This window comes from Diceros bicornis, chromosome 6 (assembly GCF_020826845.1).
Source record: "Diceros bicornis minor isolate mBicDic1 chromosome 6, mDicBic1.mat.cur, whole genome shotgun sequence".
Taxonomy (NCBI): domain Eukaryota; kingdom Metazoa; phylum Chordata; class Mammalia; order Perissodactyla; family Rhinocerotidae; genus Diceros; species Diceros bicornis.
This window is the reverse complement of record NC_080745.1, coordinates 14,644,468-14,716,556: the sequence shown is the minus strand read 5'-3', so window position 1 is coordinate 14,716,556 and position 72,089 is coordinate 14,644,468. Positions and strand designations below refer to the sequence as shown.

Genomic DNA, 72,089 nt, shown 5'->3' with positions numbered 1-72,089 from the left:
GTCACTCCACCTCTGCAAGCTCTGGTGCCTCTTCAGTAAATGGGGTGACAATCACGCCTCTGCTTCTAGCACGAGGGCTGAGAGGAAATTCCTGTGAAGCACCTGAGACAGGGCATGGAGCATGGAAAGTTCTCCATCAACGCTGGCAGCGATGGAGAGGATAGTGAAGGAGGTGGACATGGAGATGGCAATGCAGCGCAGAGCAAGGTCCCCCCAGGAAGGCCCACGCCTGCTGGCCGCAGGGAGGCCCCAGGCAGAGCCCGTACGACTGGCCAAGCAGAACGCTGATGACAACCAGAAAGTCCAGCCATGGGGAGATTCCAGCAGCGGCAATATCGGGACTAAGCAGCATCATAAAAAGAAGATCCAAGTATTAGAATTTAAGTGGATAAGTCAAGATTACCTAGAAGTGTACCTTTCCATGACTGCGACTATGGAATGATAGGCGGGCCTGAGAAGAGGCATGGAAGCGTCTGAGCAAGTGCAAGTGGGTCCTTAGCCACAGTGGGGGGCATTGGGACTTTTCTCTCTTTCTCAAACCTGTGGTAGCAGGTGCTGCTTGTGCCCAGGACGGTCTCAGGGCCCCTGTGATTTCAAATGCTGTGTCTCTCCGGGTGTTCCTCTTTCCTGACTCAGGGGGCCTGGAGGTGCGAGCCGGCCACACCGCAGAGGAATTCCTGGGGGGCAGCAGCAGGAGAGCCCCCACCTCAGCCATCAGCGTGTTCTCTGTGGTCCTCAGAGGCCCACAGTCAGCGACTGGCCCACCTTTCCCTGTCTCCGCCCCCTCACGCCTGCTTCCTTCGATCACCCTCAAATTTACCACCTGTTTCGCTTTTTTTATGTTTTCCTCTTTTTTTTACATTTAAAGTTTTAATCCACCTGGAATTTATTTTAAAGCATAGTGTAAAGACTTTATGTTTTTCAGTGGATTAACTACAGTCATGACATTTAATGTCACATTAAATATGACTACAGCCACATAATGACATTTCAGTCAACGATGGACCACATATACGATGGTGGTCCCATAAGATTAGTACCGTATAGCCTAGGTGTGTAGTAGGCTATACCATCTCAGTTTGTGTAAGTACTGTAGGGGAGGAAGAAATTTTCCTCTATTCTTCTAGGTTCCTCCTTGTCTAAGAATTAAATTGAAGTGAGACAGATTAACAGAAGAAAAACAAACAAAAATTTGATAATATGTATACATGGAAGAAGCCCAGGAAAACTGCGTAACTCACCAAAATGGCTGAAGCCACCACCTTAAATACCATCCTCAGCTAAAGACAAAAGAAGATGTTGGGGGTGAGGAGAGTCAGGAACTTCAAAGGGAAGGAAGGCAATTCATGGGTAGGTGAAAAGCAGCAAACATTTGGAAAACAAGTGTTTGGGCACATAGGAACAGAAGATCACAGAGGGGAGCCCAACGAACAGGCTTTTTTAGGTTCCTCCCTGTCTACCACCTAGTTCATATTATGCTAAGGTGATAGCTCGCTTCCTGAGACGGGTTTTCTTTATCTCAATTCGTTTACGCAGTTAAGGAGGAGGTAACAAGAAAAACTGAGTCTTTGGTTTCTTAAAAATAATCAGCCTAAAATAATCCTCATGTTGGGGCGGCAAATTTGGTTCCCTTTTAGTATACTCTATGATGTTAGCACAACGAGGAAATCACTTAACGACGCATTTCTCAGAACCGTGTCCCCGTCGTTAAGTGACGCCTGACTGTAGTTGTCTCGGCCACACTTGTTGACTAACTCATCTCTCCCATTTCAGTGGTGCCTTGAAGTGGCACCACCACTGTCATATGCCTGCTCGTCCATACTGCTTGGGCCCCCTTCTAGGGTTTCTGTTCTGACAATTCCATACGCACAGTCCTGTGGCAGCAGCCACCTTCCCAAGGGACAGCCTCGGCCCAGGCGCCAAGATGCCCTCTCAGCAGCGTGTGCATTTCCTGATGCCTCTGATTTCCACTCCCTTCACTGACTACTCCCTTCCATCTTCTTAGTCATGCTCCCTCCACCTCCCCGGAAGGATAGAACTGCCCTTGACCAGCCCCCATTGCTCCCCCCTTCTACTGTTAACAGGCCCTTGAGCTTGTCACCCCAAAACATGACCCCCATGATGCATCTGGATCTCAGCTTCTCTCCTGGGCACGAAATGCACAGCATTAGCTGCCTTCCAGGCAACTCTGCTTGACTCCTCAACTCCACCCCTGGGGCCTTAATGCACTGGTGCAAGCACACACACTCACACAGACACGTACATGCAAACACACACACGTGCATGCACACATCATGCACAATCTCGCACACAGGTGTGTGTACACACACACACACACACAGTCGTGTGTACACACACACACAGTCATGCTGAAAAATCTGTTTTACATAAAAGAACCTCAGGCTCAAAGACATGTCCAAAGTCACACAACTACTGAGTGGCAGAACTCAGGTCTCCAGGACTATTAGCTCTACTCTGGGTGTTTTTTAATAACAGATTTGCAAAAATACAGGGTTCCAAATATTGGGGAAATAAGGTGAAAGAATCCATGTTATGCAGTCAGCCCAGTACCTGGGAGCATAAGTGCTAAATAAGCACTAACTGTCGTGGTTAATAATTATTACTATTCTCGTTGTCGACCGCAGGCATGGATCAGAGACGCAGGCTACCCGCTCCCTCCCAATCATGCTGAGGAGGAGCCGGAGCCCACCTGCGGCCCCTCGGCATTTGCTTGTCTTTGGCGCCCCCTCATGGCCGCTGTGTGTAACTCCCCGTGATGAGACCGGGAGGGGAGCCCAGGCCAGCAGGCGCTCTGGCCGCTCAGAGACAGGCAGACGATCCTCCTCCTTTATCCCCCAGGATCGTGAGAGGAAGAAAGTCTCCCGCACCGCTTGGAGCTGAGGCTGCACCTGTCTGAACACACAAATGCACACACTCACACACCCACACACACACTCTTACCTGGGTGGACCCGCTAGGTTTACACTCAAATGACACCTATTACCATCATAAAGGCACACAAATCAGAGCTATGAGGACCTCATTTGTTTATTGCATAGATGGGGAAACTGAGGCCCCAAAAGAAGACACACTATGTCCTACACACAGCATTTGCTGACCAGGCACCGCGGCCGGGTCTTAGGGCAGCAAGGAACATGACATTTGTGGTCAGTTCCCGGCCAGAAAGCAGCCCCACCAGAGCAGGGTCGCTGCAGAGCCCATGGGCTGGCTGCAGTAGCCGAGGGCCCAGTGGAGCTGCCGGTGTGGCCTCTGTGAGTCACAGCTGAGGCCCTTGTCGAGGACCTCAGCGTCCAGTGAGGGAAGCAGGTGTCTCAACAAACAGATGCAATAAAGCGTCAAGAGAGATGGGATCCCACGAGGAACCGGGATGCCAGCAGTCAGGGACCGGTGGAGGCGACTCCAGAGCTGAGCAATAAACAAGATGTTATTGGAGGTCAAGGAACAAGTAGGGCACGATGGGCAGGGAGGGATGCTGAGGCTTGGCTGGGAGGAGAAGGATGGCAAAGCCCTCCTGGGAGAAGGTTAGGGATTAACAAGATGGTAAACCGAGCTCCCTTCTCCACAATCCCCACGGAAGCACCAGGTAAGGTGGCGGCAGCCATCACGACACGGGGCCAGGCGTGTCCTAACAGCTCTGCCAGTGTCAGCCCCCAGAGCCACGCCTTCCGATACTAGGATTCCCATTTCACAGATGAGGGCTGAGGCATAAGGAGGTTTAGTAACCTGCTTAAGGCTGTAGGACTTAATGGCGGAGGCAGGATTTGAAATAGGCAGACTGGCTACAAAATCCATGCTCTTTAAAAAAAAATGTGGTAAAATATACATAATATAAAACTTACCATTTCAAGCATTTTTACGTGTACAGTTCAGTGGTATTAAGAATATTCACATTGTTGTGCAACCATCACCACCATCCATCTCCAGAACTTTTTCATCTTCCCAAACTGAAACATGGAACCCATTGAACACTCCCCATTCTCCCTCCCCCAAGGTCCATAACCACTGTTCCACTTTGTCTCTATGAATTTGCCTATTCTAGGTACTTCATATGAGTGGAATCATACAGTATTTGTCCTTTTGTGTCTGGTTTATTTTAGTAAGCATATTATCTTCACTGATTATCTATCATCCATGTTGTAGTATGTGCCAGACTTTCCTTCTCTTTTTAAGGCTAATATTCCATTGTATGGCTACAGCACATTTTGTTCATTCATTCATCATCCACTGGGGGACACTTAGGTTGCTTCCATCTTTTGGCTATTGTGAATAATGCTGCTATGAACACGGGTGTGCAAATACCTGTTTGAGTCCCTGCTTTCAAAAAATCCACACTCTCAGCACCATGCAGAATTGGCTCTCATAAACCTTAGCGAAGACGTGAGTCAGTATGGGAGGGCAGAAAGTGAGAGGTGAAGCTATCTGAGCAAGATGTAGTGCAAGAGAGACAGGCTGCAGGCTGAGGGGGGCACCCTGAGAGCCACTACAGGAGGAGGAAAACTCTCTGGGGAATATGTGTGGGGCCTCCCAGACACCCTTTGTGAGCAGCAGCATCCTTGAGGGCTTGGCGCTCTTGCAGGAGCCTGCGTTCCTCTTCATTTCTGCTAGCCCGTCTCCGCAGAGTGGGCCGACCAGGAGCACAGGCCAGGTGGGAGCCAGCTGACTGACAAGATCTATCTCGAAGCAGAAAAATGGGCAGTGTCTCAGCTGCAGCAAAAACAGAGGCGGGGGGTGGCCCCGTGGCTTAGCGGTTAAGTGCGTGCGCTCCGCTACTGGCAGCCCAGGTTCGGATCCCGGGTGCACACCGATGCACCACTTCTCCAGCCATGCTGAGGCCACCGCGTCCCACATACAGCAACTAGCAGGATGTGCAACTATGACATACAACTATCTACTGGGGCTTTGGGGAAAAAAAGGAGGAGGATTGGCAATAGATGTTAGCTTAGAGCTGGTCTTCCTCACACACACACACAAAAAAACAGAGGCGGGACTTCCCCCACAACCCAGGGGGAAATGCACTCGCCCTGCAACTAACCACCAACTGGGTTCACTACGCTCTCTGAGACAGGGGAGCACTTACCCAGCCAGGCACAACTAGAGCAAATGGAAATGTGCCAGTCCTGGGCAAACAGAGAGCTGGCCTCTCTCCACTCCCCACCCCTTCAGCCTAAGCAAACAGAGAAACATCCTGCATATGTTCAAAGACTCACTAGCTCCAAAGATCTGAGCAAACTAAACAAAGGAGGCTATTAAAAAACAGAACAGATTGGAATCTCTCTCACTCAGAAAGATTTGAACAGAAAGATGTGAACCCACGCCCCACGGAGGATGTCTGTTCTCATCAAGCTCATGTAGAGCATTCAGAAACATCGACACTGCGCTGGATGAGCAAGAAACCTCAAGGCCTTCCACAAATCACATTCTCTCACCAGGTTGCAATGAAATTAGAAACAATAAGAAGACAATGTTAAAAATGTACTTTTGAAACAAAATTAATTTCCACAATGGAAATTATAAAATTTTTGGAACTCAATGACAATAAAGTATCCTTATAAAAATTATAAAATTCAGCAAAATTGGTGTTTAGAGGTAAATTTATGTCCTTAAATGAATTTGTAATAAATAGGATTAAAGGGGCAAAAGGAGAAAGCTGATGGCAATGTGGGTTAAAGAGAAAATAAAAACTAAAATGAAAAACTCTTTGGAAACAGATGACAATAAGAGCATGACCTGTCAAACCTGTGGGACGTGTCCAGAGAGGTATTGGGGGCAACTGCATAGCCTTACATATACACGCATATACTTAAATATAAGAAAGCTATAACAAGCAAATAACACAAGAAGCTTTTTTTAAAGAAAGAAGAAATAAAGTAATTTAATTTAAAAACAACCTTAGCAAAAGTAGACAATAAATAAAACCCAAAACTGGTTCTTTGAAAGGATATTAAAATAAACAAACATCTAGGAAGTCAAGCAAAAGAAAAAAGAGGAAAGGTACAAATTTGAAAATGTTAGGTTAGAAAGAGACATGACTACAGGCATGAAGGAAACCACAAGAAGATAGTAGGCACAGCTTCATTCTGGTTGATTTTGTTTTATCTGGAGAAAACAGAAGATTTTCTTGGAATACATAAATCACCAAAATTAACTTAACACGAGACAGAAAACCTGAAAAGAACAATAAACATGGAACAAACTAAACAGGTTGCGAAGGTATTAGAGGGGCCCCACCAGCCTCCAGGGACGGGGACAGCGGTACGGATGTTACCAAAGCACAGGAGAAAATGGGAGGCTCCCCAGTCCTTTCTACAAGATTAACAGACTGAACAGGGATCTTACACACACACACACTCGCACAGATGAGCACACACAGACACACCTGCACACACATACACACTCACATGCACACACTGAGGTGATATAGAAAGATTCCCCACAACACTTTAACACTTAAAAATAGAAAGTTTCCAAAACAAAACAATCCTATTTGTGTTCGTGTTTTAAAGACTCCACGTGGAGGAAAATAACAGTATATGCATGTGAGTGCCTAGAAAGAGATCTGGAGGATCCACTCAGACAGGTGAGCACAGGGTCAGCTGTGGGGAGGAGAGTCAGCAGAGAGGTTGGGGAGGGAGTTAGAGAGGATATTTGTTCTTTTTACACGATTCCTATACTGTTGGAATGTTTACAAACTGAATATATTCATCTATTACTTCAAATAACTTGATAATATTAATTTGAAAAGTAATTAGTACTTTAATAATTACTAATTAAATACTTTTAAACTAAAGAATAAAGGTTAAAAATTTAGAAAACATGTGGAAAGATCTTTTATAATAGGAGGATATTTCAAATGGAAGGTCATCTTTGTAATCAAAGAGGTAGGAATGACTCACCCATACAGAACACACAACCTCAAAGCCACGAAGGAAAATGCCAGATCTGACCGTATGGACATGTAAAACCTCTACACAAAGAAATGCATCATGGGCTCGCTACAAGAGAAGCGTCACATTAGGGAAAAAATATTTATAAGATTTATAAACAACCACAGGATTTATATCCAAAATATATAAGGAGCTCTTACAAAATCACTATGGCAAACAACCCAACAAGAAAATGAGCAAAGGATATGCACAAATCACAGAAGATATGAGAATGGCCAATAAACACTTAAAATGACACTAAAGCCCTATAGTTATCTAATAAAAATGCAAATTTAAACAATAATGAAACATTTTTTGTGCCTACCACACCGGCAAAAATTAAAAGCATTGGGCACATTCACCACCAGCAGGAACAGGAAAAATTCTCAGTTATTTTTCAGGTAGTTCCTCTCATCTGTTGATCTCTTCCTCTCCTCCTGGTGCTCACATTAGATAACCGTGAACGCTTCTCTCTCTCTCCCCTCTGTCCCTCCTTAACCCCCCATCTCATCGGCCCCTCCCTCATCTCTTCTAGTAGAGCCCCCAACCTGATCCCGTTCATTCATTTGTTCTGTCCTTTAATCCTCCCATCAAGGTCATCTTTTTGGCACTTGTATTGTTCATGCCCAATATCCCCAGCTGCTTCCTCTTCATGGCTGCCTTGTCTAGCAACCTGTTTCCAATATCCTCCTGAGGATGTTTATTATGCACATGGAAATGCTTTTCCTGTCTTGTCTATTCATCTGTTCCCTCCAGTGTTCAGTTTGTGGTCTTTCCCTCTCCGAGTTTACTCTTCTCACGTGTCTCATTTTTCCCTATGGCCCTCACTTTCCCTGGGGAAGGTCAGCCACCTAGCTGGTCAAGCATACTGGGAGGAGGGGCAGAGAGCCTTAAGCCCAGTCAACACCTCCCGGGTAAGTTTAGGGAAGGTAGGCCGGGGTGAGATAACCTGGCTCAGCATCCCCTCTTTGCTCATCCCCACAGGGCTAGTCTGGCCCTCAGGGAACTCCCCTGTCCTTCTAGCCTGGGTGCCAGCTTTGTCCAGGGGCTGCCAATCTGCACTGTAATTGACTGTCCCTAGGGATGGGGAGGTGCCACGGGGCAGCCAGCCAATCTGCCCAGGTGTGGCACTCACTCCAGGTAGGTTCCGGACTGCTCTGGCACTCTGAACACCTGTGTCTGGTACAGGACCTCCTCCTGAGAGCAGTGCTGGGCGGGAAGTGACCCCAGGGCGGGGCAGGTAGGAGAGGAGCCACTCCAGCCCAGTCCTGGGTGGGCTGAGTAGCTGCTTCCACTCCATAACATGCCTCACCTCCCATCACAGACTCCGCTGGGCCCTGCCTCCCCAGGGACTTCTCATGGGTTTTCATCGGAGGTTCTGGGCTCCATCAATTAATTATCCCTTTTGTGACATCTCCCAGGTTTGGGTTCATAGGATAGAGCCAGAAGCCCATATTAATTAATCATCTTATTAGGAACCAAATGCAAGATTTAAAAACAAAGATCATAACATCAGATGTTTTGGATGGATGAAGAAAATGGATGCATGCAGACATTGCTGGTGGGAGTATGAATTTTTACGCCCTCCTGGGGGACAGATACTGTGGTAACACGTTCCAAATGCTTGAAAAATTGACTGAGCATTCCATGACAAGATGGTGTAGACTCATCTGTCCCTGCTCCTTCCCTCTAACTATGACTAAATGCACTGGAAAGAATCTAACAATCATAAAGACTCTATAAGGTGGAAAGAGGAAGAGACTGGCCGGGAAGTAAGGATGACACTGCACTGAGCTCCTGGGTTTTCTTTTTTTCTCCCGTGGTCTTAGTCCATGTGGGCTGCTATAACAAAAACACCATAAATTGGGTGGTTTAAACAACAGAAATTTCTTTCCTACAGTTCTGGAGGCTGGGAAGTCCAAGATCAAGGCGCTGGCAGGAGGATGTGGGGAGGGGAGAGGCTAGGCAAAGAGTTCTTAAATTTGACACCAAAAGTACAATCCATAAAAAGAAAAAATTGATAAATTGGACCACATCAAAATTAAAATTTTTTGGCTCTGCAAAAGATCATGTTAAGATAATGAATAGACAAATTACAGACTGGGATAAAATATTTGCAAATCACAGATCTAAGAAAGAACTTGTGTCTAGAATGTATAAAGCACTCTCAGAACTCAACATTAAATAAACAAAATTGAAAATGTACAAAAGACATAAACAGATATCTGACGAAAGTGGATATCCAGATGGTAAGTACATGAAAGGATAATCAACATCATTAGCCATTAGGGAAGTGCGAATTAAGACCACAACAAGTTATGACTACACATCTATTAGAATGGCTAAAAAAAAAGTGATAACACCAAATGCTAGTGAGGATGCAGAGAACCAGAGCACTCATACATTGCTGGTGAGAATGTGCAATGGTACAGCAACTCTGGAAAATAGTTTGGCAGTTCCTTTTAAAACTAAAAATGGACTTTCCATTTGACCCAGAAAATTCAATCTTGGGCATCTATGATGGAGAAATGAAAACTTATTTTTACACAGAATCTCATACATGAATGTTCATAGCAGTTTTATTGGCAGCCAGCCAATCTGCCCAGGTGTGGCACTCACTCCAGGTAACAGCCAAAAACTGGAAACTATTCAAATGCTTTTTAATGGGGAAATGGTTAAACAAACTGTGGTACATCCATATTATCGAATAATATGCAGCATTAAAAAGAAACAAACTATTGATATTTGCAAAAACTTGGATGAACTCAAGGAAATTATGCTGAGTGAAACAAGACAATTTTAAAAGGACACATATTACTTGGTTCCATAAAGTTGTGAAGTAACATAATTACAGAGATGGAAAACAGACTAATAGTTGCTAGAAGTTAAGGATGGGATGAGGAGGGTGTGGCTATAAAGTGGTAGCATGAGGAAGCCTGGTAGTGACAGTAGCTACGGATCATGATTGTGGTGGTCGGTACACAAAGCTACACACGTGATAGTATTGCACAGAGCAACACACACACACATTAGTACATGATTAACATGTGAAATCTGAAAACTCTGTGGGTTGTACCAAGGTCAGTTTCCTGATTTTGATATTGTATTATAGTTGTGCCAGATGTTAGCACTGGAGGAAGCTGGGGAAAGGGCACAAGGAACCTCCCTGTACATTTTTTTGCAACTTCTTGTGAATCTATAATTATTGCAAAATAAAAAGTATTTTTAAAAATAGCCTTGGGATCTCACTTGTAGGAATTTATTTTAAGGAAAAAAACAAGGGATTTCAGTTCAGGGAAAAATGGAGTAAGTACATTTCACTCTGTGTCTCCCACTGAAATGCAACTATACGAACTGGGTAGAATGCATGGAGAAGATATCTGAGAACTTTTAAAATCAAATAACAGAAGGAGAATTGGGAAAGGAGACCATAATTAAAAGTAACACCGAGCTGGTGGTGTTTTACCATTGTACCTTCCCCAGCACCTCAAAGCCCATCCTCAAGGCAGCCTGAGCTTGGAGGTGGACATCTGTGCAAACAGAGAGTGCTCAGGAAAGCCTCCGGCTCAGGCTGAGGAGCAGGAAGGGCTCTCCTAACACCCAGCGAGACGGTGAGAGATTCTCCCTTTTTTCTCTGGTCCATTTTCTCATGTCCTCTGCAGCCCACAAGCACCTCCTTTTCTGACAGGTAGAGCTGTGATTCAAGTAGGGTGGGTTTTCTGTTTTGTTTTGTCTTTTTTGTGTGTGAGGAAGAGTGGCCATGAGCTAACACCTGTTGCCAATCTTCCTCTTGCTTGAGGCAGATTCACCCTGAGCTAATATCTGTGCCCATCTTCCTCTATTTTACCGCCAAGGCAGAGCGCACCAACGTAACCACTATGTCACCGGGCTGGCCTCTGTTTTGTCTTTTTATCCATTGTTTTCTTACTCTCTCTGTCCTTTCGCTGCTTGACCCTGGATGTGGGCACAGTCGTGGTGAAGAAGCTGCAGAGTGGGATAAACAATGCCCCAGTCTCTTGGATGGAGGGCTAAAAAGGAGAGCCCCAGGGAACTGGAAAGTACCAGAGAAATCATGGCATGGGAGTTCAGGACACTGGCCCCAAAAAGTTCTTTATGAGCTCGTGGGCTTCCTCCTGAGCTGTGCGTGCATAGATCTAACCCTAAACAGCATCTTAGTAACTTTGAGAACGGACCTAAGAGACAGATCAATGTCCAGGTCCCACACAGGCTACTGGGTAACGCATACGTGGGCCTGACCCAGACAACACAGCAAGGGCTTTGTAAATGGAGTTGACATTGTGACCACAATCCACAGAAAGCTGGTTGGAACCTGCAGCTAAACAGCGCTCACTGGGACATATATAACATCCACTGTTTATATTAGAAAAGAGGAAAGGTCTCAAATCATTAATCTAAGCTTCAACCTTAAGCCATTAGAAAAAGAAGAGCAGAATAAAATCAAGGCAAGCACAAGAAAAGAAATAATAAACAGCAGAAGCCAATGAAATTGAAAACAGCAAAGGAATAGAGAAAATCAACGATACCCAAAGCTCATTCTTTAAAGAAAATCAATAAAATTAATAAACCTCTAGGAAGACTGACAAAGAACAAAAGTAGAGAGGACACAAATTACCGATATCAGGAATGAAAGAGGTGATATCACTACAGACTCCCAAAGACAATAAAAGCATAGTAAGGGAATCCTATGAATAACTCTGCGCCCATAAATTGACCGCTTAGATGAAATAAATCAATTCTATTTCATAATCTACCAAAATTCACTCAAGATGAAACAGATAATCTGAATAGCCCTATAACTATTAAAGATATTGAATTCACTGTTAAAAAACATTTTTAAAAGATCTCTAAGCCTAGGTGGTTTCATTGCCAAATTCTATTTTAAAGAAGAAATAACACCAATTCTACCCAGTCACTTCCAGAAACTAGAAGGGGACGGAACTATTTCCCAACTCATTTTATAAAGCCAGCATTACTCTGATACCATAATCAGATAAAAACACAAGAACTCTATAGACCCATGTTCCTCATAAACATAGATGCAAAAGTCCTGAACAAAACATTAGTGCATCAAATCTAGCAAAATATTAAAAGAATAATACCCCAACACCAACCAAGTGAGGTTTATCCCAGGAATGCAATGTTGGTTCAATATTTGAAAAATACACAAATGTAATCCACCATATTAACAGTTTAAAGATGAAAAAAACCACACAGTTATATAAATTGATGCAGAAAAAGCATTTGGCAAAATTCAACACCCATTCATGAAAAAAATTCCCAGCTAACTGGACACAGAAAGGAATTTCCTCAAACTGAGAAAGAGCATCTATAAAACAAATTGGGAACAAGGCAAGGATGCCCACATTCACACTCCAATTCCACACTATACTGGAAGTCCTTGCTGGTGCAATACATCAAGAAAAAAAGGCACACAGTTGGAAAGGAAGGAATAAAAACTGAACCTGTTTGCAGACAATACGATGGTCTATGTATAAAATCCCAAGGAATCTGCCCCCGACCCCAAAAGAACTAGCACTAATAAATATATCTAGTAAAGTTGCAAGATATAAGTTTAACACACAAAAATCAATCATTTTTCTAAAAACTAGCAGTGAAAAATTTGGAACCCAAATTTAAATAATTAGTATCGTTTGCAATGGCTCCAAAATTAAAAACTTAGGCATAAATGTAACAAAACACGCACAGGATATATATGCTGAAAACTATAAAATGGTGATGAAAGAATCGAAGAAGATCTAAGTTAATGGAGAGACATGCCACATTCATGGATTGGAAGACTCGACAGAGTCAAGATGTCAAATCTCCCAGAATTCATCTACAGATTTAATGCAATCAAAATCACAGCAGGATTTTTTGTAAATGTAGGTAAGCTTATTAAAATTTATACCAAAAGGGAAAGGCCCTAGAATGGTTGCAACAATTTTGAAAAAGAGGAATACATTTAGAAGACTCACACTACTCAATTTTAAGACAATGTAAAGCTACAATAATCAAGGTTGTGGGGCAAAAGGACAGACACATCCACTAATGGAATAGAAGAGAGAGCCCAGAAATATACCCTCAGAAACATGCCCAACTGATTTTTGACAAGGAGGTAAATGTATTTCAATGAAGAAAGGATAGTCTTTCAACAAATGGTATTAGAACAATTGGTTGCCTATAAATTAAAAAAAAAAAGAACCCCAGCCTAAATCTCACACCTTATACAAAAGCTAACTCAAAATGAAAATCATAGAGCTATAAAACTTTTAGAAGAAAATCTTCATGACCTGGGGTTAGGAAAAGAGTTGTTAGGTCATCAAATGCACAATCCATAAAGAAAAAATTAATATATTAGACTTGATAAATATTTAAAATTTTGCAAAAGACAGTGCTAAGAGAATGAAAAGACAGCTATAGACTAGGAGAAAATATTTTCAAATCACATCTGACAAAGGACTTATGCCAAAATATATAAAGAGCTCTCAAAATCAACAATAAGAAAACAACTAAAATAAAAAGTAGGCCAAAATGCTTAAATGTAACCTTCACCAAAGAGGACGTTGTATATGAAAGGCAAGTAAGCAGATGAAAAGATGCTCAATATTATTGGTCATTAGGGAAATGCAAAATAAAACCACAATGAGATACCACTACATACCCACTAGAATGGATAAAATAAAAAGTACAGGCAATACCAAGTCTTGGAGAAGAGGCAGAGTACTGGAGCTCTCCTTCCTTGCTGGTGGGAATGCAAAATGGTGCAGCCACTCTGGAAAACAGTTTGACTGTTCTGTTAAACCATATGAGCAGCAGTCCTACTCCTGGGTGTTTACCCTAGAGAAATGAAAACTTATGTTTACACAAAAACCTCTACACAAATGTTTATAGCAGCTATATGATTACTTACCCAAAACGGGAAACAACCACAATGTCCTTCCGTTGGTGAATGGATAACCAACTGTGGTCTATCTGTGCAGTTGGATACTATTTAGTAATGAGAAGGAACGCACCACTGATACGCAGAACAATTGGGATGAATCTCAAAGGCATGATGCTTCGTGAGAGTAGCCAGTTACAAAAGATTCCCTACCGTGTGGTTCCACTTAACACTACATTCTCAAAATGACAAAGCTAAGTGAGGAAAAACACATCCGTAGTTAGCAGGGGTTGGGGCTGGGAGAGGGTTGGGCTACACAGCATGAGGGAGTGTTACGTGAATCTATACATGTGTTAAAATTCATAGACCTATATAGTCCTTTAAAGTGAGACCAGGGGGTAGATAAAAAATTTAAAAGTCCCCTCTGTACCAGTCACTTTGTACGTAGTCTCATAAAATCCTCACACACTGCAAGATTGGTTTATTATCCCCATTTTACAGACCAGAAACTTGAAACTCAGAGATACTCAGGCACTTGCCCAGAGTCACATCATGGTGAGTGGCAGAGCCTGGCGTCCCCTACCCAGACCCTCTCTGCACCTCAGCACAGGGATGGTCAAGTCTGTGTGTAGTGGTCTAAGACACTGGGAAAGACAGGCTGCCCTCTTTGCTGACGTCACTTACATGTCTGGCTTCTGTGCACAGCCTTACTTAGCTGGACCAGCTCAGCTTTTAGTCATGTGAGGCTCAGCAGATCACTTGGGCTTCTTGGGCACTGGTCTGCATATACGGATTGGACTTGGTGATCTTCTTTGAGGTATGTGAAGATACTGAACCAACGGAAAGAATGCTGGACTAAGACCCACCTGTGTTCAATCTTGACCCTCCCTGGATAATTCCCTCCACTCCCAGGTAGGTGTTGATGTCTCCAAGGAGCGCATTGTAAACCCAGATAAAATATCAGCCTGAGCTTCAGACAGTATTCCTAACTACCTCCTCAGACGTTTCCATATGCTTCCACGGGTACCACGCCCTAAAACTGAGCTCATCACTCTACCCATCTCAGCCAGCTCAGTCCCCAGTGCAAGCCAGACACCTGGGAGTCCTGGGGGCTTCTCTGAAAACCCACTGTTCTTCACAACCCCCAGATCCAACAGACCTCCAATGTTATCTCCTAAAGCTCTAGCATCCAATTCCTCTCTGTACCACCTTCCAGCACTCCTGTGTCAGCCTCCTCCCAGGACTTATCCCTGGACTCCCTCCAAACTATTCTCTACCCAGGAGTAAAGGGAATTTTTCAAAAATGCAAATCTGACCATGTTGCCCCAGGTAAGCGTTCTGCAAGGGCTTCTCAGTATCTTGGGATACAGATAGCATCTTAATGCAGCCTCACAACCCCAGCCTCATTACTTACCTCTCCATTTCCTTCTTCATCTTCCTCTCCAGCTCCCTGCAACTCTCTGCCTGTCCTGGCTCCAACCACTGGCTTGCAGGTACCATGCTGCCTTGTGCCACAGGGCCTTTGCACATACATTCCTGCTGCCTGACAGCCTGCCTCCTACCCTTTGCCAAGTTAACCTGCTTCTTCAGATTATAGATCATGGTTACTTCCTTAAGGAAGCCTTCCCTGATCTCCTACACTACGTCTAGAGCCACACTGTCCTCAACATAGCCACTGGCCACACAGGCCATCAAGCAATAGATATGTGTGACTGCTGCTGAGGAACTGGAAATTTGTTTAATTAGTCTAAATTTAAATTTTAGGGGCTGGCCCTGTGGCACAGTGATTAAGCACACTCTGCTTCCACGGCCCAGGGTTCGCGGGTTCAAATCCCGGGTGCGGACCAATGCACGGCTTGTCAAGCCATGCTGGGGCAGAGTCCCATATAAAGTAGAGGAAGATGGGCCACGGATGTTAGCCCAGGGCCAATTTTCCTCAACAAAAAGAGGAGGATTGGCAACAGATGTTAGGTCAGGGCTAATCTTCCTCACAAAAAAAAAAGAAGAAGAAGAAAAGAAAAAAATTTTAAAACTGGCACTAGGTTCAGTTATATTTGAAACAACCATGGTATGTGAATCTTGCTTTTTTTTTTTTTTTTTTTTTTGTGAGGAGATCAGCCCTGAGCTAACATCCGCCAATCCTCCTCTTTTTTTGCTGAGGAAGACGGCCCTGGGCTAACATCTGTGCCTATCTTCCTCCACTTTATATGGGACGCCGCCACAGCATGGCTTACCAAGCAGTGCGTCGGTGCGCGCCCGGGATCCGAACCAGCGAACCCCGGGCCGCCGCAGCAGAGCGCGCGCACTTAACCGCTTGCGCCACCGGGCCGGCCCTTGCTTTTTTTAACTATAAATTTTGTGAAATTTAAATAGAGATCACGTATTTTCCACAAAATTTAGCATTTGAATTGAGAGGTGCTGAAAGAGTAAAATATACACCAAATTTCAAAGACTTGGCAAAAAATAGGAATATCAAATATCTTATTAATGATTTTTATATTGATTATATGTTGCAATGATAATATTTTTGATATATTGGCTTAAAAATAAAAATATTAAAATTCATTTCACCTGTTTTCTTTTCCCTTTTGTTAACGTGGTAGCATCGTAATTCTATCAGACAGCATCGTCCAGAGGGGAAAGCCTGATCCCACCAGCCCTCCAGGCTGGGGATCTCACTGCCTTCCCTTAGCGGGGGGCAGCGAGCTGCATGGGCCAGGCTATGTCTCCTCGAGTCAAGCCAGCCCTGTGCGCCAGGGCCTTGTTCAGTCAGGAGTTCACGGGAAGGAAAGGAAATTGAAGAGGATGGTGAAATAGCTCCAATTAGATAGCAACTTCCCTGCTAGGTTTTCATCACGTTCTTTGATAACTTTGCTAGAACTTATGGTTTTTAAAGCACATTGTTGCTTTAAAAGACTGGCAAGCTACCTCCCACACCTGGGGTCTTGGGAGGTGGAGCATGCTCAGATGGCTGAGGGAGGCAGAAAGCAGAGCGGCAGCTCCCCTTCTGTCTCCCTGTACACCTGCTGCCAGGCCACAGCGTCTTGGCAGGTATGGAAAAATCCTGAAGCACATTCAGCGATAGAGCAGGAATTTAATTAATTCCTCCTTGTCTATTGCACCCCCATGAGGTGCCCAGCACTGATAGTATCAGGTCTGGGTACACAGTGGTGAGCAGCACCAGGTGGCCATCTCAGGAGGGAGCAGTTCAGGGCAGCAGCTCCCAGAAATTTGGATCTTAAGATCTTTACACTCTTAAAAACAATCGAGGATCTCAAAGAGTTTTTTTCATGTGAGTTGTATCTATCAATTTTTACTACATAAGAAATTAAAGCTGAGAAAAATTTAATCTATTTTTTATTAATTTGTTTTAAAAGAACAATAACAAGCCCATTATATGGTAACACAAATAGCATATTCTTGTGAAAAATATTTTCCAAAGCAAAAATAATTTGTGGGAAAGTGGCATTGTTTTACATTTTTGCAAGTGTCTAAGTCTGGCTTACAAAAAGCAGCTGGATTCTCGTATCTGCAGTCAGGCTCTTGCACTACCGCACACCACGTGGCCTCTGGGAAACAGGGCTCCGCGTCGCATCATACATCCTTCTCTAAAACTTTCCTTTAAGGCTGACGTTTCAAGTTAATATTGTTTCCTGTTCTGGAAGACTCATCATGAAGGTGGCAGAATAAGCAAGCATCCACAATCATCAAGCATTCATCCCTAATGAAAACTACTACGCCAAAATTAACAGGAAAATATTTTAATGATATTTTTGTAGCACAAATAATCAAACTGAGACAGGTAAGAGGAATGTGAGGGAATCTACAAAATCATAAATTATATTGCTTTAATCCTGACATAACCTAGATGCTGAGAATGAACAGGTGTCCTACCAGCAGAGCTTCCACCTCTCCTCTCAAAGGCACAGTCTGGGCGATATAGCCAACAAAGACGTCTTTCTGGGGCTTGTCCCCTGACTTCTCATTTACAAGGACTACAATATTTGAAACCATCTCTGCAGATCCAAACGACAGTCTATGTGCCTGGAGCTCACTGTGACTGCTCCTCAGGCCCCTTCAAGCTAGACTTCTGATTTCTTCTCTCTTTCTGACCCTGAATTCGGAAGAGCTTCTTCCTGAGGTCCTTCTGTCGCTTCAGTTTCTCTTCTTCCTCCTTCTGCTTCACTTTGAAGTGTTCTTTATTATGCAGATGCCGCTGCTCCTTGGCCTTCTTCATCTTCTGACTGTGTACGGTACTCAGAGCATCCAGCAGTGCAAGGATCTGACAAGGACAAAACCTAGTGAGCATTACAATATCCTTAACAGTCACAGCATGCTTTCCTTCTAAGCACCAGGGGCCCAAACACTTCAGCTGACTGTATCAAAACTAGAATCAATCCATGATCCAAATGAATATTAACCTAGTGAAAACTTATCCTGAACTAGGAAATCATAATTTGCCTGGAGATGTAAGTAGGAGCATATTGATTTAGCAAAATACTTAAATAATGACCTTCACCACAAAACCCCCTTTGTTAACCACTCTGTGGGTACTACTTACAACTAAGACAGAGTGATTCACCAGCTGTGTGCCTATTACCCCCCATTAAGATGCATAAGGCAGAGCATGACTAAACAAAAGAAGGGAAATGGACTCTGGCCTTTCCTCTAACTTCCAGTTCCAGTGCCTTGAGTAAAGTCTGGCCCTTATCCTTCCCTGATGAAAAATGAGAATGTAGTAGAAATGCCAAGTGTGCTGCTGAAAGCATTATTTTCACGTCTAAATGCAACAAGTAGGAAGCCATCCGTCGACAGTACCTTCCTTTCATGAGGCTCCCGTATGACGGCTGGTCTCAGCCTGTCTTTCGGCATCTTGCCTGCCTTTGCTTGGGTCTTGGGCTTGTTCTTAAACGGCAGTGCCTTCTGCAAGGCTTTTGGAATGTGCAGTGAATTAAAATGTTTCTTTTGCCTCACAATTGGCTGAAAAGAAAAATAAAACAAAGACTGTGACATATTGATTTTTCCACAAGATTAGTAACACCAGAGTCTGTGGACCATCAGAAATGAAGATTCAATCATCCATCAAATACGGATTGCCTTGATGCACAGCTCTAGGCAAAAACAGAAATATACAGAATGTACTTGTAATTCTTCAAGAAATCAACTGTGCCCATTTGTACAGGATGGACTATGGGGTCTCAACAGAGCAGATGAACAGATCCAACGTTTCTTTTAATGGAAAATTCAGGCCTTATCTTTGAGGCACTGAGGTGTTTTTTTCTAGCCTAACAAGAATAATCTAGCTGTTCATCTTGACTATCAACCTCTGGATCAATCTAAGGATGTAGTTCCTCCTCCAATCAGCAGCCAAAATGTCCCCATCCCTGATTCTCATTAAGAAGTTTAATTTTATTCTGTTTCTAATGGAAGGCCAGCCAATAAAAATGAGATTTAAACAACAGAGGAAGGCAAAACACTCTCTACATTCAATTTTCAAGGCAATCTAAGTTCCATGCTTAAACTGAGATGACCAAAATGCTTAACTGCCTCAGAAATCGTTAATAAGTTGAAAGTTTTGCCCTAGGCCTTTACCAAGGTCAATGTCAACTAGATACAGAATATGTCTGTTATGTCTTTAAATTTATTATGAAAGACATCATTCACGTTAATATTCAATATTCTCTGTGTAGGAACCTAAAATGCTTTAAAATAAAAGAAATCAGAGAAATCACCTTCTCAAAAAAGAGTAAGCACCACAGGCTAGACAAAAGGAACCATGTCCTGAAATATATTTTAATAAACATTCATGTAACATGATTCAAAATTTTATTATTAACTATTATAGAAAAAGTAATGTCTGGGAAACTTCCGTTTCTAGCAGAACGGCAGACTGATATCCTAAACTATCCTCTTATTACAAAACAATTAAATATCTTGCATTATAAGAAACAAATCTTTTCAAATATATTGTTAACCTGTGAAGAAAATAATGAAAGTTCTCAGAGACCAAAACCTAAATGAAAATGGAAATCTAGATAGGCACTAAGAACTTAAAATAAAATGCTGATGAGGCCAACTACTGGTGAGGATGTGGAACTAAACTCTGATCAACTGTTGGTGGGAGCCTAACCTGGTATGACTTCACAATACTATACAGGCCTCATACACTGAAGGTGAACACATACATACACTGTAACCCAGCAATCCCACCCCTGGATATCTACACAACAGAAATGTGTGCACATGCACACCAAACAAGTCGCATGTAAGTGTTCAGGGCAGCATTTACAATGGCCCCAAATTGGAAATAACATCTATCAATGGAGAAATTGACATTGTCATATATAACAGAATCCTACTCAACAATAACAACGAATGAATGTCTGCTATATACAAGAATGTGGATGAACCTCATAATACTGAATGAAAGAAGCCAGGCAAAATAGTATATGCTATATTTTATAAAAGTCAAAAACAGGCAGAACTAATTTACACGTCAGGAGTCGGGATAGTGGCTATCTTTGAGGTGGAGGTGGCGTAGTGACGGAGAGGTCACAAGGGGGGCTTCTGTTGTGCTAGTAATTCTGCTTGATCCAGGTGATGGCAATTAGGGTGTGTTAAAGTTTATTGAGCTGTTCACTTATAATTTCTGTACTTCTCTGCATGTATGTTAACACTTCAATAAAAAGCTTATTAAAACTTTCAAAAAGCCCACATTGCTTCAATGAGAATTCGCAAATTAACGTTTTCAAAAGTAATATACGTAAAAGGTGGGAAAAAAATAGTTCAAAAGAGTATACAATGAAGAGTTTAAGTTTCCTTTCCAATCCACAGAAAACCACCATTACCATTTTCCTGAGTTCCTTCTAAAATATTTTATGACTATACAACATGTTCTTTCAAATTTAATGTTAGACTTTCTACTAGAAAATTCAAAGCATAGAGAACATTATGTACAAAGCATCTGGATGACCCCAGTCTACAGGGCACATGCATGATCATACCTTATACAGAGAATCTTTGTTGGGCTTTAGTCTGACACCATGGGCGAGGCGGAGTTGACCAGTTGTTCGCATTCCTGACCAGGTGTCTTTCTCACCAACTGGTTTCAACAAAGATGTTACTGGGTTATAGAAGGCTGGAATGGAGACAGGATACCAAGTTCTCATGAAGACGATATCTGGAAAGAGAGGAAATTTACTTTAAAATTTTCAAAAGAAGATTCATATCCAGCTCGTCACACAAAAGAACATAACATTCACCCCAAACTTCTGTAGCTGGTAGCACAGTGTTTGAAGAGAGACTTCACCAAATGAACTACTCCTGAATATCACAGAACTTTTACTAGGTGTGAATCACATGGCTCCAGACACAGCGTGACTTGGCACACTGCACAAGATGCCCCAACTGGGGAGCGCTGGAGCCAACTCTGATTTTCTAAAGACCTAAACTACAACCTCTAACCTACATTGGCTAGAAATCAATAGTGAATGGTAACACGCTGTTATGGACACACCACAGAGGGTATTTACCACTCATCAGCAACTTATCCTCAAAGCTGGCCCGGAAAGCTCCTTCTGGAGCTCGGAGCGCTTTCTTGATCTGTCCCCTTATTCCACTGACAGTTCGAATCACAGCACCTTCAAATTTGGCCACTTCCAAGGCAGAATTAAACATTCCCTACAGGTATATGAAAAAAAATTAATACACATAAAATCAGATACTTTACCTCTTAGTTCATAAATGCATCCTTGGTTAAAAAACAATTCATTGAAGGGTGATAAAACAATCAAAATGTGTTTTTTCCCCCTAAAAGTGGAATTACTAGATCAAAAAGAATACAACTCTTTTTTATTTTCCCCAAAATAACATTAATCAAGACTCTATTGTGGACTCATTAGCGTGTCATCACTGATATCCCTGTAGAAGAGATGATCAAAAAGATATTTATTGGACTGAACTGGCATAGACAGCCTTTGCTGTCATCTCACAGGGCTGGACTGCAGCTCGTAACCTATGTAGGTGCACACAGAAAATAAAGAGAGCTGGATAAATGCTAGTGGTACTATTATCTTATATTATAAGAACATTTTACGATCATCTTAACTCTGTGTTTTGAAAACACTCCCACTAATGAAATTTTCAATAAATGTTGCTCAAACTACCCTCCCACATTATATTGCATAACAGAGCGTCCATTTCTCTGTATCCTTGCCAACAAGTATTTTGCGACCTACTTTGTCTATTTTTCTACTGATCTGTTTGACAAACCTATAATTTCCTCCCTATCTTAACACAAACCAAAAAGGTAGGAAACAAAATCAAGTGAATGAGATTACATATTTTCAAGATTAGCTCTGGGATAGTCTCACATGGAAATAATAAGTAATAGCCTCAATAACTAAATATCTCTATTTTATTTCACCTTAAGATTTCTGAGCATATTTAAGTAACACAGAGACCAATATAAAGTAAACTAAAAATATCAAAGACCAAGTTCATTAAAGATTTCAAATACTTTTCTGAAAACATTAGATCTTTATTTTAGAAGTATTTCATTCCTCCTTTAACAATACATACATTTATAAACATGTGAATATACAGATATACAGACCTTAATGAATGAAGTATTCTTGAAAATTTTAAATGGAAAACCAGTTAGCTTTAACTTCTTCACAATTTTTATGGATTTATCGAGATCAAGGACAACTCCTGTGGCAGCTATCCGGAAATCAGGCTAAAAAGGAACCCCCAAAATTTGAATATAGGACTAACATCAGCAAGAGAAAAACTACAATTCTCTGTAATGCAATAAACTACCAAAGTGCCTTTCATTTACAATCAGCTAAGAAAGAACAAGAAAGAATATCTGAACAGGCAAAACAGTACTTTAACAAAAGCCATCTGAAACTATAATACAAACTAATGACAATGTCTTGAGTATTTTACTGAGGGTGATTTCATGGTAACATAATTTCACAACAATGACCTATTTGGAAGGGAAAAGCATATAAAAATTTGGTTACAATGTTTAAGAAATTAAATTTTGGACCTCCAGGGAGGATTCCATCTGCTCATTATTCTGTTTTTTCTTAAATAGGGCCAATAAAACCTGCTCTGATTGATCAAATGAAGACTATGTCAACATACTTTGCTAAACCAGCCTTACTAATGGGTAGTCTATGTGTAGCTGGTATCTGATATATCTACGTATAGTGTAAATATAACTTTTATATGCACTGGGAAACCAAAAGATTCCTGTGATTCACTTTATTGCGGTATTTGCTTTATTGCAGTGGTCTGGAAGTGAACCCACGATATCTCCGAGGTATGCCTGTATATCAGTTAGCACATGGTGAGCACTGCTTAAATATTTTTAGAAAAGTCAGTCCAAAAAATGTCTAAAAATATAAAATGTCATCAATACCATTAAAATTCTTCTACCTCCCTCTTCTCCACTCCCACACCCTATTTAAAAAGATGTAGGAAAATTAAAAGCAAAGCAAAGTTTACTATAAATACTAAAAATGAGTCATTTTCAACTTAAAAGTTTCATGTACATATTTCATGTTCATATATATTTCTCAAACACAATCTGTAAAATACAACATCCAAGGTATTTACCATTATGCCACTGACAGACTGTATTGCCAAGAACCCAGTTCCCTGTGGAGTGATAGGACCTTAAAGAAAACAGAAAAAAAAAAAAAAAAAAAAATATATATATATATATATATATATATATAGTGAACCACACATTTTGGATTCTGTTTTACATATACACTCCAACGCAAAAAAAGAGAAAAATCTTACAAATTGGGATTTCATGAAAGGAAAAAAGCAAAATTATAACGATGAAGCCTAAAAGGTTAAAATTAACCTACAAGCAAGTTATTCTAATCACATTTTACCCCAAAAGGTTGCTCCACAATGCATGTGCTGTGGGGTATATTTCAGAAGCCTTTGTCTTCCATTATGGTCTTCGATATAATAGAGCGGGATGGTCTGAAATCTCCTCCACCCTACAGAAAAAATGATCGGATCTCGGGACTTGAGGATTTTCTTATACCAACGATGTTTCTTCAGACGCATCTGAGGAGAGAAGAGATTTCAATAAGATTATTGGTTGGAGGTACGTCCAAAGAACGCCAAGTGTCAAGCATGCAGCAAAGGGTACCTACCTGTACATATCCGACATTGCCCTCACTATTCCCCAAACCACCCAAAATAATTGGGTAATGGGGGTCAAAGTTAAGCACGAATTCACAAGGGACATTTTCTATCTCAATTCGGACATACATCCCAGGTCGAAACCCCTCATACTGAACTCTGGCTTCATCATCTTGATCTTCAAATTCTGCCCGGTTAAGCTATAAATGAGAAGAGAAAAAGCAATGAAAAATCCATAATGTTATCTTTAATAAATTAACATTAAATGAGCAATTTCTAAATAAAAGAACCATGGACAGAATTTAGGCTTTTTTTAAAAATAATTTTATTTATTTATTTATTTTTTTTCCCCAAAGCCCCAGTAGATAGTTGTACGTCATAGTTGCACATCCTTCTAGCTGCTGTATGTGGGACGCGGCCTCAGCATGGCCGGAGAAGCGGTACGTCGGTGCGCGCCCAGGATGCGAACCTGGGCCGCCAGCAGCGGAGCGCGCGCACTTAACCGCTAAGCCACCGGGCTGGCCCAGAATTTAGGCTTTATACCAATTAAAAATAATATACATTTCCTCTTTACAGTTTGTTCAGGATATGTCCCAACTGTTTCTCTGTTGTTCTAAGGTATAGCGAATGTAAAAGACCCTAAAAGGAGCCCTTCATGCTGGTCGGCAACCACTCTTAACTTCCCCAGCCCACACTTTCTTTTCTTACTCTCCAAACAATTGACACTTTTTCTCCTTTCTTCAAACACCCAGTATCTCCTCTCTCACCCTCACTCTCAGCTGTTGACTAATTCACTCAAAAACTAAGCAATCTAAAAGAACTTCCACAGTCAACCCCTCTACCAGGGTTTACGCCCTTAACCAGCCTTTTACTATAGCTCTACACTGTTCAATATAGCAGCTACACATGGCTATTTAAATTGAAATTAATTAAAATTAAATAAAAATGTAAAAATTCAGTCCTCTAGTCACATTAGCCACCTTTCAAGTGGTCAGCATCAATGTGTGGCTACAATACAGGAGAGCACAGATAGACGTTCCCATTATCACAGAAATTGCTACAGGGCAACTGTTATAGATTATTTATCCAAGCCTCTTTTAATGCCAAACTTCACTTGCACACTAAATATCATCCACTCTTGTTGGACTTTATTCTAACAGATCTTGCCTGTTATTTCTCTCCTCTTAAAACTTTCTTTTGACTCCACTTCCTCCAACTATTGCCCCATTTCTCTACTTCTCTCCGAAGCCTCAGTCTCTAGTTCCTCTGCTCCCATTCTCTTAAATTCCCTAAAACTGGACTTTAACCCACACTCCATAAAAACGCCTGCTGAAATCACAAAAGGCCTCCACATTCCTAATCCAGTGGTCAATTCCGTCTTCATCATAGTTAACAAATCAGCACGATATGAAACAATTTATCACTTCTTTCTACAGTGGCTTCCAGCATATCCATGTTCTCTTAGATTTCTTCTATCTCCTGAGCACTGCTCAATCCCCATTGTTGCTTCCTCCTCTCTGCCCAGCCTCTTACAATGGAGTACTCAGGGTCCATCCTGGTCCTCTCTTCTCCTGTCTCTATGCTCACTCCCCAGGTCATCTCATCCATCTCACGGCTTTAAGTAGCATCTAGATGCTGAGGACTATGCATCTAAGTCCCTGGCCCCAACCTTTCTCCAGAACTCCTCACTTGCTACTTGATACTCCACTTGTCTGAAAGATATCTCAAACCTAACACATCCAAACTTCATCTTCCGGGACAAAGCTGCACCAACTAGAGGCTTTCTTAGCTAAGACAACCCAATCCTTCTAGTAAGTCACCCTTATTTCCTCTCTCACACACCCCACACTCAATCCACCAGGAAATCCCATTGTTCTACCTTTCAAATAAAGTATACCCAGAATTTGACTCTTTCTCTTTCACCTCCACTGCCACACACCTCCTCATCCCCCAGTGTGAGGCCCTTAATCCTCCTGAACTCTTGCCAGAACAATCCTTTCAAAGGCAAGCAGATCATGCATGTCTCTCCTCTGCTCAAAACCCCCCATGGGCCCCCATTTCACTCAGAGTAAAAAATTCAAAGTCCTTTACAATAGCCCACAATGTTTTAGGTAATTTTAAATTGTAAAAGGCCTGAAGCAAAGACTTCAGAACTAGCTTTACCTTTCTTAGTCACTTCTGTCAAAGGTCAGTACAGACTTGGAACCACCATGTTAACGACTAACCAGGAGATACTTCTTTGACTAGATGAAGGCCTATGTTGAGCAAACCCTGTCGACTACATTTTCACAAATCACATACTTAACTTGCATAAGGCATATTAAGGTATGTTCCAGCTTACAGGGTTTCTTGGGGGCCTCATTTGTCAAAGCACAATTCAAACACTCGCCATCAACTGCATACACATTTTTGTGTCTCCTTCAGAGTGAGTTCATCAACTCAGCCTGTTCAGCATCCCCAGGCAGGAGGGCCAGACTATCTCCCTTTCAGCGTTCCACATGCTCCCTTTATCTCCATATCTGACCATACACTGGAAATACCCTCTGAACTCTGACCAAGGTGAATTTTCAGAAAATCTTCCCTGGAGAGCACTGGTGTGTTCATAAGCCATACAGGCCAAGAATCACATACCCATTCAGATTATTTCATTATGGTTCCAGGGAGCAGTAATCAGAATGCTAAGGCAATGCTTGCATTTAAATAAACATACTGTCTCAAATCACTATACTACGAGATCCTCAAAAGTGGCGGCTGCATCTCAAGCCATTTTTGCTTTCTTGATGCTTGGTACAAAATAGGCACTGATATCTTTCTGGTGAATTTCTGACTGAAGAAACATGAGGTGACTGCATGAACAAACACACATCTGCATCTCGACCTAGGAGTCCAAACAAGAGGCAGAGAAGCAGGTCAGGGAGCAGAGACCTAAATAAAACTACATGCTCACAACACTATATTATAGCCTTGAATGAGGCTGATAGGAACTGAGTTTTCTTACCTGTGCTTGTTTCTGCATTTCTCCTTTAAGATCATCAAAATATGTGCTTTCTCCTTCATCATATTCTGCATCAAACATTTCCTTCAATTTTCTCTTTTTATCCAAATGCTTCTTCTTGGCACTTTCCTCTGCGCTGGGGTCAATTTCTTCCTTAACTTCTTCCTCTGCATCTTCAATCTTAAATTTCCAGAAGAAAAAATGTTATAAAAGGTTGTGGAGATCTTTTCTTTAAACATTAAAGCAGATTTAAAAAGTTCTATTTAACCTGTAAAAATCTTAGTTATGATCATAGTGAAAACACAGCAAAACACAGCCTTTGGGCTCTAAATAACCTATATTGCTATAAGAGACATTTAGATATCTGCATTACAATTTACTGTCATTCCTTAATCTGTCTGGGAATACCAAACCTCCCCAGATGCTCCCCAGACACTGTTCTAAAGAAATATTAAGGAGAACAGGGAATTAGTTTTTTTTTTTTTTTAAATAGTACTTAAATTTAAGAAGAGGAGAATGATGGCAAAAGGAATGGTGGAAAGGAAGACAGTGACCCAAGAGGTAAATCTTTCAATGACTGAAGAATCATAATGACCAGAAAAGGTAAAAGGTGTCACCCAAAAGATCAAAAATAATAAATAAACTAACAACCTTTGATCTGTCTGCACTCTCCATATTTTAAGGAAGGAATCCATCCAGTCTGTAATCTCCACAGATAACACGTTAAGATTTGCGTTCTCAATATGGGCCTCTCAGAATATACTGACCACAGATCAAGGACTGACAGCTGGCCATGGCAAAGTCATACCTGAGTATTCGGGCCTGATTTTCCCTTGTGCACGTCCCCTGTTTCCAGGTCTTCAAAGTCACCATAGAGCTCCTCTGGGAAAAGAACAACCAAATGAATCTTCTGTGAACAGGGCCTGCATGCGACACTCTAGCACCACCAGGTGCACAGTGTACTCTGCACCTCAAACTTCGTTTTTACTGTTCCTACTGCCACACACTCCAGAAGAATTCTGCACTTACACAGGCTTCTTTTTCTAGTTAAACTATCAGTATTTCATCACTGTTTAGGTTAAATAAATGGACCCAATCCACATTTCCATACTTTACTTTGAAATTCCACTTAGCCAAGAGCCATTTTTCAAGTATAGGTGATGGACACTCTGTAGCAGAGAAGCACACAGGTGGCATGCATGGCCCTGCAGGTGAGTCCCCAAGACCAACAGTCCAAAGAGTGACTTGAAAAAATCATAGCTTGATATTAGCACATGTGACAAAGAATCTTAATAGTAAGATCAACAAACTCATGACATACCTAGGGAAAATCTTCGATTACATAAAATGCAGTATTTAGAGTAAGAGTAGTATCCAAAACAGTGCTGAGCCACATGAAAAGCTCATTCACTCACTCATTCCCTCCTTTTCAGAGCTCTAAGTTTAGTTATGGGTCCTATCTTCAAAAGAAAAAGACATTACAACCCCTTTGGGAGGCAACATTTACAAGGGTATTAAAATATTTTCATATAAGAAAGAGCCAAAAAACCAAAGAGCCAAAGAAGATATAAGAGATCGGAAGATTCCATCTGTAATAAAAACAAAAAAAGAATAAAATACTTCGGAATAAACCTAACAAGATTATGTGCTAGAACATAAAATGTGCTAGAACTTCATTTTAAAAATTTAAAAAGCTTTAATATGCTACCAAAGGACACATGGAATAACAATAGCTAACACTTTTAAGTGCTTTACATACCAGGCACCGCTCTAAGTACTTTACAAGCCTTAACTACATTCTTTAACATGACCTGATGAAGGAGGTGTTACTAACGTTATCTACTGAACAAATAAAGATTACCATGTACTTGGAAAGGAAGACTCAATATCAGGAAGATGCAATTCATCTGTTAAAGAAACTGCCGTTTCTTTAACAGTTACAATAAGAAACATCACCAAGGATTTCTGGAAAAGATAGTGTAGATGCGTTTCCTCTGTTCCTCTTGACTCAGTATAACCAACTCCAGAAATAACACAAGAGCACTAGAGACAACCAAAGAACGCTGAAAGGTGGGAAGAAAAAGACGAGCTGGTGAGGGTCCCCAGGACCAGAGGAATGACAAAGTGGCCATTGTCTTACTGCATCACAACCCACAGAAAGGCGACTCAGGGACATTGTTTTCCAATCCCCAAGCTATTAACAGAACGCAGCCCAGACAGACTCATTCTTCCTCCAAATCGAACTGGATCTCACCAACAACACCCAGTAAACCAGGCAGCACTGGCAAAGGGGATGGATCAGGAGCCCCAGTGACAATAAGCAATGAGGGGAAGCGTTCCCCTTCCCCAAAGAGTCTGAATCTCCTCTCCTTCACCAAGATATAGCAGGTGGCCAGGGGTTATCGGCAATGGGAGATTCGGCCAGGCACGAGACTCTCCTCCCCCACCTAAAAACAATGTGCAACCAAGCAGGACCAGCGAAGAAAGCCCGAAAACAACAAACTGGCCCCATAGGCCAAAACAACCTTCACTCACCCAGCTACACAGGTGGCCCAGCGGAGGGAAGCTCCTCTGTTCCCTCAGGTGACACCAGCAGGAATCAGCGACACCAGATAAACCAGGCAGACCAAAATAGCACCTCAAAGGCTCTGAAATTAAATTGCCATTGGAACCATAGGCCACAAAGTAGACCAGGACCTGCATACTAAACCTAAATAGGATGACTGCCTGCTAAAATAAAAAATAACATAGGATCCAGAGTCTCCTAACATAATAAATAACCAAAATGTGTAGGATACAACAGAAAATCACCTGTCATACCCAGAACCAGGAAAATTCTAATTTGAATGTGAAAAGACAACTGACTGACATCAACACTAAAATGAATCAGATGTTGGAACTATCTGACTATTACCTTAAAATAGCCATTACAAAAATGCTTTAACAAGCGACTACAAACCCTACGGCAACAACCAAAAAATTGAAAATCTCAGCAAAGAAACTGAAGAATGAAACGCAAATTATATAACTGAAAAATATGATAAATGAAATTTTTTAAAAAGCTCACTAGATGGGCTCAATATTAAGAGTAGAGATGACAGAGGATAGAATCAGAGAACTTGAGTCCAGATCAATAGAATTCACCCCGTCTGAACAACATAGAGAAAATAGCCTAAAAACAAAGGAACAGAGCCTCATGAACCTGTGGGACAGAAACAAAAGATCCAACATTTATATGATCAAACAAGGAGAGTAAGGTTGAAAGAAATGATGACTGAAGCTTCCCAAATTTGGTGAAAGACATAAACTTATAAATTCAAGAAGCTGAGCAAATCTCAAACGGAGTAAACCCAATGAAATCCACACCAATCAAACTTCTGAAAACTAAAAACAAAGATAAAAATCTTCAAAGCAGCCAGAAAGAAATGATAGTTTACCTGAAGGGGCACACCAATTCAAGTGACAGCATATTTCTCCTCTAAAATCATGGAGGCCAAAAGGAAGTGGCACAACATTTTTCAAGTGCTGAAAGAAAAGAACTGTCAGCTGCGAATTCTATATCCGGTGAAACTATCCTCCAGAAATGAAAGGGAAAATAAAGACATTCTCAGATGGAGGAGAACTAAAGGAATTTGTTGCTAACATACTTACTCTTAAAAAATGGCTAAAGAAAGTTCTTAAGCAGAAAGGTAATTACAGGGGCCAGCCTGGTGGCATAGTGGTGAAGTTTGCATGCTTCGCTTTGGCAGCCCAGGGTTCGCAGGTTCGGATCCTGGGCATAGACCTATGCCCGCTCATCAAGCCATGCTGTGGCAGCATCCCAAATATAAAATATAGGAAGATTGGCACGATGTTAGCTCAGGGCCAATTTTCCGCAGCAAAAAATAAAAAAAAAGTAATTATAAAAGGAAAAATCTAGGACCACTAGGAAAAAAAAGAAAAAACAAAAAAAGACCAGAAATATGGATACACACACTAGACTATCCTTCTTCTTATGAGTTTTTAAAATCATATTTGATGACTGAAAAAAAAATTATACCACCATCTAATCACTCAAGCCGATGATATTTAAAGGTAGGGAAAGTAACAGATCTAAATGGAAGACAGGTTTCCACATGTTACTCAAAGTGATAAAATTGTGGTACCAGTAGGCTATGATATTACAGTATGGATATCACAGTACCCAGAGCAACCACTACAAAAAACAGACAAAGATACACTCAAAACACTGTAAACATATCAAGATAGAAAGAAGAAAAGGGTAACAGGAAAAACAGAAGAACTAGAACCAGAGTTCTAATAAAATATCAGATTTAAACAATTACATATCAATAAGTACCCTAAATGTAAATGACATAAATACACCAATCACGAGACAGACTGACAGAGATGATAAAAATACATAACCCTACTATATGCTGTTTACAAGAAATTCATTTCAAATTTAATGACCTAAGTAGGCTGAAAGTAAAAGGACAGAGAAAGATACACCATGCAAACTCATCTCTTAAAAAAGCAAGAGTGGGGAGTGACAGCATCACGGCAGAGTGAGCTCTTCCCTGTCTCTCCTCCACTAAGATACAACAAAAAGGACATTCATAAACTAACAGACATTCACACAACACGACAGATGTCTGAGAGATCCACATAGCCATACATCTGAAGGTGTGGGTGCTGGACCCCCCCCAGGAGGCAGTGGAAGCAGGTAAGGGGATCTTCTCTCCCTCCTGAGCGGCAGCAATCTAGGGGCGGGACCTTGCACAGTGGCCAGTGCATGACCTTGAGAGGAGAAGGGGGAGAAGGCAGCCCTCCATGGGAACACTTACACTCTTGGAGTTGCCTCCCAGTGTGTGGGAACACTCCACACCAAGGCAGCTAAGCAATTGTGGGAGTGTTGGCACCAAGCCGAGAAGACAGTGAGTGCAGGGGGGTGGTGCGCGGGATCGCACACGCAAAAGCAAGCACCTCTCCGCCCTCCCACCTGGCACACCAGCTCAGCCCATCGGCCAGAGCAGGGGATTCCCACCAGAGTGCCTGTGCATACATGTGTAAAGCAATAGCGACCAGCAGGCAAACACAGATGGGCCGTGCCAGCACAGCTTCCAACGGACAGGCACATCTGCCAGCGGTCGCAGAGGGCTCAGAAAACACAGCTCCTGCCCCTGGCAGTGGTGGCAGGTGGAATCTGCAACCAGACACGACCATTATGCAAAGGCAAAAGTCCACCCCATCAAATGGCATGAAGAAATATATTAACACTCCAGACCAGAAGGAAAATGACAAGTATCCAGAAATCAATCCTGAAGTCACAGAAATTTACAATCTAAATGACAGATGATTCAAAATAGTTAGAATAAAGAAACTCAACAAGTTACAAGAAAACTCAGACAGTTCCATGATCTCAGGAATAAAATTAATGAACAAAGGAAGTTCTTCACAAAAGAGATTGAAATTATAAAAAAAAAAAACCCAATCAGAAATGTTAGAGATGAAAAACACAATGAATGAGATAAAGAAAAATGTGGAGTACTTAAAAAACAGAACTGATATTATGGAGGACAGAATCAGCAGTCTGGAGGACAGAAATATAGAAATGCTGCAGATGGAGGAGTAGAGAGAACTAAGACTAAAAAGAAATGACAAACTTCTCTGAGAAACATCCAACTCAATTGGGAAATGCAACATAAGGATTATAGGTATTCCAGAGAAAGGAGGGAGAAGGGAGGCAGAAAAGAGCAGAGAGCTTGTTCAAAGAAACAATAGCTGACAACTTCCCAAACCTGGAGAAGGAGCTGGAATTACATGTAAATGAAGCCAACAGAACTCCTAATTACATCAATGTAAAAAGACCTTCTCCAAGGCATGTATTGGTAAAACTGGCAAAAGTCAATGAGAAAGAAAAAATATTAAGGGCAGCAAGGCAGAAGAAAATAACCTACAAAGGAACCCCTATGAGGCTTTCTCGGGATTTTTCACCAGAAACCTTACAGGCTAGGAGAGAGTGGAATGGTATATTCAAAATTCTGAAAGACAAAAACTTTCAGCCAAGAATACTCTATCCAGGAAAACTATCCTTCAGATACGATAGAGAAATAAAAACTTTCCCAGAAAAACAAAAGCTGAGGGAGTTCATCACCACAAGACCCCCCCATCCCCACAAGAAATGATCAATAAGGCCCTCATATCTGAAAAACAAAAAAGAAAGGATTTACAAAGCCTTGACCAAAGAGATAAATAGACAAAATAAGAAATTTGCAGCTCTCTATAAGAACAGGTTAGCAAACACTTAATTACAACTTAAAAGATAAAGGGAAGGAAAGCATCAAAAACAACCATAATCACTTCATTTTAATCACAAACTCACAACACAAAACAGAATAAATTGTGACAACAATAACTTAGGGAAGAGGAAAGGGATGGAACCTGCTTAGACTAAGGAAATAAGAGGCTATCAGAAAAGGGACTATCTCATCTACAACATCGTTTATATAAACCTCTCAGTAACCACTAAACAAAAAATTAGAATGGAGACTCAAATGATAAATAATGAGAAAATCATCACAGAGGAACACCAAAATGAACTGGCAGTCAGAAATACAGGGGATGAGAAACAAGGGAAATACAGAACAAGTGATAAAATGACAGTATTAAGCCTTCATATATCAATAATCACTCTAAATGTAAATGGACTGAATTCTCCAATCAAAAGACCCAGAGTGGCTGGATGGATTAAAAAACAAGACCCAACAATATGCTTCCTCCAGGAAACACATCTCAGTTCTAAAGACAAATACAGGCTCAGTGCGAAGGTACAGAAGACGAGACTCCAAGCTAAGGGCAAACAAATGAAAGCAGGTGTTGCCATACTTATATCAGACAAAGCAGACCTCAAGATTCAAAAGACAATGAGAGGCAAAGAACGGCAGAATATAATGATAAAAAGGACACTCCACCAAGAGGACATAACACTTATAAATATGCACCTAACGCAAGAGCACCAAAGTACATAAAGGAACTATTAACAGAGCTAAAAGGAGAAATTAACAGCAACACAATAATAGTTGGGGACTTCAACAACTCATTTACATCAATGGACAGATCATCCAGACAGAAAAATCAACAAGTAAAATAGTTGAATTAAACAAAAACTAGACCAGAAGGACTTAACAGATATCTATAGAATACTCCATCCAAAATCAGCAGAATACACATTCTTCTCAAGTGCACATGGAATATTCTCAAAGACTATATGTTGGGAAATAAGGCAAGCCTCAATCAAAGCTAAGACTGGAATCATATCAAGCATCTTTTCCAACACCATAATGCTATGAAACTAGAAATCAACTACAAGAAAAAAGCTGGGAAAGTGACAAATATGTGGAGACTAAACAACATGCTACTGAACAGCCAATGGATCAATGAAGAAATTAAAGGAGAAATCAAAAAATATCTGGTGACAAAGGAAAATGAAAATATATAATATCAACTCATACAGGATGCAAGAAAAGCGGTCCTAAGAGGGAAATTCATAGCAATACAAGCCCCCCTTAACAAACAAGAAAAATCTCAAGTAAGTAATCTTAAACTACACCTAATAGAACTAAAAAAAGAAGAACAAAGCCCAAAGTCAGCAGAAGGAGGGAAATAATAAAAATTAGGGCAGAAATAAATGAAATAGAAAGCAAAAAAACAGTAGAAAGGCTTAATGAAACTAAGAGCTAGTTCTTTGAGAAGATAAACAAAATTGACAAACCTTTAGCCAGACTCACCAAGAAAAAAAGAGGGAAGGCTCAAACAAATAAACTAGAAATGAAAGAGAAGAAATTACAATGGTTATCACAGAAATACAAAGGATTATGAGAGTACTATGAAAAATTATATTCCAACAAATTGGACAATCTAAAAGAAATGAATAAATTCTTAAGACTCATACAACCTCCCAAAACTGAATCAAGAAGACACAGAGAATCTAAATAGACTAATCACAAGTAAAGAGATTGAAACAGTAATGAAAAACCTCCCTCTAAATAAAAGTCTGGGACCAGATGGCTTCTCAGGAGAATTCTACCAAACGTTCAAAGAAAATTTAATACCTATCCTTCTCAAACTATTCTAAAAAATTGAAGAAGATGGAAAATCTCCTAATTTATTCTACAAGGCCAATATCACCCTGATCCCAAAACCAGACAGGGACAACACAAAGAAGGAAAATTATAGGCCAATATTGTTGATGAACATAGATGCAAAAATCCTCAACAAAATATTGGCAAACCGAATACAGCAATATATTACAAGGATCATACACCATGATCAAGTGGGATTTATACCAGGGATGCAGCGATGGTTCAACATCTGCAAATCAATCAATGTGATACATCATATTAACAAAATGAGGAATAAAAACCACAGGATCACCTCAAAAGATGCAGAGAAAGCATCTGACAAGATCTGACATCCATTTATGATAAAAACTCTTAGTAAAATGGGTATAGAAGGAAAGTATCTCAACATAATAAAGGCCATATATGACAAACCCACAGCCAACATCAGACTCAACAGGGAAAAACTGAAAGCCATCTCTCTGAGAACAGGAACATTGAGTCGAGTGCCCACTCTCATCACTCTTATTCAACATAGTACTGGAGGTTTTGGCCAGAGTAATTAGGCAAGAAAAACAAACAAAAGGTATCCAAATTGGCAAAGAAGAAGTGAAATTCTCACTATTTGCTGATGACATGATTCTACATATAGAAAACCCCAAAGATTCCATTGGAAAACTATTAGAAATAATCAACAACTACAGCAAAGTTGCAGGGTACAAAATCAACTTACAAAAGTTAGTCGCATTTCTATACTCTAATAACTAACTAACAAAGAGAACTCAAGAAGACAATCCCATTTACAATCACAACAAAAAGAATAAAATATCTAGGAATAAATTTAACCAAGGAGGTGAAAGACCTATACAATGAAAACTGTAAGACACTGTTGAAAGAAATCGATGATGACATAACGAAATGGAAAGATATGCCATGCACATGGATTGGAAGAACAAACACAGTTAAAATGTCCATACTACCAAAAGCAATCTACAGATTCAATGCAATCCCAATCAGAATCCCAATGACATTCTTCATGGAAATAGAACAAAGAATCCTAAAACTCATATGGGGAGACAAAAGACCCCAAACAGCTAAAGCAATCCTGAGAAAAAAAGAACAAAGCTGAGGCATCACAATCGCTGACTACAAAATATACTACAGGGGCTGGCCCCTTGGCACAGTGGTTAAGTTCGGTGTGCTCTGGTTAGGTGGCCCGGGGTTCACGGGTTCGGATCCCAGGCACAGACCTACACCACTCACTTGTCAGCCATGCTGTGGCAGCAACCCATACACAAGGTAGAGGAAGACTGGCACAGGTGTTAGATCAGGGCTAATCTTCCTCAAGCAAAAAAAGAGGAAGACTGGTAATATATGTTACTCAGCAAAAAAAAAATAATAATAATAATAATTTTATATATACATATACACACACACACACACACACACCACAAAGTAATATAATAATCAAAACAGCTATAGTAATCAAAACAGCTTGGTACTGGTACAAAAACAGACACACATATCAGTGGCACAGAATTGAAAGCTCACAATAAAACCACACACCTACAGATAGCTAATCTTTGACAAAGGAGCCAAGATCATACAACGGAGAAAGGAAAGTCTCTTCAATAAATGGTGCTGGGAAAACTGGAAAGTCACATGCAAAATAATGAAAGTAGACCATTATCTTTCAACACACACAAAAATTAACTCAAAATGGATTAAAGACTTGAAGGTGAGATGTGAAACTATAAAACTCCTAGAAGAAAATACAGGCAGTACACTCTTTGACATCAGTCTTAAGAGCGTCTTTTTGAATACCAGGTCTACTCGGACAAGGGAAACAAAAGAAAAAATAAACAAGTGGGACTTCATCAGACTAAACAGCTTCTGCAAGGCAAAGGAAACCAGGAACAAAATGAAAAGACAACCCACCAACCGGGAAAAAATATTTGCAAATCATATAACCAACAAGAGGTTAATCTACAAAATATATACAGAACTCACACAACTTAACCACAAAAAGACAAACAACCCGATCAAAAAAATGGGCAGAGGATATGAATAGACATTTTTCCAAAGAAGATATACAGATGGCCAACAGGCACATGAAAAGATGTTCAACATCACTAATCATCAGGGATATGCAAATCAAAACTACAATGAGATATCGCTTTATACCTACCTGTTAGAACGGCTATAATCACCAAGACAAAAAATAACAAATGTTGGAGAGGATGTGCAGAAAAGGGAACCCTCATGCACTGCTGGTGGGAATGCAAAATGGTGCAGCCACTAAGGAAAACAATGGAGATTTCTCAAAAAATTAAAAATAGAAATACCACACGACCCAGCTATCGCACTATTGGGTATTTAGCCAAAGAACTTGAAACCAACAATTCAAAGAGACTTATGCACCCCTACGTTCACTGCAGTATTATTCATAACAGCCAAGAGGTAGAAGCAACCCAAGTGCCCATCAACTGATGAATGGATAAAGATGTGGTATATATACACAATGGAATACTACTCAGCCATAAAAAAAGACAAAATCATCCCATTTGCAACAACATGGATGAAGCTTGAGGGTATTATGTTAAGCAAAATAAGCCAGACAGAGAAAGACAAACACCACATGATTTCACGCATATGTGGAAGATAAACAAACACATGTTCAAAGAGAACAGATTAGTGGTTACCAGAGGGGAAGGGGGTGGGGGGTGGGCATAAGGGGTAAAATGGCACATATATATGGTAACTGACAAATAATAATGTACAACTGAAATTTCACAATGTTATAAACCATTATGACATCAATAAAATAATTTTTGAAAAAGCAAGAGTGGCTATATTAATATCTCATCAAGTGAACTTCAGAGCAAAATTGCCAGAGCCAGAGAGGGACTTGACTGAACTGTAAGACCTAAAATTTCATATGCTGCCTTGACATCTCTGAGCCTCACAGTGCCCCAAAGGCCTAGTTGTGAGTAGGCCCACCAGATATGCTCCCACCCTATGGGAAAGGATCCCTAACCTGTTAGTTCTTTTATCAGTTGGACCAGCTGCACCCCACCGAGTCCTCAATGTAACAGATTTCACTTCCCTGTCAGCCCATGAATTTATTCATACAAGCTAATCACATCCTCTCAAGGGAATCACTGGTTATCCTAAGCTCTTTTAAGTACAAAGCCTGCCTCCCAAAGCCCCTGGTTGTTCATTCTGCTGCCAAGTGCAATTCCTGCATGGCATGCAGTGTCCTCTTCCCTCAGGCTGTGAATGTATGTGATTAATAAACTGTTGTCAATCTCATCTGTCCGTTGTCAGGTGTTGTGTGTTCTGCCATCCCCATAACCACAGGGCTGGAATCCCTCCCTCACCAATGGAGTGAATATGAGGTGACCATAATACATAATGACAAAAAGATCAATTCACCAGGAAGATGTAACAATCCTAAACGTGTATGCAACAAACAGAGCCTCAAATATATGAAGCAAAAATTGATAGGGCTGAAAACAAAATAGATAAATCCACAATTATATTTGGTGACTTCAACATCCTCCTCTCAGCAACTGATAAAACTAGACAGAAAATCAGCAAAGACAGATAAGATGTGAACACAGTCAACTCATCAGAATCTAACTGACAAATACAAAGCACTCTACTCAACAACAGCAGAATACACAATTTTTAAAGCACTCACAGAACATCTACCAAGACAGGCCACATTCTGGACAATAAAGCAAATCCCAACAAATCAATAGGCTTGAAAGCATAAGAGTATGTTCTTGGAATATAACATACATAATTAAACTGGAAATCAATACAGTCATGCATCACTTAATGACACAGATACGTTCTGGGAAAAGCATCATTAGCTGATTTTGTCATTGTGTGAACATCATAGAATGTACTTACGCAGACCTAGCTGGTATAGCCTACTACACACCTAGGCTATATGATACTAACCTTATGGGACCATCGTTGTATATGTGGCCCATCATTAACTGAAACTTGTTATGCAGTGCATGACTGTAACAGAAAGGCAACAGGAAAATTTCTAAACACATGGTAATTAAACAACACACTTCCAAATAATGCATGGGTCAAAGAGAAGTCTCAAAGGAAATAGAAAAAAGCATACAACTGAATGAAAATATAACATATGAAAATTTGTGGGGTGCAGCTAAGCAATGCTAAGAGGGCAATTTACAGCACTAAATACTTACATTAGAAATGAGAAAAGGTCTCAAACCAATAACCTAAGAAAACTGAAAAGTGCAAAACAACCTAAAACAAGCAAAGAACAGAAATAATAAAGAGCAGAAATCGATAAAATTGAAAATTGGAAAACGGAAAATCAATAAAACCAAAAGCTGGTTATTTGAAAAAAATCAACAAATTTAATAAACCTTACTGACAAAGATAAAAAGAAAGAAGACACAAATCACCAATATCATGAATGAAAAACGGGATTATTGAAACAGATCCTGCAGCCATTAAAAGGGTATTAAGCAAATACTATGAACATTACACTCAGAATACACAAGCTGGCCTCTTGGAAAAGGCCCTTAATGGAACTTTCACTTCCCCAACAGGCCTTGAAATTCCTTGAAAACCATAAGCTACCAAAATTCAGGGAAGATGGACTAGATAACCTATAAGTCCTATAACCATTAAAGAAATAAAATTTGTAAATATAAGCTCGAAATCTCCAGGCCCTAACGGTTTCACTGGAGAATCATACCAAATATTTAAAGAATTCATCCCAATTCTACATAACCTGTTGCAGAAAATAGAAAAATTGGGAACACTTCCCAACTTATTGTATGAGGCCAGTATTACCCTGGTATCAAAATCAGATGAATACAAAAGAAAAAAAAAAAACCAACACTACAGGCCAGCTTCTCTCATGAATGTACATGCAAAATTCCTCAACAAAATACTACCAAATGAAATTAAACAACATATAAAAAGATATAAAAATCCCATGACCAAGTGGGATTTATTCTAAATATGCAAGGCTGGTTCAACATTCAAAAATTAATCAATGTAATCCACTATATCAAAAGGGTAAAGAATAAAATTCATATGATCATATCAACTGACACTAAAAGGCATTTGACAAAATTCAACACCCATTCATAATTAGAAAAAAACCTCTCAGTGCACTAGGAATAGAGAGGACAGAGCACGTAAAGAGCATCTACAGAAAAACCAAACTAACACCATACATAACAGTGAAAAACACTGGGAACAAAGCAGGATTCTACTCTTAGCAACCAGTCCTAGCCATTACAATAAGGAAAAAAATAAAAAATAAATAGAAATAAAAGGCACACAGGTTGAAAAGGAAGAAATAATACTCTCCCTATTTGCAGATAACACACTTGTCTATGTAGAAAATTCCAAGCAATCTACAAAGAAAACTCTTCTAGAACTAAGAAGTGAGCTCAGCAGAATACAAGATAAACACAAAAATCAATCAAAATGAAATACTTAAGTATAAATTTAACAACACATATTCACCATCAGTATGCTGAAAATTATAAAATGCTGATGAAAGAAATCAAAGACTTTAATAAATCAAGAGACATACCATGTTCCTAGATTAGAATACTCAAAATAGTGAAGGTTCTCCCCAAATTGATTTAACACGACTCCTATCAAAATCCCAGCAAAGTTTTTTGTAGACTTGGACAAGCTTATTCTAAAATTTATATGTGAAGTCACAGGCCCTAGGATAAATAAAACAATCTTGAAAAAGAAGAATAAAGTGAGAAGAATCACTCCACCCAATATTAATGTTCATTACATAACTACAGTAACCAAGATAGTGTGGTATCATGTATCAGGGACTGATACATGAATCAATGGAACAAAAGAGAAAACCCAGCAATAGACCCACACAAACATGCTCAACTAATTTTTGACAAAGGTGCAAAAGCAATTCAGTGGAACAAATAGTGCTGGAGGAATTATACGTACACTCACAGGAAAAACGTAAACCTTGACCTAAACTTCACATCTTATAAAAAAATCAAAATAGATCAGAGACATAAATAGAAAAAAAAAAACTATAAAACTTTTAGAAAACAACAACAAATCTTCAGAATCTAGGAATAGGAAATAGTTCCTAGACTTGACACCAACTACATGATTCCTAAAACAAAAAAAAAATGATAAATTTGACCTTATGAAAATTAAAAACTTTCACTCTGTCAAAGGTCTTATTAAGAAAATGAAGGGGCCAGCCCCTGGGCCTCGTGGTTAAGTTCATGCGCTCTGCTTCGGCGGCCCAGGTTCCTGGGTTCAGATCTCGGGCGCGGACCTACACTGCTTGTCAGCCATGCTGTGGCAGCGACTCACATACAGAATTGAGCAAGACTGGCATAGATGTTAGCTCAGTGCTAATCTTCCTCAAGCAAAAAAAGAGGAAAATTGGCAACAGATTTTTGTTCAGGGTGAATCTTCCTCAGCAAAAAAAAAGGAAAAGACAAACTACAGACCAGGAGAAAATATCTGCAAACTACATATCCAACAATGGAATAAAATATATAAAGAACTCCCAATATTCACCAGTAAAAAAAACCCAATCCAATTAGAAAAAGGGCAAAAGACATCCACCGACATTTTACCAAAGAATATCTACAGATGGCAAATAAGCATATGAAAAAATGCTCAACATCATTAGCCGTCAGGGAAACATAAAGTGAAACCACAATGAAATATCACTACACACTCATTAGAATGGCTAAAATAAATAATAGTGAGAATACCAAATACTGGCAAGGATGTGAAGAAATTGGATCATTCGTATATTGCTGGTAGAAATATAAAATGGCCTGAGTGGCAGTTTCCTATAAAACTAAATATGCAATTATCATATGACCCAGCAATTGTGTCCTTGGGCATTTATCCCAGAAAACTAGGAAGTTCATATTTACACAAAAACCTGTACACAAATGTTCATGGCAGCTTGATTCTTAATAGCCAAAAACTGGAAACAACCCAGATGTACTTCACTGGGTGAATGGTTAAACTAACTGGTACATCCATACCATGGAATACAATAAAAAGGAATGAAAGGAATATAGTCACAAGTAACAAATTGGATGGACCTCTAGGGAATTATGCTGAGTGAAAAGCAGTCAACCACAAAAGCTTACATACTGTATTATTCTATTTATTTAACATTCTTGAAAACAATAAAATTGTAGATACAAAAAACAGATAAGTGGTTGACAGGTAGGAACTTGGGAATGGGTGACAGCAGGGAGGTGGATGCATTTATAAAAGAGCAACACACGGGATCCTTGTGGTGACAGCAATGTTCTGTATCTTAACTGTAGACAGATAAATAAACCTACGCAAGTGATAAAATAGCACAGAACTAAACACACATAGACATGCATATGAGCATAAGTAAAACCGGGGAAATCGACGTAAGATCAGTGGATGGTATCAATGTTAATATACAGGTTGTGGTCTTGTACTATGTACATAGTACAAAATAAAAGAGATCTCTCTGTATTAGTTTTTACAAATGCACATGAATTTACAATTCAATCTACAATTATCTCAAAATTAAAAGTTTAATTAGAAAAAAAACACCACCAAGTTTTCTTTTGGAAATAGAAAAGGTGATTCCAAAGTTCATATGGAAAAACAAGCAAAATCAGAACAAAGCAAGGATGTATAATCAACATTCTACTAGAAGTTTAAGCCAGTCTACTAAGGCAGGAAAAATAGTAACTCATCCAGATAGGAAAGAAAGAAGTAAAACTGTTTTTCTTCACAAATCACATATGATGGTCTTGGTAGAAAATTCTACAAAATATACAAAAACCTGTTACAACTAATGAGTGATTTAGCAAGGGTGCAGGATATAAGATCAATACACAAAAATCAACTGTGTGTCTATGTATTAGCAATAAACAAATGTCAACTGAAATTAAAATATCATTTAAAAAACATTAACAATATGAAATACTGAGGGATACATTTGTTAAGAGATGTGCAAGACCTGTATCCTGAAAATACCGCTGAGTGAAATTAAAGAACAAAATAAACAGAGAGATATACTATGTTCATAAACCAGAAAACTGAATACTGTTAAGATGTTAATTGCCCCAAATTGTCTTAAAAATTCCATGAAATCTCAATCAAAATTGCAGTGGGTTTTTTGTAGCAATTGACAAGATGATTTTAAAATATATATGAAAATGCAGGGAATCCAGAATAGCCAAAACAACTTTGAAAAAAGAATGAAGTTTGAAGACTTAAACTACCTACTTTCAAGATTAATTATAAAGCTATAATTAATCAAGACAGTGCAGTATTGTTCTAAAAATAAACAAATACATCAATGGAACAGAACAGAGTCCAGCAATACTCGCCCATATACGGTCAACCAGTACAAGGCAATTCAATGGGGAAAAGGATCATCTTTTCAACAAATGGTGCTGGAAAAAGTGGATATCCATATGCAAAAAAAATAAAGGAACCTTGATCCATACTTAATACCATATAAAAAATTAACTCAAAATGATCATAGACCTATAAAACCTAAAACTGTAAGACTCATAGAAGAAAATACAGGAGAAAATCTTCCTGATCTTGGGTGAGGCAAAGATTTCTTAGATACAATACCAAAAGCACAATCCATTAAAAAAAATTAGATAAACTGGACTTCATCAAAATTAAAAACTTCTGCTCTGCAAAAGACACTGTTAAAAAATATGAAAAGACACGCCACACTGGGCAAAAATAATCGCAAATCACATGTGATAAAGGATTTGCATCAAGAATATATAAAAAAAATTCTTAAAATTCAATAAGACAAACCACCAGATTAAAATAATGGGCAAAAGATTTGACAGACACTTCACCAAAGAAGAAAGATGGCAAATAAGCAAAAAATGCTCAATATCATTAGTCATTAGGAAAATATACACTGAAACCACAAGACATCACTCTACACCTAAAAGAATGTCTAAAATTAAAAAGGCTAACCACATCAAGTACAGCCATGCCACGTAACAATGTTTCGGTCAATGATGGACTGCATATACAACAGTGGTCCATAAGATTATAATGGAGCTTGAAAATTCCTATGGCCTAAGGATGTCACGGCCATCGTAATGTCATAGCACAATGCATTACTTAAGAGTTTGTAGTGATGCTGGTGTAAACAAACCTTCAGGTCCTTCAGGAGGTATTCAGAAGAAGGCTCTGTTATCATAGGAGATGACAGCTCCATGCATGTTACTGCCCCTGAAGACCTTCCAGTGGGACAAGATGTGGAGGTGGAAGACAGTGATATTGAGGATCCTGACCCTGTGGAGGCCAGGCTAATGTGCGTGTTTGTGTCTTTACTTTTAATAAGAAAGTTTAAAAAGTAAAAGAAAGAAATAAAAAATTTTAAAAATAGAAAAAGCTCACAGAATAACGATATAAAGACATAAAATATTTTTATACAGCTGTACAATGTATTTGTATTTTTAAGCTAAGTGTTATTACAAGAGTCAAAAGTTAAAAACTAAGAAGTTTTTTTTTTTTTTCCTGAGGAAGATCAGCCCTGAGCTAACATCCGTGCTAATCCTCCTCTTTCTTTGCTGAGGAAGACCAACTCTGAGCTAACATTCACTGCCAATCCTCCTTTTTTTCCCCCAAAGCCCCAGTAGATAGTTGTATGTCATAGCTGCACATCTTTCTAGTTGCTGTTATGTGGGACACAGCCTCAGAATGGCCGGAGAAGTGGTGCGTCGGTGCGCGCCCGGGATACGAACCCGGGCCGCCAGTAGCGGAGTGCGTGCACTTAACCGCTAAGTCACAGGGCCGGCCCACCATACTTTCTTTTGGAAACAGAAAAGATGATTCTTAAGTTCCCACGGAAAAATAAGTAAGAGGGAATAGTCAGAAGAAATTCCAAAAAACATAGCAGACACAGGCAGAGAAAGGAACCAGTCATACCGGTTTTAATAACTGGTGTCTTAATAACATATTATAAAGCTATATAGGGTTTTAAACTATAGCAATGATGAATGAATCAACAGAAATCAATCACAGACTAGAAAGTCCCAAAATAAATAAATAAATAAAGAATATGACAAAAAGGGCACTTTAATCAGTTGGGAAAAGAACAAATAGTATTGGGAAGAACTTGGTGGGCACCTGGAAAAAAATGTATCCAGGCCTCTGGACTCACACCAAAAGAAGTAGTAGTTGAATCAGTGATTTAAACGTAAAAGAAAAATGGAATCAGGAAGTACTAGAAGAAACAATAGGAAAATTTTTTTCTTTTTTAACAAAAGACTTTTTAAGGATAAGATAAATTCCAAAAGCCATTTAAAGCAAAACTGATACATCTAACTTCATTAAAAAAATATTCCACATAAAAGAATCATAAATAAAGTTAAAATATAAATGTTAAAATGAGGGAGGTAAATGTGGCACCTCATATCACAAAAAGCAATTTTCTATAACATATAAAGAATTCTTACACATAAGTAAGAGAAAGATCAACAATAACCCAATAGAGAAATGGGCAAAGCATACGTAAAGACAATTCATGGAAAAGAAAATACAAATGGCCCCTTAAAGATTGCTCAGACTGGAAGAGATCCAATATTTTGTTAGCACTCTGTTCATTAACTGTAACAAATGTACCATCCAAATGTAAGATGATAACAATAGGGCAAACCGGGTGTGAGGTATATAGAAACTCTGTACTATATTCACAACATTTCTCTAAATCTAAACTATTTTAAAATAAAGTTTATTTCTTTAAAAAAAATAGGCAAAAGACATAAATGAACATTTCACAAAGGAAGATATTCAAACGGTCAATAAGCACACAAAAAGATGCTCAATATCATTAGTCATCAGGGAAATACAAATTAAAATCACAATGAGACACCATTTCACACTCACTAGGATGTGAACTGAAATTCTCATCCACTGCTAGTGTTCTCTTTGAAGACCCGTGGGGCAGTTTACTTTGTGGTCACCCGGTAGAGATAGGACGGACCTCCCACCCAAAATTTGGTCTGGACATTGAGACAGATGAGAGCCCACAACATCAGGAGGATACGGAAAGATTTATGACTCACATAATGAGGCCTTCTGGGGAGAGCAGAGCAGACTTTCCAAACTAGTTCAAATACAGCTTGAGAGGGAAATGAGAATAGCTTGGGAGTGTTAATGGCGGTTAGGGGGTGAGGCTTGCGTGAGGGCAGGGATGTATATGGTTTGAACTCCCTGCTGATGCCAAAAGAGGAGCATCTGGGCTATTTTATGAGCTTGCTCAGATGCAGGACAGAAGGGGAGACGGGAGGGTGGGGCTTAAGAGCTGTCATCAGTCAAACGTTACAAATGGAGTCAGACTCTAATACAGTTTCTTATAAAGTTGGGCATCCATCTACCCAATAGCCCAGCTATTCCACTCCCAGGCATTTACCAAGGGGAAAAGAAAACCAATTTCCACAAAAAAAAACCTTTTTCTTTTTTCAGAGCAGACTTAATTGTAATAGCCCAAAACTGGAAACAATGTTCAAAGTAGCCTTAATTGTAACAGCCCAAAACTTGAAACAACCTAAATGGCCATCAAGAGAAAAATGGATAAATAATTGTGACATATTCATGCAACAGAATACTACTCAGCAATAAGAAAAAAACTATAATATGAAAGAATCTCAAAACAGTATGCTAAGTAAAAGAATCTACAAACAAAAGAGAGTGTATTTTATTATGTAATTCTACAAAAGGCAAAACTAATCTATAGTTAGAGAACACAGACCATTGGTTGCCTTGGGGCTGGTGGTGTTCTGGGGGTAGGGACTGACTGCAATCGGCATGAGGGTACTTTCCGGTACTTTCCGTGGTGACAGAACTATTTTATTTCTTGACTGTAATGGTGGTATATGAGCATATACAATTGTCCAAACTAACCAAACTATATTCTTAAGAGAGGTGTATTTAATTGCATGTTGAATGTACCTCAACGAAGTTGATTTATTAAAAAGTAAATCATGGTCAGGGAAAGAACCCAGATACTAAAGAATACATACTGTCTGATTACATTTGTATGAAGTCCAAGATCAGGCAAAACAAATCTATGGTGACAGAAACCCAAAAGGGGCTGCCTGGGTAGGGGTTGGATGCTGACTATAAAGTGCACAGGCAAACATTTTGGGGGTAATGGAAATGTTCTTACTCCTGTTTTGGGTGGTGGGTATAGGTGTATATAATTGTCAAAATTCATTAAAGTGAACATTAAACTATACCTAAATTTTTACAAAGTGCTGTCCTTAAAAACAAAAAAAATTTCTTTTCTGATTTCACAACTAATGGATACAACTAAAAGGAAAAGTCAAAGCTCATTAATTTTCTAATCATGAGGTAAATAGAACTGAAAATTAAATTTAAAAGTTATGGATTTAACAAAATAGATAACTTACAAATCCAACTAAAAAAAAAAGGAACAATATTAGAAATGAGAAAGTACAAATAACAGATGGGTTATGTGAATTTTTTAGTAATGGAAACTGTAAAACTGACCCAGTTAGTGCAGTGATACAAAAGGAATTACTATGGGAGAAATAAAAGTAATAAAATCCACCTCCCAAAATACTGATAGATTTAACTACACAATATTTTTAAATGTAAGTTTAATGTAATACTAAATAAAATTTTTAAATTAAATGATAAAACGCAGAAAAAAATATTTGCAACAAACAAAAAAGGATAAATATCCTTTAAGGAGTAATTTTAAAAATCAGTATAAAACACACTAACAGCCTATTATAAAAATGGACAAAAGATACAAACAAGGAACTCACCAAAGAAATGCCAAAGCCAACACACCTTAAATAAATATTCTCATTTACTAGTAGTCAAAGAAATGCCAGTTACAAATATAAGCAGAAACTATTTTCATCTATCAAATTGGCAAAAAATCATTTTTGATGGTCAGTACTCAATACTGAATGACAGCAGTAAAATAAGTACTAAGACACACTGCTCATGGGTACATAAATAACAACTTTCTGAAAAACTTTTTGGCAATTATGGTCCATAAAAATGAATCAACAATTCTAACTTTTAAGAGTCTATCTTATGAAAACAAAAAATGTGATCCAAGAGTTATTTCAAGGTGATCAAACACAGTTATTTATAATACAGACAAAGTAAATTGCTTATATGTCAAACAACAGAACTGTGAAGTGAATCATAATATGATAGAACACTTAAATCATAAACATGAAATCTTTGAAAAAATTTAAGGACACAATTTATATAAAGTATAATTATAACTACAAACATTTATATTTATATATATATATATACAAAATTTTTAAATGATTGGAAGGAAATATCTCAAAAGGTTAACAAAGGTTTTTTTTTACAGGTAATAGAGGTTATGGTACAATATGTACTTTTTATTCTAAATGTTCTACAATGCATACTACCCTTATCATCAAAAGAAAAATATAAACATTATTTGAGTACATTTTTCACACACAAAAATCTATTTTTGACAAATACATGATGAAATTTATGGAAAGTTCCTCATTTTTCTTCAAGGTCCATATTTAATAAGTCAGTTAACCAAGTGGAGAAAAGAAGATCACCATGAAAGGAGGAACCAGAATATTACCCATAAGTCCTGTCAGAGTTCCCCAAAGCATTTCACAATTGACTAGTATTTTCAACTTAACTATTAAAGATACAGAGGAAAACAAAGTTTAGAGAAGGTAGTCTTCTCTGAAGAATACAGCCCTTTACTTACCATCTTCTGCTAATATCTTGGCTGCATCTTTATCCTCTTCCCACTTCCCAGTCACGAAGCAGTCTCTGATACTGTTCATAACCTTACACAGAAAAGTCAGCCTTAGTTGACATGCGCCAATCACTCAACAAAACAACTCCTATTAAGAAACAGTGGTAGGTGACAAACTGCACTTAAATACTTTTCAAGACATTTTATGGATACTCTAATTCCAAGTGGGCCTGAGACAGTATACCCTTGATGTAAATAGTATAACCACAGAGATAAAAACATAAATGTCAAAACATTAAGCAGTGGAAAACGAAAGTACTATTAGCCCACTGACCTCATAAGTAAACAAACAGGTATTTACTAATTCAACAGACTGTCAAAGTTTATTGGTGTTCCTAAAGCAATGTAGTTAGACAGCATTTTTAGAAAGTTGTACTTACTATTTGTTAATCCAGACTTACCGTGGCTGTTGAAAAGTTAATTCCTTTGACCAATGATAATATTCTGACAAAGACAAAACGTCTTATATGAGCACAATAGTGCAAAGAGTACCAATGAGGTTCCCAGTCTCAGATCTGCCAGATCATCCAGTATACACATGTAATGGATGCCAGGTGCACCTCTCAAATATAGAAGAAAAGCTTGTACACAACTCGCTGTTTCAGAGTCTGTTTCATGGGGAACCTGATCTAAGACAGCACATGTCATTCACTGCCAAGGCCTCCAAAGCACACTTAGAGAAACCTTCACGTAGGTCCTGGCTTTCAATTCAATCCCATTTTGGTCATGAATCATGTTTTTCATACACAACCTCACTCTCAAAGAGCAGCCTTGAAGCTAGCATTACAAGGGATGCAAAAGCAAATCTGTTCATTTACTCATTCTTTCATGCCAACAATCACTCACTGATTATTTACTGCACATCTACTCTGTGCCAAGAAGCTTTGTAGGCACTGAATGGCAAACTGTTCCAAGAAGATCGTTGCTTTCACGAAGCTTAACAATTAGCTTAGGGGAACCAAAGACCAAACAATTAAAAAGAAATAGACCCTCCATGATAAAAACACTCAACAAACTAGGAATAGAAGGGAACTTCCTCAACCTGATAAAGGGCATTTATTAAAAAACCCACAGCTAACATCATACTTAACAGTAAAAGACTGAGAGCTTCCCCCTTAAGCTCAGGAATAAGACAAGGATGTCTGCTCTCAACAACTCTATTCAATATTGTACTAGACATTCTAGTCAGGGCAATTAGGCAAGAAAACGAAATAAAAGGCATCTAGTTTAGAAAGGAAAACTATCTCTATTCACAGACGATATGATCTTGTATATAGAAAATCCTAAGGAATCCTCTGAAAAACTATCATAACTAATAAATGAGTTCAGCAAGGCTGCAAGATACTAGATCAATATAAAAATAACAAATTTTATTTCTACACACTAGCAATGCACAATCAAAAAATGAAATTAAGAAAACAGTTCCTTTTACAATAGCATCAAAAAGAATAAAATACTAGGAACAAATCCAACAAAAGAAGTGCCAAGCTTACACTTTGATTAACTACAAAACATTCTTGAAAGAAATTTAAGATCTAAATAAATGTTAAGAGATCACAAAACTTAATATTGTTAAGATATCAATACTATCCAAAGTGATCTATGGATTTGATGCAATCTCTATCAGAATCCCAGCTGGCTTTCTTTGCAGAAGTAGGAAAGCTGATCCTAAAATATAGAAAACCCAGAGGATCCCAGAGGATCCAGAATAGACACAACAATCTTGAAAAAGAAGATAAAAGGTGGAGGATTCACACTTCCCAATTTCAAAACTTACTACAAAGCAATCGTAATCAAAACAGTATGGTACTGGCATAAGGATAGACATGTAGATCAATGGAGTATAATTAAGAGTCCATAAATAAACTGATATGTCTATGGTCAAGTGATTTTCACCCAGGGTGCCAAGACAAGGCAATGGGGAAAGAATAGTCTTTTCATCAAATGGTGCTGGGACAACTGGATATCCACATGCAAAAGAAGGAAGTTGGACTCATCTCACATCAAATACAAAAATTAACTCAAAATGGATCAAAGACCTAAATGTAAGACCTAAACTATAAAACTCTTAGCTGAAAACATAGGAGTAAATCTTCATGATCTCGGATTTGGCAATGGTTCTTAGTCATGACACCAAACATACAAACAACAACAAAAACATATAGAGAAATTAGACTTCATCAAAATTTAAAATTTTGTAAAGAAAATTTAACACTTTGTGCTTCAAACGGCACAGAAAAGATAACCAACAGAATGGGAGAAAACATTTATAAGACGTATATCTGATAAGGGACTTGTAATCCTGAATATATAAACAACCCTTACAACTCAATGATAAAAAGACAACGCAATTTTCAAAATGGGCAAACGATATGAATAGACATTTCTTCAAATAACATATACAAATGGCTGACAAGCACATGAAAAGATGCCTGTCATCATTAGCCATCAGGGAAAGGCAAATCAAAACTGCAATGAGATACCACTTTACAGCCTCTAGGATGGCTACAGTCAAAAAAACCAGGGTCCAGCCTGGTGGCGTACTGGTTAAGTTCACATGCTCCGCTTCAGTAACCTGCGGTTCGCGGGTTTGGATCCCAGGCACCAGCCTACACACCACTCATCATGCCACACTTAGGCAGTGTCCTACATACAAAATAGAGGAAGACTGGCACAGATGTTAGCTCAGGGACAACTTTCCTCAAGCAAAAAGAGAAAGATTGGCAACAGATGTTAGCTCAGGGCCAATCTTCCTCACCAAAAAAAAAACACCCCAAAATCAGATAATAAGAAGTGTTGGTGAGGATACAGAGAAATCAGAAGCCACATACACTGCTAGTGGGAATGTCAAATGGTGTAGCCACTTTTGAAAAGAGAAATGGGAGAACATATGAAGAAAAAACTTTGTTTTCAGTAATCATATTAACGATAATGTGAAACATTATTGACACTGTTTTGCGTGTAATGTGGGATAAAGCAAATGAGTAATCATATAATTTTCTAATTTCATCATCTTCAGATTCAAACAGTGAATAATTCTCCAGTGGAAAAACAAATTTAAGATAAAAGAGGTTAAGTAAAAACTCTGTAGTCCTGCTGAATTGGAAATATCTGTATGAATTCTCTAGCTCTGGTCACTGAAAAGGCCTAGAAACAATGACCAACACATAGCGATGAGTACACATACACCTAGACTGTAATGTTGAAATACCATTTTGTATCAAAAGAAATCAGGACTTCTTATGGCTGTTTCCAAGCCTGGCATCAGAAACGTACAAGATGGTGCTGGAACACCTTATCATATCAGATAGCAATGAAGTAACCCAGGACTACTAAGATCATGTCAAAAGGACTCAGAAGCCAATTTTAAGAGACTGGCCAGAGATGGGACAAATACAAGCATCAAGGATAACAAGTACAGTGGAAGGAAACACTACATTTATTTATTTATTTATTTTAATTTTTTTAATTTATTTTTTTTCCCCCAAAGCCCCAGTAGGTAGTTGTATGTCATAGTTGCACATCCTTCTAGTTGCTGTATGTGGGACGCGGCCTCAGCATGGCCGGAGAAGTGGTGCGTTGGTGCGCACCCAGGATCCGAACCCGGGTCGCCAGCAGCGGAGCGCGCGCACTTAACCGCTAAACCACGGGGCTGGCCCGGAAACACTATATTTAAATCCATGAGTTCAAAATGATACTTAAGGGGCCGGCCCGTGGCTTAGCGGTTAAGTGCTTGTGCTCCGCTACTGGCGGCCCGGGTTCGTATCCCAGGCGCGCACCAACGCACCGCTTCTCCAGCCGTGCTGAGGTCGTGTCCCACATACAGCAACTAGGATGTGCAACTATGACGTACAAATATCTACTGGGGCTTTGGGGAAAAAAAGGAGGAGGATTGGTAATAGATGTTAGCTCAGAGCTGGTCTTCCTCAGCAAAAAGAGGAGGATTAGCACGGATGTTAGCTCAGGGCTGATCTTCCTCACCAAAAAAAAAGAAAAAAAAAAATGATACTTAAAAAAAAAGTCACCTTTGGAGAATCATTCTGAAAACTGATAAAAAGAATCAAGCAATTCTCCTGCTTATATGGAACTGGGTGATCAAATAGTAGATGAGAGAAAGTTTCTCTTTACAGAAGTATTCCAACTAATAAATAAAGAGAAATTGGAACAGAATATCAACATTTTACATTCTTAATAAATTAATGGATCTAGGCATTGACCTTCTATAGCTGCTAACATCACAAGATGATTTTACATGCCTCCTAATAAAAAAACACCACCACCTAGGAAGCAGCCTGGCCAAAAATAAAAATCAAATCTAAATCCAATCAAACTTCTAGATGTGCTGTCTAGGGTAGCCATAACCATGTGCTTATTTAAATTCTAATTAATTAAGATTAAATAAAACAAATAAAATTTAAAATTTAGTTATTCTGTCTCACTTGTCACATTTCAAGTGCTTCACAGCCACAAGTAGCCACAGTGGACAGTTCATACACAGACTTTCATCATCACATACAGTTCTATAGGTATCGCTCTGTACCAATTTATAGGGAATACAGAGGAGAGAGGAGCTTGATAAACTAACAAAGGGATGTAATGCAATTCACAAAATTCAGAATATGAGAAACTCTACACATACTTGGTTTCTTAAACAAATAAAACTTAAGGGGAAAAAAGAGAAAAACAAAGGGAAGGATTATAGATTAAGAAAGTTAAAAGGCATAGTGAAAAACAAACCAAAAAAACCTGGTAAAACTAAACTATGGTGTTTATTGATGCAAACTTGGAGGATGAAATTATGAAGAAAAGAAGGAAATGATTACCATAAGAGTTGTGGTTCCTCCTGCAGGGAGAGAGAGGACTATGACTGCGATGGATACATGGTATACTCACCTAGTAATCCATTAAATTAAACAATTGTTTTTATGTGGTCTTCTATAAACCGTATTAAATTTTACCATAAAAAATGGTTACATAAAATCTTGCAAAGTGCGTTAAGTGCTACCCAGTGAGTTATAATGGGTAATGTGACAGTGCCTGGGCCTCTCTGAGGAGTGACATTTAAGCTAAACTGAATGATCAAAAGAAGCCAGCCTTGGGAAGATCAGAAGAACACTCCAGAATAGAAAATAGAGGGGGCAAGAAGTCTAAGATGGGAATAAGCCTGGAAAGTTTGAGAACTGAATGAATTCCAGTATGACTAGAGAGTGGCGAGCAGAGGAAGAAAATTTACCATTGTCACGGATTTCCGTTTGCTTACAAACAGTGGAAAGTATAAATATTAACTCAAGGACACTAGGTATATCCTAGTTATAAAACACAAAATATTTCAAATGTATGAAAACTTATGTGTAATGCTTCAAAATAACTATCCACACTAAAAGTTGAACATTTTCCTTTTCTCCATAACACATGCCCATGGTCTGACTAAACTCAGAATATGTTATTGCTTAGGATGCATGAAATATCCACTCCAATACCTGGGGAAATGTCCCATTATCTTACAAAAATAAGAAGCTAATAACAGGTAGGCAATATTGAAATCACATAATCTTCTTTTAGAACAATTCCCTAATTCTCTCATGAGTCAAATATACTCTTCATATTCAGCCTTACCTCCTCTAAATCCCAATCATGAGGCGCCTCCACATGAAATCTGGAGCAGTCCAAAGAGTCAGCCTTGTGCTTACACTCTCTGGCAGGCTGGCTGATACGAAACAGCCCTCCAAGCTCTTCCCTTGTATCATCATCTTCTTCATTATCTTCTGTCACTAAAAAGGCCACCATGATGGAAAAGTGAGAACAAATCTACACCCTAGAGGACTCGGGACTGAGGATCCCTGTTCATGGTAGATATGGTAGCATCTGAGAGCACATCAAGCCACAGACAGAGAAAGGCCAAAGAACTACTGCTCAACATGTCTGGAAGACATCTCCCCTCCTGCAAGGCAGCAGCACAGAGTCCATTGAGGAGGGAGAATATTAGGGGTTGTGGGAAGAAAGGGACAGTTAAAGGCAGGGTTTTCAATTATTATAAGGAGTTTCTCTTGAAGAGTGCTGAGTGTCTAATCACTAAGAGTACTGAGGCAAAACCTGAATGGAAATTAGTACACACCAACCCTCTGATTTGATGCTCCTAGCTCACATATACTCCTTTGGCCTTGTTCTAATCATATAGCAACTGGGACCACAATATAAAGTTTACTACTTTATATTTATTTTTTGCATTACTGACCCATGCTCTTTCCAAAAAGAACATACAGACAAGTTTAATAAAATATAAAATCAGAGGACAGGGGCAAAAGGAAAAAACAGAATGAGTTACACAGAGTTCTCCTTCTCAGAAAGGAAAAACAGGTTTACGGGCAGAAATATTTTTCTGGCACTAAATTCTACAAAAAACTCTCATTAAGGACTTTGTATAGGGGGTAGAAAATGACATAATGGGGAGTATTTTCATCAAAAATTTTACAGTAAACTCATAGATCTATTTCATATGACTGATTTATGGTCCTCATGAGCTGATGATTGAAAACATCTGCCAAATATAAACTATGACAGCCAGGAATATCTTATGGATATCAAAAGTACCACCCAAATCCTCCAACCAATTTCCTCATCCCCTTTTCAGAAAATAGTCTAAGAAACTAAAATGTTTCTAGATCTGAACCAGAGCTCTTTTACCTGTCCCATAAATAAGCTTTCGAAGGTTTGGAGTTGCTTGTTGCTGCCTCAGAAAGGCCTCTGCTGCCTTCCTGGAAAGGTCTTCCTTCCACTTGAGGGCCCCTGAAAGGATCAGCGCCAACATCAGTTAATTCTGTTCATCTGTCCTCTCTGCTTCAAGCTCACCTCTCATTCACCATGAAATCCTTTTACGAGGTGCAATATTTGAACAGTTAACAAAATCTCCAAAACAGCAGACCCCCAAATGTAGACATTCTATTTGCAGAACATTTTCAGTGCCAAGTTTATAACGGCAGTTAAATTAAAGCATACCTGAGGTTTCCATGGAATAGTTATTTTCTTCCTTGTAATCTTCTTCCTCTTTGAGTAAGTCTTCTACATCACTGATCTCATCAGTTAAGTTCTCTGACCCCAGTTTCTGACCACTAACCACTTGAGCAGACTTTGGAAACTTTTTCCTAGTAACCTCTTCATTTTCTGAATCCTCTTCCTCTGTAGTGAGAGAGGAGCTTTCTTCAGATTCATCTTCAGATGCAAATGCCTCTTCAGCTGTGCAATGACCTGAATCTGAAGTGGTGAGGGTTGCTTTCTTCATTGTCAAAGACTTCTCCAGATTCAAACCATCACTCAAACCATTATTTTGTAACAGTGCTCGTTTACCACCTTCTCCAACAGCCTTAGATTCTAAAGTATCCCTCTCTCCTTCTGCAGTGGAATCCTCTTCTTCACTGCTTTCATCAGCTTCCTCTGCTTCTCCTTCTTCCCCTGAGCTCCTCTCAAGGTCATCGTCACTATCAGCAAATGCTGGCAAATCCACTTCAACATCTTCTTCCATCTCCTCAAGTCTCTGCCGTTTGACACCTTTACCAGTCATATACTCTTTATCAGATATTTCAGCATCTTCTTCCTCTTCTGTTTCATCATCACTAGAGTTATTTTCCAACCTGTCACCTTCAGACATTTCTTCATCATCTTCATCATCACTATCTCCAAACTCATTGTCTTCATCTCCAAAAATGGCTTTCCGACGCACTCGACCAGTTTTCAAATCCATCTGCTTTTCCTCTTTAGGCATCCACAGCCTATATTACCAAGTAAATGCAAAATAATTCAATTTGTACAAGAATCGTCCAATCTAGAAATGACAAGTCAATAAATATACAAAGAAATAGAAAATAATGTCAAGGAAAGGTTTTAAACGACACAGCATAGAAAGAAATGATTTGATAAATACTGGAATAGTTAATAAACAAACTTATGCACAGTTCCCTAACACCACTCTTCAAAAGAACTTAAAGAGAGAATAATGAGATAACTTTTTTTTCTAAAAAAAGTCTAATTTTAGGAAAAAAGGGAAGTGAGAGTTTAACAGATCTGTTAGAAGACAGATCATTTCCAAGCTTTAAACAGATGGTCCTTAGAGAAATGGCTGACTCAAGGTCCAAGGCTGGGAAAGTACAAAGTAAGTCTGGAACATCCTGTTGTGTCAGAAAGCAAGAAAGTACTCAAAGACTAATAGGGACATGCCAAAGGGACAAAAGAGACAGACTGAAGGGACAATGTAGAATAACTGTGAAAGAATAATGATAGTTATTGGGATAATAACAAATGGGATAGTAATGGGATAATAACAATTGGAAATTTTTTTAAAAGTCCATTAGTAATGGGATAATAACAAATGGAATTTTTTAAAAAGTCCATTAGTCAACAGTGATACTAAAATAAAGGGGTGGAAGTGAAAGCTCTTTGTTAAAGAATGCAGCTAACAAATGTAGAAGGAATACCAGATTCAGAACATTGCCATTTTGAAATCACCAATGCAATACTTAATAAAGAATAATCATCAAAATGCTAAACCACAGGATAAAATTAAAAACTATAAAGCTACTAATATAGCAATATATATATAAATGTGAAAAAAAACAATTAGGAAAATACTAAAAATTGTACTAAAAGAGGACAGATAAGTTAGAAAACATCACTAACAACAAAATGATGACTATATAAAAAGACTACAGAAAAAGGAAATGCTCACAACATAGATATAAAAATTTTGCATGTATTATGACTGTAACCGTTAGAAAGAGTATACATGTAGACAAGGATGACTAAAGGAATACTCAAAAATGAAAATCGCTGGGGCTGGCCCAGTGCTGCAGCGGTTAAGTGGGCGTGCTCCGCTGTGGCGGCCTGGGGTTTGCCGGCCTGGATCCCGGGAGCGCATCGACGCACTGCTCGTCAAGCCATGCTGTGGCGACGTCCCATATAAAGAAGAAGAAGATGAGCATGGATGTCAGCCCAGGGCCAATCTTCCTCAGCAGAAAAGAGGAGGACTAGCATTGGATGTTAGCTCAGGGCTGATCTTCCTCTCAAAAAAAAAAAAAAATGAAAATCGCTAATAACATTGATTGTAATAACAGGGATCTTTTAGCGAATACTTCTTATCTGCCAGACATCACGCTAAATAGTTTACGTACACTGTTGTATTTAATCATCACAACTCCTATAAGCTATTAGGAACTTGAGGCTCAGAGTGACTGTCTCCTCAAACTAGTAGGTCTACTGCACTTAACTACCATACTATACCATCTGCTGGTTAGTGGGCAGCAGATGATTTTTTCCAAAAAATTTTTCTTTCGTTTGGATATATTTATAATAAACAATAAACTAGATAACCTCAGTCATTTTCAGACTGCTTTCTATTGAGAGTCATAAATCACCACAACAAAACCAAAACACTCACTATGTATAAGGTATACAAATTTCCAATCCAGACTGAAAATAATTCACATAAACCAGATATTAGTGGACATCAACCCACAGGAGATACTACAACACAATCTTAGTAAAATTTTAGAGACAGGATACATGGCATCTGGACAGCCACCTGAACAAGCTCCCTGACTCTGCTTGTTCTAGTATTTTGGTTACAAAGAGAAAGCCAAATGGCCTCATGTTTCCTAAGAAACAAAAAGTAACCTATGGAAAAGGTTTTGTGATAACTGAGGAATATTCTGGGTCTGTTAAAAACTGAATCCTGTATATTATTTCAAGAAAATATTTCCATGTAATGTCATGTAAGTGAAGAGCCCTCAGAACCATAGGCACATACAAGCAAAGCGAAAAAAAAAAACAATCTGGAATGAATTCCAACAAAATGTGTTATGATGGCAGAGTTATGAGTGATATGATCTTCTACAATATTTTTTTATTAAAAATAGAAAAAAACCAAACTTACCCTTGATTATCTATATCCTCTGACTCCAGTGGTTTAGAATCAGAGAAAAGTGTCACTTTACTTGAAGCCATCTTGGCATCAATAGTGGAATGGGTAGAAATGAGACTCTGGACCAGTTCATGGGTGGGCCTCACCTCGTCCTGTCAAGGCCATGAAGAAAGAGAAAGTGAGGAACTCACAAGGATTCTGAAGAGAGACACTGGTTTCAATCAGTTTCTCAAAATTATCCTGAACGTAGCTCCAGAGAACCTTCCTTACTGCCTCAAAAAAAAAATTCTTACGACAAGGCCTTAAATTGATCCGTCTTCATTAAACTTTTCCAAAGGTCATGGAGTAACCTAAATACTTAGCTAGAAAAACCTTAGATGCCAATGCTACAGCAAGCATTTATTTTAGCCCAATAAAATCCCATTTCAGAACAAAGAAATACAAATCTGGAGTCCATTAAAAAAGATTTTGCTACCTTTTGATCCAAAAATTTCACTTCAAGGAATTTATTGCATAGAAAGATCCGTTCCAGTGAGCAAAGCTGCATGCGTGAGGGTGCTCATTGCAGCACTGCTCAAACCAGGGGAAACAGAGGTGAGCCCCACGGCCCTCCAGGGGTTGCTGCAGTAAACGAGGTTTATCCATAAGACGAAATGCTACACAGTTGTAAACAGACTGAAGCAGCTTACAAATTACTAACAGGGAACAACGGAATCATATATTCTTAGGTGCCTCAAAGAGTTGAAAAGTATTTATAGTTGGATCCCATATAACAAATATTACTTTTCTTTCACACACAGACACAAATACCATATATATGTATACATGTATACATATAATATAAAATAATCTAAATAAATATGTGTATGTTTAGAGAGAAACAGGAAAAAGAGAAAAACCAAAGAGAGCTAGAAAACACATTGGATTTGTATAAAGAGACAAGAAGCACAGGTGCCAAACGGCTTGCACTGCTCATGCTGGGAGACGTGCAAGCCCGTGTGTCTTGGCAGCAGGGAGGTATGGAGGACATGACTTTTACTTTCTGCTTGGTGCAATTAAGTATTCTGTATATTTATAATATGCATGGTGGCCTTTATCAGAAATATGAATAAAGATAAAAAACTTCAGTAAATAAAAGCTGACTACATTACTTCCTATGACTTCTCTCTCACCGATTCCTGGAAACCATGGCTGCCACCAAGGTCGACATAGACAGCATCTTTGTCATACAGCACACCACCAACTCCAGAGAGAGGTGCATAAACCAACTTCTCCTTCTCATTTAAACAGCGCTTCTTCTGTTGTTCAGGAAGTGCACAGGGGTCTGGGAGGAAACTGACGTCACTCACAGCAAAATCTCCTACACCTGGAAGACAGAAACAGGAAGATGGCTTCAGCTGACAAGTGTATTGACTGTTGGCAGAAATGGCCCAGTCAGAAGGCTTCAAACACAACAAGCACATCGTTTGGCACCGTGCCTCTCTGGCTAAACAACACCATCAGAGCAGAGGGGATCTGGTCAACTCAACACCTTTGCTGGCCGATGCAGAGCTGGGTTACTCTTAAAACCTCCAGCAGTGTGGCTCTATCTTGTTTGTCCATTTTTCAGTTTTCCTGAGAAATGAAGTCATCCCAGGAATTTTATAAATATAGTATATTTTACATCAAAAAGGATACCTGGCATGTGAATTTGGCTTCTATTTTTCAAGTGCGCTCCTCTTAAATAACCATAAAGAGACACCTTTCGGTCACACTTGATATTTGTTCGGATATCTTCTGGGTTTGTCAAATCTTCCATCCTAGAAAAATAAAACCCAATCATATGGCAGAAATGAATGTCAAAGTTCTTGTACCTCCCTTCACATGTCAACGATTCATCACATACACTAGTTCACTAAAGACATTGTTTAGAAAATTATTAAAATTATTAAATACAGAAATAAGAAAGTACAGTTCATCATCTACCAGAGGAAAAGGAGCAAACACATGACTGCACCTCTCTCAGGCTCTGGTACACTCCATAACCAAGACACCAGAAATGAGAAATGACACACACCAGGCATTGGGGAAGAGTAGAGAATATATCAAGAAAAATCCTTTATGGAAGAGGATTAAGCCTTGATCTGTGTTTTTAGTGTGGCTTGGATTCTGACAGATGGAGAAAGGGTATTCCAGGCTGAGAAAACAATATGAAAAAAAGCCTAAAGGAAGGAAAGCACAGGGCACATCTGAGTGACCGGAGCACCATGGTCCAAAGACAGTATTACCAGAAATTAAGGTTGAAAAAGCAGGATAGGGCCATATCCTCCTGTAGCCTTAAATGCTTCAAAATCTTCATTTTCTAAACATTTCATACTTTACTCCAAAACTACAGCATCTTTAATAATGCAAAAAAAGTAGATATTTTCCATCAACTACATTTCTCCCCCTACTATTCAAAAATAGCACAAAATAAGCTTTATTACTGCTCTTTCTCTAACCTTTTTAGCTTTGAAATATGTGGGCCAGAAAGAAAAAGTTTACATTCACTTTTTACCTGTCTACCAGGATATAAGGGTGAGAGGTTTGCCATGTAAGAGGCCTAAACTTCATAACTGTAATAAAACGGCCCAGATTGTGAATTTCTTGGTTTTGATATTCTCCATGTACCATTCCGGAGAGGTAGAACAGCTTGGCACCCTAAACATTAAAAAAAAATAATAATTAATTAAATCTTTGTCAATACTGCACCAAAATAAAGGCCTCAAAATAAGAAACAATCCTAAGAAAGGGAGACTTCTAGCAAACCACTGTGTAATGCTTCCAGAAGTTCTCTGGCTTCTTTCAGGACTCCTCTTGTTAGGGTTTCATGGGGGCAGAACTGCAAATACATTTAGTTTCAAGACTGCTCTCCAGTTAAGCAGTGGCATCTGTCTGGAGAACTGCACAGAGAGGGCAGTGAGGCCCATGGGCACAGAAAAAGTTCTGTGACTGCTAGGCCACAGCAGTATGGAGGGGAGGGAGGAGTGGCAATTCGTGTGCACTATAGTTCCTGGTCCGTAACCAGGAGATACTTCAGACAAACTCTATTACCACAAATCGAAAACACTTAGAGCCAGACACTGCCTGGTGCTGGGGGATACAGAGACAAATGACACACCAGGAGGTCTGGAATAAAGACTATGTCGAGGAAATATTCCAGGGACTATGAACAGATATATAAAGGAAACTCAGGAGGTGAATCCTATAGAGATGCTTGTTAATCTCTCCTACTCATCTCGTCTATTTTTAAAGGTTTATAGTGTCAGTATTCAATAATTAATTCTCTTCCTACCGGGTAGACTTCTGTCCAGAACCTGTGTTTTAATCGCTTCTTTGTCTTCTTCAGTTGTTTATTATGCTTGAAGGAATCTAGGTGAGTGAGGACGCCCATAATTTTAGGAAAGCCATGTACTTGACAGATGTTTAGAAACTCAAATGTTTCCATTTCAAACCCAAAGCTGGCATCTATAAGCATCAGAACCTAAAAACAGAAGACACAATTTCTCAAGGAAGCTACCCAAAACAGACCATCAGCAAACTATGAACCGTGGGCCAAATCTGGCCCATCACCTGTTTTATAACTCAAGTTTTACTGGAACACAGCCACGTTAATTGGTTTATGTATTGTCTACAGCTGCTTTTGCACTACAACTGCAAAGTTAATTAGGTGCAACAGAAACTATGACCCACAAAGCCTACAATATTTACTATCTGGCCCTTTACAAAAACAATTTGCCAACTCCTGCTCTAGACTAAATCAAATGATTACTTAGGAATCACCAGGACAAAGAAAACACCATCTTGTGATTTGCTCTAAAAGGCAACCATTAGACAACACCCACCACAATATAAACTTTCATTTCAAGAATTTGGATATATGAGAAATAACTTAGAAAAGGCTGGGTCTAATTTGGTCTTCATTTGAAAAGTACTAACTTCAGGAAATAAAGTTTTTTGTAAGGTAGTTTGAAATCAAATAACAGGTCTCTGGCATCCAAAAAACGGAAGTGGTAATCAATCAAAAATATCAAAAATGTACAGAAAACTAAACATTTTTGTTTCAATCTTCTCATGGGGGAAAAAAGTTTTTCGCTGGGAAATATGTAGCAGGAAAGCTCTATCTTATATGTTAATTTGTAATGAGCAAATCGCTCAGAAACTAAAAAAGGGCTACCAGTTTAGGATTGAGTCAAAGGATAATAAAGTTATAAATGCTAATCTATAAGAAAATATAAGCAGATAAGTTCAATTTTTAAAATTTATGACTCTTCAAACATGCAAAATAATTTCAGAGTTGATTCCTGGAGACTTCTAGTTGTTTTTTTTTTCCTCCCCAAAGCCCCAGTATATAGTTGCATATCCTAGTTGTAAGTCCTTCTAGTTCCCCTATGTGGGATGTCACCTCAGCAGGGCTTGATGAGCTGTGTATAGGTCCACACCCAGGATCTGAACCGGTGAAGCCCGGGCTGCTGAAGCAGAGTGCGTGAACTTAACCACTATGCCACCAGGCCAGCCCCAAGACTTCTAGTTTTAAGATATTAAAGGCATCTCTGTTCTTATCTTTCTGTAGCTAATTAAAAATTTTAACAAAATAGAAACAAAAACTTATCTTTGATTAAACTAGAGAACATTTATAGTCCTAAACCACAAATATATGAAGGTAGGCCACTGTGCACTGTGATAAAGCATAGCTGCCACTGCAGACCATAAGCTGAGCTGGCCTGTGGAGTTCTCCAGTGACAATGGAAAAGGTCGAAGGTGAGTGGGCTGGCTGTGGAATAACCCTACACTCTGTCTGATACCATGGAGTGCCAAGGGGCAAGCAATTAGCTGTAAGGTCAGAAGAACAGCAAACAGTCCCTTAGCTGACAATCTTTGTCAACTAAAGATAAGTGAAGCCTGTATTACTCCTCCAATGCACACACATGTGCACGCACACACAAATCTACACATTACATGTGCCTTCACTGTGACTTAGGAGGCTTTATGACAACGCAGAGCAGTGCAATCAACGTAAGCCAGATTAAATAAAGTGTGGTACATACAATAGAATACCTTAAAAGAATGGGGTTGAGCTATAGTACTCATTGTATACCTCCAAGACATATTAAGTGAAAAAAAGCAAAGCACAGAAGTATACAGAACAAATGGCATGTGCTTTAAAAAGGTTGTATGCATATTTTATATACATATCTAGAAGGATACTGCTGAGGGGAACTGAGAGACTAGGGTCAGAGCAAGGAAAGAGAAAGCATGAATTGTGTGTAATCTGTAGTACAGTTTGAATATTTTACCAAAAGTGTGTGTGTCTTTTTAAATCTTAAAAAGATGTATACAAACACATCTTTCTTAATATGTGTATGCTTTTAAAATCAGAGACTTGGTATATTTTACATAAAAGAGAAACTAATGACTCATGCTGAACTATTTCAATCATTTCAAATACACAAGGCTTAATAAGTTTATACTATTTTGTGTTGACAATAACACACATTTTTATTAATGGTAGCATTACATGTTCAAAATTTGAATGATATTTACTTTTCTGATATTAAAATGGCACAGTTGTAACATCTATATTAAATTACTTTTTATTTTATATTTTAGGAGACTTCTTGGGCCAAAGGAAGTCACTAAACAGCTCTTCAGAAAGTGCTGAATTAAAAAAACATGGTATCCCTTACCCTACACTTCCTAATCAATATGGCTTAAATCTTTTTTTTCTTTTGGCTTTATCTTTGCTAGTTTAAAAGGTAATTTTTGAACATTACCATTTTTTTAAATGTAAATGAGGCTGCACAACTTCCATATGCTGAGTACTGTCTAGATTTTCTATTATAAACTCTGATAACTTCTCAAGGGCAATCCATGTACTTTATCATAATCATTAAGTATGGGGTTCTGGCACCATCAAGAGCAGAGTTCCCACCCTCACCCAAATTACTTAACTTCTGGGAGCCTCAATTTCATCATATGTAAACTGGCGATAATATCTATTTACCACTAAGGCATAATGGGGGATTAGATGAGCTAAATTTGTAGAAAGCTATTAGCACAGCGCCAGGTAAGGGTCCAAGAAATGGTACTATGTATGTATGTATATCCTAGTGAGCTTTTTATTAGTTACGTTCATTAGTTATGTGTCCTGTGGTTTGTTTTTAGATTTTAGAATACACTTCATTGTGCACATTCCATTTTTATTATAACAATTATCATCATCATCATCAATTCAAACACATCTACTGTATCCTTGTTGACACTCACCATTCCTTTAATAATCATAAACTTTTCTTCCCTTCAACATGGGATAAATAACCTATCACGCTGCTGTTAAGTACCCATCAGAAATCCAGGCTGCCTCCACTGACTTACCAAGTCCGCTACTTTAGCCAGATCAATCATCATGTTAATGTCACACCCACATTCAATAATGGTGAGTCTGCGCTTTTTACCTATAAGTGAAAAGAGGAAAATTTTACTTTTAAAAAATCTTGAAAAAATCTGTCCATTAACTCAAATTATCATTTTTTTTTGAGGAAGTTTGGCTCTGAGCTAACATCTGTTGCCAGTCTTCTTCTTTCTTTTTTCTCCCCAAAGCCCCAGGACATAGTTGTATATCCCAGCTGTAGGTCCCTCCAGTTCCTCTATGCAGCGGCACGCCACCTCAGCATGGTTTGATGAGTGGTGAGAAGGTCCACGCCCAGGATCCGAACCCACAAACCCCGGGCTGCTGTGGCAGAGCGCACGAACTTAAGCACTACACCATCCCTCAAATTATCTTTTTTTTTTGGTATGTCAGACGCCTACCACAGTATGGCTTGATCAGTGGTGTGTAGGTCTGCACCAAGGATCCGAACCTGCAAACACCAGGCCACCAAATCTGAGCGTGCAAAATTAACCACTACGCCACCGGCCCAGCCCCCTTAAATTATCATTTTTAATTGCATCCAGTAAAGCAATACTTAAAGAAGTATTCTAGAAGTTCATTTTTATAGGAGAAAACTGATGAAATAAAATAAATTCCATCTTGGTTTTCTTGCTATGTTCTCTAATTTTAAAGTAATATCAAAAGTCCACCCATATGAATAAAGTGCTCAAACTGGAACAGGCAGACAAGCAGGCTTCAAGACAACCATGATCCTGCTGTTGAGCAGCAGACCAACGCTTCTACCTCTATCAAAGTTTCCTGTGTTCCCACTGGAGCTAAAAACATCCTCAAACCTAACGTAACAGAATGTTCACGGAACAATCATTATTTCTAAATTAAATTAAAAGAAATCAGTTAAGATGACAGGAATGCCTTAAGAATAAAGAAAAGCTTCAATCCAACTATATTATTGCTATAATAACAGATTTCAGATTCTACTATTGCCATTTTGGGAATTTGTTTCATCTTCTCTCAAACTTAAAAAGGTCACCATCTCATAGAGCAGACAAGTTCTCACAGGAAAAATTCCCTCACTTCCACAAGAATGTGGCTTCACAAGGGCAAGCAGGTGTGCCCAGCAGTACTATCTGTGAAATGAAGGTGCTCCCCATGACCAAGCCAGCCTGCCTGGCCTGGCAAGCCTTTCAGAGAAGCACACTTGGCAAATCCATATAGCAGTCAGAATAACGTATGCACCTACATCATTATTATCTCTGGGAATCTATCCTTTTCTGAAGCTACAGGTAACCCAGTATAAGTACAAGAGAGGTAATATGAAGTGACAATATTACTTTAACATTTACCAGTCAAGAAAATGTTCAGAAAAGACATGTATGTCCCTCAGATGACAACACTTGCCACGTCAGTCTGCGGTAGCACCCTCCTACCTGACACGATTGTTACGGGGCCTCTGATCTCCGTCAGCTTCTGCCTGGTAAAATTCCGAATAAGGCACTGAATCAAAGTGCTCTTTCCAACTTTTGGAGGCCCCATCACCACCACCACTATAGGTGGGGGCTCTAGTGGAGTTCGGTCAACCACTGGAATGTGATGCTTTTTTGTCTTCAAATCCTGAGTCCTATTTGTAAAAAAAAAACAAAACAAAAGTAAATTCACTTTTAAAATATAAAAGGCATCATCCTTATAAGTTAAGATTTTAAAGACAGCAGAAGAGACAACATACGGAGACAAGTGACTAGTTAACTTCTGGCTCCAATCCAAATAACTACACCTTAGTACATATATTAACAGACTGATTTCAACAGTACAGACTGCTGAAAACTATATATACCTTAAATCTGATAGTTTTATTAGTTGATTGTAATAGTTTAAAAAGAAAACAAAACAAAAAAAAGGCCACCACAGATGCAGTGTATGATACTGAATAAGAGCAAAGGCTTTGGAGTTACATTTGGCTGTCCTACTGGGAGAATTCAATTCAATAATGTTTAAAGTACACTGTCTGGCATATAATAAGGACTCATTAAATAAAGCTATTTAATACTACATATTACAATTATATAAAACATATCCAGAAAAAAATACAAGCACACCTATTACCACAGAAATTGTTTCAAGTTTACAAACAAACAAAGTCTATAAAGAAAAACTCTTAAGCTTTTCTCTTGGGCCAAAAATGTTAAACAGTGTGCAGATGCTGAAGGCAAGGTGGCTTCCACAGGAAAGACTTCTCACGTGTTAGTAAAAGAAATACAGCACCATCAACACGTCCTCCAGAGCTGGAAGAGACTCATGAATCCAACGTCATCTGGAAAGGCTCTTACTGTTTAAAAAGAATAAATGGAAGAATCACTAGACTCCAGCTAAACATACCTGTGAAAGGATCGAGCCATCCGCACAGCAGACTGGACTGCAAAAGCTCTGGGGTTTCTCTTCCGGGCATCTTCCTCGTCCCCAAGCTGGAGATCCTGCAGATGCCGTTTCCTCTTCTTCTCAGCTTTGGGCCCACTGTTCTTCTTCCTGTGTTTCTTCTGGTCCTTAGTCTCCATAGTGGCTTTTTACCAATTCTCAAGTAACTTTAACCTACACAGAATTGGGTATGGGTAGGGGAAACATTTTACAATCCAGATAATACCCAGGAAAAACAGTAAAATTCATTTATTTCTTTAGGAAGAGATGTATTTGTTCACCCAACAGGGATAGAAACTGCTTAATATTATCCCCAATTTCACTTTTCTCTGTTATGCTATAAATTAGATTAGTTATCTCTGCTTAGGTTACTCTTTATTCATTATAAGTGTCTACATCAGCATTGTCCATTTCTGTAATGATGGAAATATTCTATATCCATACTTTTCAACCACTAGCCACATGTGGCTACTGAGAAAAATGTACCTAATGAAACTGAGAAATTGAATTTTTAATTTTATTTAATTCAATTCTAAATTTAAATAGCCATTTGTGACTAGTGGTTACCATACCAGACAGCTCAGGCCTAAATATCAATTGGACTAATGAAGTGGTTTCCAAACTTAAACTATTTTTAAAATATTTTATTTAGAAAAACTAAAGTATTTTAACAACCCTCCAACACGACAGCAGTATTACTTTTAGTGTTTGTTGATTCTGTAACTTTTAAATTATAATAATCATCTCTACACATTTAAAAATCAGTAATATCTACGTGTGTGAGATAGGATTGGTTCTGGATGATGCCCGGAGACCACGTGGATTTGCAGAAACCCTTACAATGATTTCTGAGCGTCCCAGGAATTCAAGGCCCATAATTGGGAACCACCGGATTAGTGAGTTTTTTAGGAAATCAGGCTGCATACAGTCTGAGCGCTTGGTTAAAAACAAGGGGAGAGGGGTCACTTCATTCAATTAAGCACTGAATTACTTTCAGCTCAATAAATATTTATGTCTGCCTATGATGTGCTGGGCACTGTGCCAGGAGATGGCTACAGCTATGATGTGACTAGTGGAGAAAATCCAAATATCTTCCAGGTGCACTAACAGCCACATCAGAATGCTGCAGTGTAGGAGGTCAGTCAGAGATTTCCCAATGACACACACCAGTAGAAACAGAAAGTCCATATATACCAGCAAAATGTCAAGAAACATTGGCCAGGAGTTAGGAGAGCTGGGTTCTACGAACGCTTCCAAACTAAATAGCTGTGTAATTTCAGAGACATTATTTTTCCTCTCCACTACACCTTGATTCCTAGTTTGTACTGATGCCTTTCTCCTTTGGGGGCAGGGGGCACAATCTGGAGTCAACACATCAGGTCTAAGTCACTTGCTAGGATTACGCCGCCATGAAACGACCTCTCACCTCTCCCCGCCACCTCCCCTCCCCGTCTGGGCTGTCGGCACCGATTCATTCAGCCACTCCCCCAACAACCTCAGACGACTTCTCCGGCAGATACGAAACACGTCTGTCCAGCGCATGAGGCGCTCCTCGGGAGCAAAGACTATCCGGGAGGAGCGAGGGAGGACCTTACCACGCGCGCGACTCAACATCCTCCCAGAGCCTCAGCCCCAAGGACCCCACAGCCGCCGCCTCCCCCAGCCCGCGGCCGTTACCGAGTTCACACTTGCCACTGCTCTTCAGGCCCACATGAACAGCGCCGGAAACGGAAATGCGCCGTAAGCGCGGCCTCTACACGCCGGCGGGGAACAAGCAGGCAGAAGAAAGAGACCGGCAGAGGGACGACTTTCAGGGGAAAGCCGGAAGGAAGGCCCGTGATTGGCTGAGGGCCGGCGCAGGCGGCGTCTGCGCTGTGCGCTCCCCTTGGCGCCCCGCCCGGTCTTAGGAACGCTGGGCGGGCCCCGCGGCAAATAGCGCGTGGGGACTCACAGTTGCGGGTGTTGCGCACCTCAGAGTTATCTCGGAGGCCGCGGCGACAGCGCGGTCTGGCCGCCGTTCCTTGGTGCAGGACAAAAGCCGGAGGTAACATATTTAGTCTTGGTTACCGGCGAGTCGCCGCGCCAGTCCCCTCCGAAAGCCCCACACACCACGCCCCTCGCCCGACTGGCCTAACGGAGTCTGTCCTGGTTGGGAGTCGCTCTGGCTCGTCCGCTTGCTCTTCTTTAAAGATGACAGAGCTGGAGATTTCTCGGGCTTCTTTAGCGCTATAATACCCTCTTTTCCCAGGACCGACAGACTCTGAGGACCAGGACAAACTCTGACCCAGCATGAAATGCCTGGGCTTTCCTCTGTCCCTGGGAGAGGGTCTTTCTCGGGGGGAACGGAGCCTCTTGCAGTTTTCTTCGAGCACAGGTTTGCCTTCCCAGGGCTCTGCCCATTCCCACCTGAGGGACACCTTGGAGTTCATCTAACCCCCATCTCAGGTGAGCTGTGATGCCCTCGTGCCTACAAAGCTAGGTACATTTTCAGTTTTTATCTCCCTCTTATCTTGGAGGTTTTTCTTTTCAGTGTGATCCCACCAATGCTCCGGAGGCTCGCTACTTCTACCCCTTCTTCTCACTACTTACTCTGTAATTGAGACCCCCATGCTTCATGCCTTTTCACAGCGAGCTTGTTCTCTCCCTCAGCATCCCACAGGTATTCACTCTGCATACACTATACACTGCTGTGCTGGGGAGGCTACTCTACAGGGTACACACTTCCCTCTTCTGTGAAGACCTTATAATTTTGTAACTCTCTCCGACACCATCCCTCTTCTTGGAGATTTCAGTGTACAGGTATATAATCCTTCTAACATCCTCTTGTTTCCATGAATCCCACTCTTGTCCTCTGCCTTACATCAGCCTCGCACTCCTCCTGTGGTCATACCCTAGACCTGGTCAGGTCCGAGGACTGCAACCCTGAAGCATCCCACTCTTACCACCACCTCCTATCTTTCCAGGTTACTCCCTCTGATGCCCTGAAACAAAAACCCCTGTAACCCTACCAGTATGTCCAGTCCAGATCTTACTGCCTTCCTCCCTGATGACTTCTCCTCCCTCCCTACTAAGCTGGCTTAAATTCCATAGTCGGTCATTATCATCAGTCTCTTGCATACTTTCTCAACTCCGTCACCTCCCTGTCACTTCATCTGCTTGGTAAAATGAAAGCCCTAGATAAAACCAGTTCTCCATCTGCTCCATGCTACAGCAGGGCAATTAGACACAGCTGGAGGAAAACCCAGAACCATGCTGACCACCCTCACTTGAATGATTCTGACTTTGCCTGGCCTATGCCATGCTTCCAAATGACTATTTCACACCTCCTCTTCTCTCGACAGTCCTTCCCACCAACCCCCTTCCTTGCATCCTACTTCACTAAGAAAAGGGAAGGGGAGACTCCCACCACCACAGACTTTCACCACCATGTCCACCCTTCTCCCCCTCTGCTGCCTGCCTATTACTGTAGGTGAACTACTGCTGTGTCCACCTAGAGGCATCCTGCACTTGAATGCTGGATCCCATCATCTCCAGGGCATCACTCCAGTCAGTCTGTTCTCTCCCCAACATATCAGTTTTTACTGGACTATTCCCATCATCATACAATATTCAGTTATTTCTGTCATCTTCAAAATAAACTCCTCTTCACCCCATTTTCTATACCAGATACTACACCTTTTCTCTGCACCCCTTTGTAGTAACAGTTCACAAAAGAATTGTCAATATGTTCTCTGGTTCCTCTCCTCCTGTTCTCTCTTAGATTCACTTTGCTCCCAGAACACCACCTACAGCCCTGGCTGCTCCTCTATGGCTTTTGCTGGTTCTTCCACTCCTGCCTGACCTGTTTAAGTTGGAGCCCATAGGGCTCAGCTTGGTTGTCTTCTCTTCTATGTCTATAGTTATTCCCTGAGTGATCTCATTCTGTCTTGTGGTTTTATATGCCATCTGTATCAGTTATCAATTGATTGTATCTCTGCTACAAATTCATTCTTCATTGCCTACTCTGCAACAATGGAATTGGGCCCTTTAAATATTTTTCCTTTGACACTGGCATGTTAAGTTTTGTCAGTAGAGGGCATCAAGAGATTTTGCAGGAGTAAGCAGTCTCTCTTCCTGGTTCTGCTCTGCTCCCTGGCCAGGCTTCTGCAGGTGGGTGACTTCTCCAGGGCCAGCTCCTTCAGTACATGGTGGCCAGCAGCGTCCAGTGTCCAGCAGTGCCCCACTCCCTCTCCCCCACCACATCCCGGCAGTTTTGTCATGGAGTGACTCTCCTGAGACACCTTCCCTTTCCCCAGCACCTAGAGAGGGATTTCCAACAAGTTCCACTGGTGCAACCCTACAGGGACTCCCCTGACACCAGTGGGCCATGGCCATAGCCCTCCAATGAGGTATAGATCTCAGCTGGGGGT

General features: G+C 39.7%; 1 protein-coding gene across 2 annotated transcripts; it reads right to left on the bottom strand.

Annotated features, from left to right (window-relative positions):
* Window positions 1–17,590: 17,590 nt before the first annotated feature.
* BMS1 (BMS1 ribosome biogenesis factor) lies at window positions 17,591–69,432 on the bottom strand. Of its 2 annotated transcripts, none has more exons than XM_058542893.1 (23): window positions 69,358–69,432; window positions 67,645–67,854; window positions 66,699–66,889; window positions 65,256–65,335; window positions 62,176–62,364; window positions 61,399–61,541; window positions 60,540–60,661; window positions 60,035–60,228; window positions 58,875–59,014; window positions 55,949–56,718; window positions 55,637–55,738; window positions 54,569–54,723; window positions 48,902–48,983; window positions 27,819–27,892; window positions 27,014–27,190; window positions 24,027–24,215; window positions 23,757–23,937; window positions 23,470–23,528; window positions 22,460–22,582; window positions 21,378–21,525; window positions 20,850–21,025; window positions 18,664–18,825; window positions 17,591–18,127 (listed from the first exon to the last, which is right to left on the bottom strand). In XM_058542893.1, the coding sequence occupies exons 2-23, from the start codon at window positions 67,818–67,820 to the stop codon at window positions 17,897–17,899; spliced, it is 3,864 nt and encodes a 1,287-aa protein (XP_058398876.1). In that variant the 5' UTR covers window positions 67,821–67,854; window positions 69,358–69,432; the 3' UTR covers window positions 17,591–17,896. The 2 variants fall into 2 exon arrangements, with proteins under 2 accessions (XP_058398876.1, XP_058398877.1); XM_058542894.1 differs by lacking the exon at window positions 69,358–69,432 and adding an exon at window positions 69,176–69,270.
* Window positions 69,433–72,089: the final 2,657 nt, after the last annotated feature.

Coding starts and splice junctions, on each gene's coding strand:
- BMS1 (XM_058542893.1), bottom strand. CDS start 67,820: ATGGAGACTAAGGACCAGAAGAAACACAGGAAGAAGAACAGTGGGCCC. Junction 48,984..54,568: donor ATGATTGGGATTTAGAGGAG/GTAAGGCTGAAT, acceptor TTTCTGTGTAAG/GTTATGAACAGTATCAGAGA. Junction 23,529..23,756: donor TTGTGGAGCAACCTTTTGGG/GTAAAATGTGAT, acceptor GTTTTCTTTAAG/GTCCTATCACTCCACAGGGA.